Source organism: Pyxicephalus adspersus, chromosome 1 (assembly GCF_032062135.1).
Source record: "Pyxicephalus adspersus chromosome 1, UCB_Pads_2.0, whole genome shotgun sequence".
NCBI classification, from domain to species: domain Eukaryota; kingdom Metazoa; phylum Chordata; class Amphibia; order Anura; family Pyxicephalidae; genus Pyxicephalus; species Pyxicephalus adspersus.
Window position 1 is genome coordinate 71045317 of NC_092858.1, and position 72089 is coordinate 71117405.

Here is a 72089-nt window from a genome sequence, read left to right on the forward strand (position 1 = left end):
AGGATTATATAATGCTAACATATTACATTAAATATAGCTTAATTAACCAACAACCTAATTCCCCTTTTAATAATACATAACCATTACATCAATATCCATAATGTTATCAAACTCCCAATTATACACCCAAACAACCATGCTGCAGGTCTCAGAAGGCAAAATCCGCACCCAACAGGAATTGAACTCTCCCAACATCTCCACCTTGACCCCTAGCCACCCAACACCGCCTCAGGAGCCATAATCATCCATTCACCATAAAGGGGGAGACCCCACCAAAGAGGATCCTCCCTGCCAAAATCCACCACTTTTCCAATGCACTGGATCCTTGCCTTCCAAGACCCCAACCGCTTAAAACGAACCAAACTTTCAACTTTTTAACCCTAACAGAAGGGGCGGGTGGGTGGGAAACTTTTTGTTTCCAAAAGAGGGCCTCTCACTTTCATCCAGCCCTTTTTAACTTCTCCTATTCCTAATCTCCTCCTCCCCATGTTCTATACTAGCCCAGCCCCCTCTAGCATCACTACCTTTTCTTAACCCCTTAACACCCCTGGGCTAGGCCTAGCACCCTGTCTTGTAGGCCCTGCGCCAACTTTCTTACGGCTACGGGCCTCTCTGGAATATTGGTGGATGGTGTTCTCTATTTCTGCTCTGGTCACAACTCAAACATTTAGATTTGGTTATTCTGTTTTCATAACAATGGTTACCAAGAGAGAGAAAGTGAATCTCTCTAGCAAGGATACAGACAGCAATAGAAATCCAATAGTGTTTATAAGTCCCTCCAACTAAAACATGGAGGTCCACCCAGCTGGGAGGTAACTCTTATGGTGACCAGGCCTTTTCCCCAAATCACCTACTGTATGTTAATAAAAATGTAATGTTACTACTATACTTACTTTTGCCCACCTACAGTACCTAGTCAAGGATTACATTACTTCCCTTCTAGGTAGAGCCCTGCAATGCAAAGCAGGCTAACTTTTAGGAGGTTCTTTTAACAGACTAGAGTGGCTTCATCTTCAAGAATTTATCTGTTCTCCTTTCCAAAGAGGTCTGGACCCTTTGGGCCTGGCAAGTAAAGAAGACTTTCTGTTTTAGTGCCTTGTATTCTCATTCCCTGTACAATGCACTTAGACAAACTCATGATTCATCAATTATTATGTACCTACATGAACAAATTCTCAAAAAAATGTCATAAATAAAGATAAAGTATAGTAAGGAAAATACTTATTTACTGTTGAAGTAGCTTATTTTTTTCATTCACCTAAGACATGCTAACCCCAAATCCTCTCTCTCTTTTCAAAAGTTTGGTGGATGAATAATTTTTCTAACTGTACTTTCATTGTTATTTATAGATAAACTATATGCTTTTTTTTTTTTTCTTATGTGGCTACCATTATATAATGTAACTACACCAAAGTTGCAGTTAAATTTTGTCGGATGGGGACAAATCTGTTACATTGATAGAATGTGAAAGTGTCTGGAAGTGAGGATGGGTTTTCTTCGGATGCATTATGCTTACTTACTCCATATGAGCAAAATAAAGGGTTAGATTACAAGGTAAATTATCGTGCCCTAGGACTGGCTGTTAAGGAAAGGGGAAATAATATAAAAAGTTTAACCTCAGTATCTCTGTTACATACATAAAATGACACAGTACACACACACACATTATGGGTACACATACCATTCCTACAAAGAGAAATGCAGCGTCTAAAGCCCCCATCCTGCGTCTTTGCCTTGACCTTGTCCTGAATATAATGCATTCTGTAAAAACATGCATAACCATAATCTAAATAGAAAACAAGATGAAAGAAATAACTGGTCCTGAAGTACTGGGCTGCAGAGCAGGCCTTGCCCACAACTATATTTTAAAGCAGATATCTTAAAACAAGTACAGCAGATTGTTTTCATTTTAACCCATAGTAGTGCATAATCATAGCCTTATGTTAATTGGTTTGTTAAATGCCTGGAAAGGTCTTGTTAAAATCAGTTATGGGTTTTTAAGTGGTAGTTTGGTTTTCCAAAACCTACTGCAGGATTCAAGCAGCTTTAAATATTAATCTATGTCCTTGTGAAAGGTTGTTTTGCTTGCTCCAGTTCCTTGTTTAATGTGACAAAGATTTCAGCAGCTAAAAATACAGCTTGTGACCTGAAGTGTCTGCTACATTTGTTTCCGTTATTCCTTGCAGACGAACAGGTCATCGATTGAGCCTTTCAATATAGAAACAAGAGGTTTATTGTTACTCTCATTCTATAAACAGATGCTTGCTCTGTTGCTCTCTTTGCGGTCTAAGCATAAGGAAACAAATAGAAAAAATAGTAATAAAAGAAAGATTAAAGCAAATAGAATTAAACAATGGACATACAAAAAAAGTTTGTTTTTTGAAGGCTGTGGACTATACAAAAAGGCTATGGACCTAATATACAATGGTGCTAATACTAAAATTGAAAACTTTGAGAGATTTGGGAGCTTTGTCCAGAACAGGGTCAGTATAGTCAAATAGCAGAAGGCAAGTTTTAAGGAGCTGGAGTTGTACTTACTTTATTATTATTTTTATTATTAATATTAATTTAATATTAATAATAAATCAGTATTTATATAGTGCCAACATATTAGGTAGTGCTGTACATTAAATACTTTATCTCCTAATATGTTTACATTTTAATAGAATAATACAATATGTTAAAATTTACATATAGATGAAAGCCCAGTTAGAAGTTGTTATTATATTAAAGTTATGCAATCTGACATTCATGCATAATCTTGTTCCATATTATACAATACAAAAATGTTTTCATTTAAAATGTAATATGTTAAAACAACTTTTAGAATGTAAACTTATATAACTATTGTCAGTCATATTGAAAACCAGTGTCTTGTGAGTGCAGACCTTTAATTGATTTATATTTAGTAAATGTTTAGTGTTTATATACTTTATTTTAGATTAGACTAAACTACAATGTTTTATTATATAATTAGCATTTGTATATTTTTAATGTACATATACATTCCCTATAGGTCTGTTGTCAACCTTACACAAACATTGTCCTTTAGGAATGCTTATTAGAGGAGAATCCCTTCATTTCCCCTGCAGATTAACACATTGCCCCAGGGTTTACCCAGAGCCAGGTCACCAGTAAGGAAATTTAAATGCATACATAAGGCCTGGCGGTGTGCAGAGTGGCCTGCTCTCCACTTGGTATCTAATGCCTGCATTAAATGCAGAATACAGAAGGGTAGTGGTTGTCCTGATGTTAGATAATGTGATTGAGTCTGTTGGATGCCTTGGTTAGCGCCAGATAAAAGCACAGTGGAAATCAATTGTCAAATGTTGCCTTCATAAAGCTATACAATTGCTGGAAAGGGTATTGAACCATAAAATAATAACTTACACTGGCATTAATAGAACATCTTGTATGCTACATGTTTTCGGTCAATACTGAAATTGCATATTTATAATAAAACAATTCATAATCTAAAATATTATAATATAACAACATGAAAGGAGTTGAAGTTACAGGTTCCAAAAACTAAGAAGTCATAATAGGAGTCATAGGTTTTATTTACCACCTACACAGCGTTGAGCAGGGTGTACATGATTTTAACATGGACATTGCAACATTGATCAGAATACTTATATTTTAAGAATATACATGCTTTAGAAACATATGATAAATATCATAATTTATACATGTCTAGCTCTCAGAATGTCTACAAATCATTAGAGAAATCAAATGGGTATTTAAAAAAGTGTGGGTCCACTTACAGGAATATAGTTAAGGTATTTATTTATTTACTTATTGAATACCCATTGAGTACTTTAATCTGCATTTTTCTTTAAGGGTTTTTTTAATCAGACTGAAGTACTAAATGTTGATACAAATGTATTTATTTCCCCACAGATATTTTCATGTTAAAATACCTATTTGATGTTTTACTTATATGAAAAGCTTCTTCTTTTTTCCCTCTCTTCCTCTCTGAAGAAAGATTAATGTCAGGGAGGCTATATACATTGTGACTACATCAGTAAGTCTTTCCTTTGAACATTATTGCCATTATTAGTTTTTTATTTTGATATTTTGTATAATTATTATTATAATTTCAACACAAGCTTTTAATATTTCTTTAAAAACAGTTGGTTACCCCAAAGTAACTCCTGATGAAGTTTATTATAACAAAATGCATTCAGTTGGAGGTTTGAACACCATATTATGATTCATGAAGTGCCTGTTTATCAAACAATGTGAATTGATAATTGAAAAAATGTTTTTTTTTTATTTGTAATTTTATTCATCTGTAATCATGCATTATTAATGAAAAGAGTCTAATAATGATATGTAATAATAACAAAATACACATTTTAATAATTTTGTACCTTAAAAATATGTTTGTGTTTGTTTTTTAAACAAAATATTTTTACTTATGGGTATTTGAAAAGGCAGCACAATAATTCTAAACAAAATATAAATTTAAAAGTTTTATTTTAGAAATGTGTTAAAAACCTAAGGTAAAGTAGTTGTGTATTTATCAGACACACCAATAGATATATTTTTACATGCAGCTAGGGTACATTCTAATATTATTTAAGGTTTCTGTAATGTTTCATTGTACATGTGCAGGCAGGGAACATGCTAACAGGAGATGATGTGCAGGTGAGGTAAGAGATGTTGACTCATCATTCTACTGATGGTACTGTCTGATCTAATTAGAAGGCTGGGTGTGTGTCCTTGACTAGGCTGTCCTGCTGCTGCAATGGAGGTAATAGACCTGGCTGTGCTGTCTTGAAGAGATGCATAGATCTCAGGATTGGATGCCAATATTGCAAGCTGCCAATAATTGTCAGGCTAAAAGATTGTATTTGTACATGCATTTTAACTGTGTAGTAGACCCTTTGCCTAAAGGAGAGAATAGGCTGTGGTACAAGGCTGGTATGCTTCCAGCAGCCATTTTTTGTACTTATAGAGGAACTTGTATTTACAGTAATAGCATGCATGCATAAAAAGACGGTGTAGGCCTGAATGGTTAGGGTAAAATGGTATTGCAGAGAAAAAAGTGGCAACTGTGGAAACAACTATGCAACTTAGGTGGCTAACATTCTTGTCTTTGCAACCCTAGGCAACAGGTTCGAATCTGGGCCAGAATACTAATTGAAAGGAGTTTATATGTTCTCCCCATGTTTGCATGGGTTTCCTGCAGGCCAACCAGTTTCCTTCAACATCCCAAAATTGCTGTTAGGTTAATTGGCTTCCCCTCAGAATTTTCCTTAGACTGTGTTAATGACATATGACTACTATAGGGACATTGTGATTGTGAGCCCCTTTGAGGGACAGTTATGGATAAAACAATGGACGTGACATATTATGTCAGCGTTATATAAATACAAATACAAACTAACCTACATTTTCAGCTCCTTTGTACCTCTTGTGAGTATAAAGCATAGGCAGTAAAGGGGCAGGCTTTAGATGTAGGTGTAGATGATGTAGGGAGTGCTGGTGGCTAAAACTGTGTAAATAACGCCTGTGAGTCTAATAGTGGGTGGCTATGATTAATGGGTGGTAATGTTGGTGGCCATAAACCTAGCTGGCATGAAGGTGTGAATGCACTGATGTTCCACTGCTCCACTATTCACTGCAATTATACCAAGCATGTGCCAATGTTTTACTAGAAAGGACCATTTAAGAGCAGATCATTTGTATATGGCACCAGCGTTCTAATATGTTCCCTTGGCTATATCTCTATCTAATGGCATCTTCAGGGAGTAGCTCAAGCTCCTAAAAATGTAATATTTTGCTCCTATTTATCAGGATCAGTAACACCCCTTTTGGGATTAAAAATAATGGATAAAGGCATTGTACAAGTGCATCGGTTAAGAAATATTATTTATTTTACCATTTTAATACCATTCCATAATAAGTATTCCTCCCTCTTACCCTTCCTTCCTTTTCCCCCTATATTCTCAGTTAGTTCCTTTATAAGTCCCTAAATCTGGCCCAAATCCAACAACCCCACTTTTGGGTGTGTTAGGTAAAAGCCTTTGCCTCTTGGCTCCCACACATTCTTCCCCATTATTTTCCCAATCTCATCCTTGGTGACTTTAACATAGAAATTAATGACGCTAGCATCTCCCCCTCAGACAAACTGTTTTTTACCAGCTCCTTTGGGTTACTGCAGAAAATATACAGCCCCTACACATTGCTGGTTATACACTAGATCTTGTCTTTCCTAACTTTTTTAACCTCTCCCATCTGGCCTAGATTAAGTTAATTAGATTAGATTATTCTGGCCTATTAGGTTTGCTCATATCTTAAACACACTAAAAAAAAGCTGATCTTAAAAATCAGTTGGTCAAGATCATGGATGAAGAGGTGCTACAAAGAATAACATAGGAAGTAATATTGAAGACAAATTGTCAAAATCACAAGAAACCCATCTTGAAAAGATTTATGTGGAAAAGAGAAAGGTAAAGAAAAGGGAAAGTGAAAAGAAGAAATAGGTGGACGGTTGATATCTATGAGGGAAAACACAACATGAACCTGGCTATAGACATAGAACTGAATGTGATGATGGAAGCACCATTCCATTTTTAAAGTGGACCAAAGACAGCAAGTTGCCATCATAGAAAACAAGAAAAAAAAAGGATACGTTTAGAATTAAGGCATTACCCTGCGGTGGTAATCTGTGTAGAGGGCTGGTATTATATGACATATGATTTCTTAGCCTATTATAGCTTGCTGGTACTCTGATATGCAAAGCTAACAAAGTTAAAAGTGTCACTGAGGAATATTTGTAATCAAGATTTTTATCCTGCCATATTGTAAACACATCACAACAGCTAGTTTCCTACTACATGAACACATTGATTATTTAAAAAAGATTAGAGGTGCTGAGAGCAAAGTATATCTATTGTCAACAGGGCTGTCCTAGCTCTAGACTTAGTTCTTCTAGGCTTAACTTTAATTAAAGAAAAAAAAAAAACAATGATGAAGAGAAAGTACTTATCAAAAATGTATTTTTATTAGTATAAAAGGGGAGAAAGACATTTACTTGTTTTCATGTGCTGAAACTCACTAATATTTTAGGAGGGCTGTTGAAGTTTTCTATTAAAGAAAAAACAAAATATTTGGGTCAGTTTAATTCATTCATTTATTGTTAAACAGATTCCAGGCTAAATTCATAAAACATTAACACCAGCCTATAGCACTATGTTTTTGAGCCATGGAAATGTAATTCTCATATTTCACTGGGCTCAACTGCAAATTTGAAAATGAGGATACTTAGGGCTCTACCTAAAAAACAGGGAATCTGACATTCCCTTAAACATTCCCTCACGGGAATCTTCCAAGTTTATGTGTTTCAATGATTTGTACTAGGGAATGTTGGAGGAAATGTCCGATTCCCTGTTTTATACATAGAGCCCTTAGTAATGTTATAGCTTTGTTAATTGAGCCCCCTGTCATTTATATGTACAGTATGCAGTATTTTGGTGAAAAAGAATAATTGTGGACACATACAGCTCATGCATCATAACTGGCAGAACCTTTGCCAACTGCTGTGAACTGAATTAAGAACAATTTTTTCCTTTGTTTACTTGCCAGCTGATACAAATGCAGTATTAAATATTAATTTGATGTACTAGACAAATCAAGATATTACAGTGAGGCATGTACATATCCTTGTGAAAAAAATTACCAGCACAAGAAGTGCAGACATTGAGTTAAAAGTCAAACTTGGTCAATTTTTCCCTCTCTGATACCTCCTTTCCTCCATCTTTAATATTTTATCCACTTTGTTTCTGTGCCTAAATCTAATAAATTAAACCAGTAGGCTAGAAACAGTAAAGCTGAGGAAAATTTTATGATGATGGAATAATATAAAGGATGATGGATTTCTATCAGCCAGAAAAAAGATGCACTCTTTTCGACTTGCTGCTGTACAATGCATACTGCAGGAAGTGCACTGACCCCAGTAAAACCAAATTAGTCAATTTTAGTACATGGTAGGAGACTGTACAACTGAAGGGGCTGATCCCTCATATATTTGCTGTTTAAAGGCCTCTTAGCATGGGTAAGCATGCATGACATTTGTTTTAAAGAAAAACACAGTCAATATATATATATATATATATATATATATATAAAAGAAAACTGTAATGTTGCCCATACACAGATCAGAATGTCAGAGGTCTTCCCTTCTTTGCTGCATTAGGACCTGTCATGCCACATGCTAGTTCAGAATGTATCAGCTGTCCCCCATGTACCATGTGGGATACAATAAAAACAGTTGTTCACTATGAATATACATGCAAACCTAAAAAGCCGAATGAGGCGTGAAGAATATACGGTAAACTGAGAATGTTTAATATGGATTCCTTAGCATGTGAATGAACCCCTTTTCACTCTGTGGGGGATTTTAGAATTTTTTTTTCGAGGATGTACAGAATACTTGGTGATCTCTTTAATAATGGTCCAGCTGCTGCCTGAGAGAGATCAATTTCCACACCTATATATTCCCTAAGCCTGTCTGCACAGTATACAAAATGTGATCTCTGCCAAAAGATTTATAGCTAAAACGTCCTGGGATCCAAGAGAGACAACACAAGGCAAATACCTACTGTGAAAATAAAGGAATTTGTACATCAGTATTTATTATGAATAATTGATGTTTTCATTATTTTTGTTGTCCTTACTCCCAGTTGGATTTGCTAGCAGCTCATAACAGATTCATTGCAGTAATAAGTTTTAGTATCTTTCAGGTCCTGCTTTCACCTATCTGTATGTTACCCTGTCCATTCAGCAAACCCTCTGAACATTTGCAGGCACATTGGCAAAGCAAAATGTAGCAATCCTTGCTTGATCAGAGCAAATTATTTGATAATCATTATAATTACAAAACAAAATATGTAGGAAGTGTGCACAGCCTCACTTCTTATTAGTATATAATATATTTAATACCAATATGAAGATTGTAAAGTGGTACTCTGTGGTTCCAAGTTTGCCACAAAACAAGCCCACAAGAACATTTAGGGCTCTATTTATAAAACAGTGAATCAGACATTCCCTCAAAGATTCCCTGACAGAAATAATTTACCTCCATTGAAAGACATGGAGCTGCAAGATTCCCACCAGGGAATGTGTGAAAGAATGTCAGATTCCCTGTTTTATAAATAGACTTTTGGAGTTGTAAATGTTTGAGAAAGCTTCAGGTTCATCTAATAATAAAGTCCATTTGCAAATATTTTTTAGCCTCATGTATACCCATGTAATAAATTGGCTGTTGTAAAGCTGATCCTCAAGGAAGATATTAAAGACACAAATGAAAACAGCTATGTTTGACTGCCTAAAATATCATCCCATGTACCTTTTTTAGGCACTACTAATGCAATTATCAGAATTTGACTTGATACCAGCTTCTAATTACCTGTCTAAAACCACTACAACCAAGAGAGGAGAGGGTAGCCCTAATAGCCAGGCAGGTGTTTCATGCAAATATAATGACAAAGTATACAGTGACAAGAAAGGGAGCAGAGAGCTGAGCTAATCAGTCTGCTACTGCTCATACACTGCCCCATTAGTATTGTTTGCTGCCCTTTGGTCTGTTACATTTACTTTCAAAAAGGGGTTTGTTTAATTAGTGCCAAAAAATGCCCACTGATTTCAGAAATTTGGAAATGTCCTGTACACTCTTTCTCTGTTATTTCAAGCAACCTATTAGACCTCCTAATTTTTATCATGGATTACATAATAATTATAATTTGTCCTCACGGTTACACTTTAATTATGTGATATCACTTGCTTAGTCATGCTCTGGAACTTCCTGTATATATCTCAGACTTAGCAAATCAAAATGCAAATTCTTTGGAAGGTGAAAGGTTCCTTTATATATCTTTCATGTCTGTATGTAGCTGTTTGCCAGTACTTTAACATTAGTACAGATATCCAGCGTGCTAAAAAAAAAATAATTTTAACTGAGTAACACATTCATTAAAACTCATTAAATGTACATTCATATACTTATCTTTAAACGAAACTGTGTTTAAAACAGTCTTTTAGTTATTTTCCTTTAATCCACAAGTCAGCAGAAACAAAATTAGGGTAGGTTTACACCACAATACATCTTTGATGATTCTCTGTAATTTGAAGCTTTAATGCTTTATAAACCAGTGGTATATTGTAGAATTCCCTAAAAAATCTACTAGCCCCCCCATCAAATATTCCCTAGCATACATAAAGGGGATATGTCATACCAAATATAGTAAGATTTTATTTATTGGGATATACATATATACAAATTATTTTAAATCCATTCATATTTATTTGTTTAAAAATACAAAAGATTCAGTCATCTAATTGTGATAACAATAAATACTATAAGTACAATAAAGCACTATGTGTACATGATTATTATAATGTTCTATATGTTTTTCTATATTATGTTATATGCATGTATACATTTTCTAGACTACACTTTGTGGCTTCTCAATTTCATATTTATGCTTTTGACGTGTCTGTCGTGTTCTATATAAGCTGTGGACCTACATAAAGTCAACCCTAAAATATGTGGGCATTATTAATTTTACTCCAATCTGGAATCATCAACATCTAGTGGAGGTTGGTAAATTCACTACATTTGAAAATGTGAAGTTGTACACTGCGTAGGGGACAACTTCAAATGTATAGATTGCAGAGGGGTAGTCTGGCTACCAATGTGCATTTAAAGGCATTCTGCCCTTGTTGATTCTTTTCTGTTCCAGTAACAAAACCACAGAATAGGAGGTAATATCCCCTGTCTAGGTTTCAACCAGTTTCAGTATTCATTACTTTGGAAGCAGTTTATAACAAAGCCAGCATCCAGGCTCTCTAAAGTCCCTCTAAACCCAACTAACACCCTCAGCTTGGTCCTGTTCAGCTTAACCAACAGACCTGTTAAGGTAAAACATGGTCCAAGGGATTAGAAATCTACTCCCCCCTACATGAAGCCACACACCTCCCATCATATACCAGCAACATAACTGATTTTACAGTCATAAACTCTTAAAAAGAACTTGGGTAAGACCACAACACAACAAAATACATTCTTTACTGGTTTCTGATTTCTTATGATGTAAGGGAACAGGGTGGGAATGTGGTTTTGAAAAACTGATTAACGAAATATCTTTGAGAACAAACAAACCTCTTGAAATGTGGGTTGAAATACATTACTGAAAATTCATGAAAGCAGTCTCAGTTGTGGTGCCTGATGTTGCAACACAAAGGGAGTTGAGTTCCCACATGGACAGAGCAAGGAACAATATAAGTTCCGACACTTGTGGATGTGACAGTATTAATAGATCTAGCTGCAAGTCATTGTGCACACATAGAAATCTGGCTCCAGTGTTGGCATTCCACTTTCTGGGCCCCACTGCTCAGAAGAAAATGGGATCTGTTTGCAGCCATTATAAAATTGCACTTTCAGTGGCAAAACACCTCAAACTCACCATTCAGGATGACATTTTTAAAAGCATTTGATTTCAGCAACATGATATACTGTCCCAGGTCAGTGCTTAACTGAAAAGATGTGCCACATTTCTGCTGCTAAGGAAATGATTAATAAATCTCATCTCAACTTAATAAATCTGGGCTCAACTTCAGGAAGCCCAAAAATATATAGATACTTGCTGCTTGCTGACCTGCAAACTGGATAGATAATAGGTTCCTAGAATAATATACAAATTGGTCATTATAAATTGGTCATAATATATACATATTGGTCATCTACAAACCAATTGCCCATCTTTGTTTGCCAGGTATGCTCTAATAACATTCCAGACTTACTTGGGCTTGCAAATTATTGTTGAGAGATAGGGGGTTGCACTTTACTGAATCCCTAATCCTGATGAGCACAAATTCCACATGTTTTTATTGGCCTCCTATGTGTTAACTAGTTTTCTTCAGTCAGATTCTAGTATACCTGACTGACCTATGCGAGCTGCCATAGTAAATATTGTGATTTACAATATTTACTGAACAATCCATATTTACCAGTATGCTTTACATATCACCTGCCAATGGAACTCTGAAGGTACTCCATGGCACTTGTTCTTTTAAAGAGTTATCTGCCCCTAGCCATCAGTGACTTCGTCTTTTTCCTCTAAGTTGCTATCTGTTTATGAGACTAAAAGCAAAATTTCTGGGCCTTATTTATAAAACATTACTGCCATTGAAACACATGGGCCTGGAAAATTTCCACCAGGGAATGTTTAAGGGAATGTCAGATTCCCTATTTAATAAATAGAGCTCCTAATGTTAGAACCACTCTCCTGTTTTTCTTTTTTGGTCCAATAGCCACTGTTCTGATTCTTTTATGGTATTAACGTATACAAGTTTATTATGGTACCGAGGCACCTAAAAACACTTGAATATAGTTTATTGGGGGGACAGGAAGTGTACTTCTTTTTATGCCAAATAACCTTAAAAATCTATACCACTAGTACAGTAGTACTGCCCCCACAGATGTTAGTAATTTTACAATTACAGCAGATACAGAATTTATCCTTTACCCACACATTTTTCCTCTAGACTACGTATTGTCCACTAACTCTCTCTTACTATATACTGTACATCCAACATCAAGATACATCCTGTGGCAATATTCTAGGTGTTTTCCCATAATCTAGCATTTCAGGATATGCTTTATGAAGCATGGAAAGAATTTGAAATTATTATTATATAATTATTTTTTACAAAACATCAACAAAATTGGAAACTGTGATGGCTTTTATTCAAAGAAAAATCATCTATTACATAACAGCTAGGAAAAAGAGTACTAAACTGCATTACCTCCAAACTAGTTCCTGTTTGAGAGTAGTCCAACATGAATTAGCATTACACCTTCTCTGTAAAATAAGAATCTCTGGCTTTCAGCCAACTGACTGTTTGACTGGTGGGGAAAACAGCATGAGCCTAATTTCCATTCACATAGAAAACTTTAATTTCAGAGCAAACTGGCTGTATAAATTGTTATCTTAGCAGGAATTTTTCCTGGCAATTATCCATACGATCACAATGATACATTCTGCTCAGTATTAAAGTACTACTCCAGTTAAAAATAGAAAAACAGTGAATAGTTTTACAATAACAAAATTACCACCAATGTTCCTTGTGCTGTACATTAGTAGAAACATCTATAGTTTATTGGCAAAGACCAGCACAGCTTCACAGTATTTATTGCACCTGTTGGAGGAAGGATGTTAGCATTGAAAGGGCAGTCAGAATGAAAACAGTGTAGTCAGCTAGGATAGATCAGGATCCAGAAGATGAGGGTCAGAAAGAGTTGTCAGCTTGAATGAAAGGGGCAGACAGGATAGAGGGGTTAGCCAGGGTGGTTATGTCAATCAAGACAGCAAGGATAGAGAGAGGGTCAATTAGGATGGAGATGTTGTAGTCAGGAGGTCAGCCAGGATTGAGCAGGGCAGGCAGAATGGAGAGGGTCAGCTGGGATGGAAAGGATAGAGAGCACAGTCAAAATCAAGGGGGTCAGTCAAGGTATTTGGGTCAATCAGGATGGTAAGATTCAGCCAGAATATGGATTGGTAACCAAGATGAAGTGGTTAGCCAGTATAGAAGGGAGAGGGTCAGTCATGGTGGAGAAGATATTCCAAGATTGAGGATGGATGGAGAATTCCTACTATTTTTTTTTTTTGTAAAAAAGCAGCAGTTGAGCAACAACCTGCTGGTTTGGCCATCAAGTAAGTGACAGTGTAGGAGCAGGTGAGTGTTGTCTCTGCTTTCTTAGCAACTTACCAGTAACAGAATTGCAGGTATAACTAGGACTTTCACCTTGCTGCTTCCATTTTTGTCTCTTTGTGTTTACTAGTTTTCTTCAGTCATATTATATTATACCTGGCCCTTGGACCTAATAAGTTAAGATTTGAAATAAAGTTTTCTCAAATGTTGTTGATTAAAAAGGAACTTCAGCTATGTATCTGTAATCTTTACTGACAGTAGTTAAACATACTCAAGTTGATAAAATGTAACTATAGTCATGAATCAGTCTCTAGCAGATTTGTTGGTATGATGTACTCCAAGATACTTCCACACTGTATACAATAAGAAAGTGGAGGTGCTATAAAAAGCAAGCATAACTAATTAGAAACTTAGTTTTCATTTCAGCTGGTTTAAAAAAATCCAGTTTTAATAGAACAAATACATTTCTGAATTTAGCCATTTAGATACAATTGTCCTGTTCATATATCTACTAGGTTTCCTAGAATACCATTTATTAGCATAACTTTTGGCTTGCCAGTCTGACTTTCACTTTTAGGGTTCGTTTTAAACTACATGTAGTGTTTAAATGCTTCACAGTTAAATTTCATAAAATTTACAAAATGGCTGCTTGATTTTCTCTTGCATCTCCCTTTTATTGTATCCCACATACATTTTTGTGCATGAACACTGGATGCAAAATGATTCATTTTATATTGTTCATGATAAAATCTATTCTTTTCTTCCCTGAAGTATCATAAACTCCCTAAATTTGCCATTGGCGTTGTCCGTTTACAGGACATGCATACATTACAACTGATGAATTCTCCAAAGTTATGCATAGCTTTGTGTGTGTTCACATTTTAAATATGTACTGTTTGGGCTCTATGTATAAAACAAGGACTCTGACATTCCCTTAAACTTTTCCTGGTGGGAATCAATTACTGCCATTAATACACATGCACCTGGAAGATTCCCACAAGGGAATGTTTGAGGGAATGTCCAAGTCCCTGTTCTTTACATAGAGCCTTTTTGAGTGCTATTTACCCTCAAATATTAGCATTTTACTAATAAATCTGTTTTTCAGGTAGTACTCCCAGCAAACTGTGGTCCTCCTTAAAAACTGAGCAATATTTTTTACAATACTTTTTATTTTACCACATTGTATGGTATTCCTAATTTGATTGTGGTTTTCTTTTTCTAACATCTATTGTGGGTTTTCTTCTAACAAATCCCCTCTTGGCACTTTTTCTAAATCTTTTATATACGTTCCAACTTTTCTGTATGGAAACCATTTTTTACCAAACTGATTTTAGTGTATAGTCTGTTATTTTCCTCAAAAATCCTCAAAAAAATGGCTAATATTAGGGGCAAAGAGTGAATTGCGTTAATTTGAATTATTTACCTCCACAGGTAGATATAATTCCTCTTACGTAGCCCTTCCTAAATCAGTACATTATCAATAAATCTTTTCCATATATTACCAATCACACCCATCCAACCACCCTTTCACACAACCACTGATTCCTGATCAGTCACTTAGGGGTTAATAATGGTGGTCACAAAAACATGTACCCATGGCTGCCTTAATGTCATGTGTACCCATGGCTTGGAAAGTAAAGGAGGTGGTATAGGTGATGGCGAGGGCATTTTTGTAGCAGTAAAAAAGGACCATGCATCCTAAGCATATGAATTGTAATACAGGCAGAGAATTAAGACTAGAAATAGAAGTGGTACATTAGAGGGATGTGTAAATCTATTTCATAAAGCTAACTCTTAAGGAAGTTTGTTCATTATGGTGGAGGAAGAGGAAGTGAGGTCTTCCATTATCATTATACTGTATAAATATTTACCCTGGAAAACCACTGTTCAGTAGTTGGAGAAAAGGTTTGTTTTCCATAAAATTGTGAACTTTAGGCTACATGCACTGCCTGGTCCCTCTCTGCTTGGTGCCCATTAATAATGTGTATTTATATAGCACTGACATAATATGCAGCACTTTACAAAGTTCATAGTCATGTCACTAGCTGTCCCTCAGAGGGAGCTCACAATGTATTATCCATACCATAGTCACATGCCATTAACACAGTCTAAGGACAGTTGAGAGAAAGTCAATTAAATTACCTTAACTGCATGTTTTTGGAATGTGGGAGGAAACTGGAGTACCCAGAGGTAACCCATACAAACACACGGAGAACATACAAAAGCTGCAAAAGCAAGAGAGCTAACCACGCTGCCCATGATCTTTCACAATCCTAGCAATACCCCTGGTATGGCCTAATGACGGTATTTTATTTTATTATTGAAAGTAGTGCAGCTTCTAAATGAATATTTCTCAATCAGGGTTCCTCCTTGAGCAATGAGCAATTTATGCCTCTCAGGTCCGGACATCAATGACCTGTTTGGTTATCTACTTGTCAGCAATGTAAAAGGCATTCTTCCTACTAACCACTATAAAGGTCGGGAAATGCTGCTCAAAATTTTTAGCAGTGTTCTGTGATTGTTGTATTTGTATGCATTAATAAAAACCCTGCTAAGGCCATTGCCCCTATAATCAGACATATCACCAGCCTTCACCATTTTTTTTTAAGGGGGCGCAGGGGTACAAACAGAATGTCAGTGCAGAGCACATACGTCACGTATCCCAGGAGGCTGTGGGCTGCTCTTTCTGAAGATGCCCAAGTTCTGGCACACACAGAAGGGGCTTTTTCCTGCAATGGTAAAAAAATGGGGACAAAGTAAGAAGACACTGTGACCAAAGATTATTCTAGAACGACATGAAACGAGGGGAGTGCTGGATGGATTGAGAGATCTGCAAAAGTAAAGGTAAGTGGGATTTTTTTAAGTTTAGCTCTGCTTTAAAAAGAGGCCATCCCTCAAAGGTCAGTATTCTTTTATAATAGAAAGGTGAAAAGAGAGAATGGTCAGCAGAGCATTGTGGGTGTATTAATGAGGACATGACCCCCAGGCAGTTACATAATGGTACCCTGGACGTTTTGGATGCAGTTAGGTAACTATGAGAGCAGTGCACGCTAACACTCTGTGGTGAGAACCGCGTGCGTGCTCGCTCTCCTGCGCGTCCCCGGCACCAGCAGCGCGCACTGCGCATGTGCACGGCACACTCCCGATCTACAGGCTGACAGGCTGGTCACCTGACACGGAGGGAACGGGCGCAGAGTGGATGTGTGAGGTGAGTGCTGGATGGAGCTGTTGGCGTTCCAGATGTTTCGTATTGTTTCCCGCAGGCCGGCCCAGGAATGGTGAGCCCGGCGCCCCTCTGCGCTCTGTGTGTGTGCACAGACCCCAACATGTCCATTGCTGGCTCTATCCCAGCCTTTGTTATCCGTCCTCCCCTCCTCCCTGTTCCTGGGCTGCGCTCCATCCCCCTCCCTCCCCTGGGGTCTCTCTTCCTGTCATGGTCCCCGGGGCTGCTGGCTGTCCTCGTGTGACAGAAGTGTCATTCCGGTGCCCGCACCCCTGACATGTGCCTGGTGCCATGCGGAAAGTTTAAGATGAAGTTTTCCTGATTTCCAATCTGCATATTATGTTATCAGTGAGGGCTCTGCTCCTTGGTGGGCAGGTGTGATGCTCCATCATGTCTCCATCATGTCCCTATTATGGCTCCATTATGTCCCCCTCATGTCACCTCCCGTGTGATGAGCTCTGGGCTGGGGAACCCATTGTTGACATCAGCATACTTGCCATTCTTTGTCTGGTTTTAAATGGTTGCTAGGAATAGAGACTGGTGTGCGATTGTAATAGTATTTGTGTAGGAATGGGGGACATTATCCCAATAATGGCAATACTCCCAAGAGCAGAATTGCATTGTGTGAAATGGCTGCTGGGCTGCGGATTAGTTGTTGCTGTATGGGGTTTGCACTGGGGGAGATACCCGGGGCTGCCATATGGGACCTGGGGCTGCGGGGGAGATACCTGGGGGTGCCTTATGGGATAAGGGCTGCGCGAAATACCTGGGGGTGCCGTATGGGATCCATGCCAGGGTAGATACCTGGGGCCACAATATGGGTTCAGCTCTGCGGTAGATACCTGGGGCTGCCGTATGGGATCTGCGGCTGCCTGTACCTGGCTTGTCTCTAAGTTTGTGCCCTGTGAGTCACTGATTCAGAGCAGGCTTTCCGCCAGTGAAGTCTCAGCTCCTGATTTCTGTACTTGTGACGTTCAATCAAATGACCTTTCTTTATGGAAAAATTCCAGGTAACTTTCTTTTATCTTTAAATTGGTGTCAGAAGTAAAACCTAACTATATCCCCCCCCCCTACTCGCTGCAAGGCTTAACTGCTAATATAGTGTAGGAATAAGTGAAAGATTCCCCTTATGATTCCCTCCCACAGGCTTCCTCTTTGCCTTATGACCATTCCACAATACTGCTTTTCTTCACTTAACTCTCAGACATTGTCATTTGCAATGCTGGACAAGTGTCCCTGCATTGTACTTGAGGACTTCAGACACCCCTCCTCCCTATTCCTATGGGTGTCCTTTCACCATAGAATAAATGAGGAGTTAACCCCTAGCTTAGGGTAGATCTGTATAGTCATTTCTGTCTGCTGACAGATCAGCTTCATTACAAGTGATGTCATTGTGCTGGAACTGGTACACAGCTACAAAGTCCAGAAAATGTCAGCTTCCTACATGAGTATTGTGCTTTGTGATAGATCACATTAACATAAAGGAGATATTCCTGATGATCAATGTCTTCATATACATCATTGACATCATCTATTTTAAGGCAAATGCATTTTTCAGTTATAATCAATAGAAATGCACTAATGAATGCATCACGTTTTACATTGCATCTCAATGTCCATTTCAGCGTGTAATAGAAATGGATAAGTGTGACTGCAGCCTCCGTCATTCTGGCTATAATAGATAATTTTGGCCAGGAGGCTACATGGCTATTTTAAATTCCATTACTCATTAACATGGGCATAATGGTTCCTAGATTGTAAGCACTTCGGGGTAGGGTTCTCTCCTCCTGTGTCACTGTCTGTATCTGTCTGTCTTTTGAAACCCCTATTTAATGTACAGGGCTGTGTAATATGTAATCCTGTTTAATAATAATAATAATAATAATAAAATGGTTGGTTAACCCTTCCCTGACACACCTGTATGGAAGCCCAGCTTGATCCAACTAATCTGGTTAGTTACGGTTTGAGAAGTAAAATCTACATGGAATATTATGTTAGAATAATAAGAATTACTGCAGTTTAGGCAGTCGGAGGGTCAGAGGTCATGTGAAGTCTGACTTGTCAGATTTTACAGACTGCCTCATAGCAAGTGTTTAGTTTAACCATTTTGCACATAGAACCTTCATATAATCAAACTCCTGACCCCTATTGGTGCTGCAGGTATGTTTACATTTTTCAGCTGTCCTATTTTGGCCGCATGTCCTGGGTGTGCCTGACCCTCCTGGATGCTGGGATCATCATGACAGGTGTAGGATGGAGGGTTATAATAACACCTCGGTTCTGAGTACTTCCTGCATCACATCTGACAAACCTACACTGCTGGGAACTGGGAAGAAGTAGGTTAGGTACAGTCAGTGCTTTCCTGGCTTAAAATGAGTGCAAATGTGGTATTAGGGGTTAATTAGACTGCTGATGTCTCCTGAGTGAAAGAACCTTTCACTTGTACTGAGTTATCATAAACCCCTCTTGTGATAGCAATAAAATTAAGTTAGAAAAATGTTTTGGGGATAAATGAATATCCCTCTTCACCTAAAAAAACAAACAAATCCCCCTACATTCAACATATATGCATACCCAAATGACCATTGCAGTGAAAGTTCATTTTTAGGAGTTGGTTTTACTTGCACAATAACCCTTGTGATGTTAGCCATGATTACTTTAATTATTTTTTAGGCAATCATAGGGAGTCAGTAATGGTTAGTTTCTCATGAAACAATGGTCGCTGTTTGGAATTCTTTTTTAGAATGTATTTTTTACTAAACAGGTATACTCCATTTCAGCCGACTTTGCTTTCACTCAGAAATGAATGTGAAATGTAATGTTCCTTTGGGAACAGGGATTGCCATGACAGTGTAAAGAGGATCCGTCAAAGCTAAACATGCAAAATCTACAAGATTTATAATGAATGTCAGATACTGCTCCACATAGGACACTGCCGGCTATTGATGTTTAATTTATGGAATGCAGGACATAGTGTGCGGTATACCTATGGTTCCCTTTACAGTGCATAATGCTGCAGAACACTGTGTGATAGGAGAGGAGCATTTTGTCAAGAACATTTTCTAAATGTTTTGGAAGACTTGGTGTTTATTTTATTATTTTTATTTGTTTTTAAAGCAGTGGGAAGGACTTACAGGGGTCATATCACTACTTTTCACATTAGCCCCATCTTACATAATTATAACTGTGCAGAGTTACCTATTTATATTTAACTACAGGCATATGGTACTTTCATGTATATTTGGAGCTGATGTTTATTATCAGCATCAGGTCAGACAGAAGCTTTCGGATTTAAGGTGACGTTTAAGCTCCATCTCTTTTAGCATATCCCTCCAGCACCTGACCTTTGCCTGGGAACAAATCTTCATAATTTAAAGTGGTTGCTGTGTGAATGAGAAAGTGAGAAAAAGCCCTTACTGTAGCAACATGTATACGGAAGAGGATCCCATTTCATACCAATTCTGGTATTTTTATTACCTCATTATTATTCTCATTTTTTTTCCAATCTGATCTTTTGCAGTTTTGGTTACTGGGGTTAATTGCTTCAATGGAATAGAAATGTTACCAAGTATCTAAAAATGATTGTCCCTTTCTTTTCCTTTCTTTGTTGAAAATACTTCTGGCTTTACACAGATGATAACTATAACACTTGATACCACTGTAAAAGCATTGGTGGCTGCAAGTTTGCAGCAGTTTGGGTATTCCTTTAGATAATAACAAGACCGCTGGAACATTGGTTAACTAAAACGTTCTAGCAAAAAACAGAACATATTATTGCAGACATATTTTTCAGCATGTTAGGTCATTATTGTCTCTTTCTAGCTAAGGAAAACATGGCTCTTACAATACCTAGCAGAGAAATCCCCTATGATCCATTTAAATGTTAGACTCAGACTTTCTTTCCTAGATGCCATTACTACAGCCTGTCTTGACAATGAACTCCAATGCTTTTCTATCAGAGAGCCCTTCCAGACTCTCTTACAGGACAAAGATGTCAAAGTTAAGTCTTTCTCAGTTTTATTCCCAAAGTAGTCGTAAACTTAACGTTTACAGCAAAGAAACTAAATTCACCTTGCTGGATGTCAGGAGGTTCTTACTTCAGTACAAGGAACAAGTTAAAATAAAATTCCTGATTCTACACATTATTTGTCCTTTCTAGTGGTCCTAACACAGGTAACAATCTTTCAACGCTTTTATTGGTGTATGGATCCAGTAGGTTTGGCGTATACTTCAGCAGGGAAATTTTACACTTTACATTTAAGAACATGTAAAAAATACTAAGTGGAATAGCTGCAGTCTACAAAAACCAGTATTCCTTTACGATAATAGTCTTTCTTTTTTGGCGTTTCTCAACCAGGGTTCCTCCAGAGGTTGCTAGGGGTTCTTTGAGCAATTTGTGACTCTCAGGTCAGTTTAATTGACACCAATGATATTTCTGGCTATTTGTAATGGTGATATTTCTCCAAGGGGCCAGCTATTCCCTAAGCTGAGCTGTGGATATAGAAAATTTGATGGACACAAAAGTCAATCGTATATTTGGCATACATAAAAGTATGCACACAAAAGCACAACAGATTAGCTTTGGCAATATATACAATGAATAGTGTAAAACATATAGCACACTTAACATTCAAGCATCCCTGAGAATTTTCAAGAGGCTTGCCATCTATAACTAGACAATTAGTTGTCTGACTGAGTAATAAGGTGACATGATTTTTAAAAGTCTCTTTCCCGGTGTGTTTCGCCAATAGGCTTCATCAGAGGATGAACAGAGAATGTCAGAGCAGTTGGCAATTAGAATAGATTCCTATCCTTGTAAGACACTTCCTTCCTTGTTTTGGTATATTAGTAAATATATTTATGAACATGTAGAAAAGTAGGTTGGTGTGAGACATATTCTCTACACACATGTAAGGAGTCTTTTGTATGTTTTTATATTTTATAATATACTCAGCAGTGTTCAACCCAGTTACTTATAATTGCTGGCTGGTGCACTGGGCTAAAAGAGCTGGGGAGAACACTGCTCAGGCTCGTCCCCTTTTCAGTCCACTGTATAAATATTGCTGCAGATTTTACCCAATTTTCTGCTAAATGATACCAAATATGATAGATATAATGATATGAGTCATACCAGAACACTTGCAGCGTTTAATTAATTGCTTGTTTAAAGTTCAGTAAGTTAGTAAGGCTGAGTCTACATGAACGGCTTTAGGAACACATTTAAACGTTCCTACTCTGTTTATATGCGTTTTTATGCTTGGCTTTAAATTGCTTGAAAATAATTATGCTGCATTTTACCCTTTTTACATTTACATTTCAAACATTAATAAAAGTGGGTAAACCCCCTATTGAAATCAATGGACGCGGTTACCCGCGTAAACCTGCTTTAACCCTGCGTTTTTATTTCAAAAAGGTTGCAAGAAGCATTATCTATAACCCTCAAAAATGTTAAAAAAGGAAATGACCTGGTGTAGGTTAGCCCATTGTAATGCATAGGAATTTCAAACATGGGCTTTTAAATCCTCCGGTTGAACGCTGGTGGAAAAGGCTGGATCTACACAGACAAACACAGCATTCCCAGTTATTTTTTTTTAGAAGTTAACACTTTTTTACAAGTATTTCAGCTAAGCATAAACACCCAGTGCAGTAATCCTTTTGAACAAGCTCAGTCTATTAAATAATACATAACAGGGCTGCCAGCTGATTCTGTTAGTTTTTCTGTAACTTTCTAGTGCAGGTTTGAGTATGACAGGTCAGTGTGGGACATATTGTAACAATGTACTTTTTTAATCTTTAAAATCCCACTTGTTCATGTCCTCTTGCAATCCATTACAAACATCGTTAAAGATTATCTCCTATAGTATTATGGGGATGGCTCCAATTAGCAGAATTACAGTGTTTCTTCTGAAGAGAGCACTGCAAATACAATAATTACAAAAATAAAAATGGTGTTAGTAATACCACACTCCCAGCTATTCCCTAAGAGGTTAACACTCTGCAAGTATTTTAGCTGAGAAGAAACACCCTGTGCAGTAATCCTTTATAACAAGCTCAGCCTACTAAACTATACATAAAAGGGCTGCCAGCTGATTCTCTTAGGGGGTCTATCATTTTTACCCAAGATTTATACATCTTTGTTCTGTTCAGTTAAAAATAGGTGCGACTCCTGGGTGGAAGTTGTGTGAAAATACTGTTGTGAATCTGCAGACATCTTGTACTACAATAGGTATTTCAAGTTGTAAGTAATTGGCATTAGATGACCAACTCCGAAACATCCTTATTTCTTTTAACTACATGCAATCATTGCTCTCCGAATTAGGGGGGCACCTCATTGGGAGGGTTAAAAGAACAAAAAAGTCTCTAGTTTTCTGTTCCTGATATGCCAGTGCTTATAGGTGTGTGCAGAATGTGTCCTGTCATGCACTCTTCTTCCCCCTCACCAGTTCTGCCTCATAAGCACAATATAATGTAACTGCTGTTTAGAAATCTTTAGTGAAGTTGTTTTTTAGTTGTCACCCTCTCAGTCGAAGTCAGCTACTTGAATATACCTTTAATGCCATTTCTGTAATTTTTGCTGTGATACTCTACTCTTGCTGCATAGCTTTTGCATACTAATAAAAACAAAAACAAAAAACAGTCTAGCAGCTAATGCACATGCATTCTACTCATGCCACATGCCACAGCACAGTCCCTTTCTTAGTGGTAGCCTCCACTATACTAAAGGGACTATTTTTGTTTTCCATAATTTTATATGTTGGTAAGCTTAAAAGAGAAGCTGCCATTCCTGACAGCCTATAGGAAGTTTGGAGATGACTGTATTTCTGGTAGGATCACTAGTAATTTTCATTACCTGAATTGCAGCTGCTCTAAGAGAGCTAACCGAGAACAGAGAAAATATGGAGTAGACCTAAACCTATTTTGAGTGTATACTGTTTCTTCAAAAATCATACAGACAACTACAAGGCAGTGCTGTGCTAATAAATCTTTAAGCAACACTGTTTTTGGGTTTGTTAGAGGACCTGAACTGGATCTCAAGTGTCTCCATGCTGGGGTTGCAGTGGTATACTGGTTTTGCAGGATATAGTGGTATGAAAATTATTAGTTATCATACTGAGCTAATAAGAATATGGACAGCCCTGACAACCTCTAGCTAATGGAAACACTGCTCGCTGTCTACCATAACAATTGTTTTTGGAATTGTTGATTATGATGGAGACTGGGCTCTGAGATTCCATTGCTATGTAAACAGCAAATGTCTGCCTCTGTAGTTGAAATTGGAGCAAACCTGTTGCACAAGTTATTCAAAAACAGAAAGGAGATGTGGATTATCAGGTCAGAATCTTATTTTTTTTTTTTTGTATTAGAAATAAAACGTCATGTGTGCATGCCCTTTACTGGCACTAGGCACTGGACACACTAAAACATGCAAGAAATGACAAAAAAAGACCGCAAATCTGCAATCTAACACCACTTAATTATTTCAGGGCAGTTGTATTGATAATTGTATATACTGTATACATGAAACTCTGAGACTGTAATCATACCATTAAAATGTCATACCATTGCAGGCCTACTTCATGCACAACTTCCTGTGCTTGGGGATGCTTCATACGCACATACGCGCACTTTAATGGATCATGCATTTCTGTTTGTGTTGGAACATATAAGGAGGCTCCAACAAATGAAGATTTTGTCAGGTATATTTTCAATAGACTTTTTGTGATGTCAGCAGTTAGCATGGAGGTTGCTTTGTATAATTAGAAGTTTTAATTTGACTGGTGAATTTGTTGATTTGCATTTCTCCCTTCGTTAAATGCATCTATAAATACAGTGTGTAAATGATCCAGCTAATCAGATGTAACTGAATATAAATGTGTAAATACTGCAGTTGTCACTTTTGACTGCATTTTTGTTTCTAATTTCACATTTAGCTGAAGTAAAGTGAGGATAAAACAGTAGAGCTGTTACATTGCAAGGTCACACATCCTTAAAGGGTACCTACCTCTAAGAGATGATGGAAGCTGTCATCCTGAACCCATTACAAAGAACCCTAATTGCCTGGATGAAAAGCTGATCGTTTGGTTTTAGTAATTTCAGTCACACATGAAACAGGCAATGCAGGTAACCGTGTGACAATTAGTTGAACACCTGAGCTGCATACTCATCCTGGGTCAGTAATTCCAACCTGATTAAAGCCAGAACAGAGCCAGGTCAGAAATAGCAGCATAGATAAACTCTAGAGGTTAGATTGAACATTTTTTTATGGTTTCTAACAAATTTGTTCTTTAGACAGTTTTTTTCAGAAACCTTGCTAACAAGTGCATTTTTATAGCACATGCGATTGCATTTTTCTCCTTTCTTTCTTCTTTTTTTTATTGTACACCTCAATGTACAATCTTGTCATGCCAGATCAAAGTAACTCCCATGTGCGTGTGCAAGAGTTATGCCATGCCTTGCTGGTCACTTAAAACTGCAGACCCAAAAGGTGAGCAGGAAAAGATATTGGCAAAGGAGTGGCAAGATAAAGTGCAAAGATTGCATCACTGAAGTTGGGAACTTGGAAAGGTAATTGTGTGCACACAGCAGCTCTTCCTTCTGGGGATTGATGGTATCAGAGCCTTCTTGCACTTTAGACACCCGACTGGTTGAATGTTGGTTTCCCATTGCATTAACGCCTTAGTTCACATTTCCCTAAAATTATACATTTAGTGTAGTTTTTGCTCTTTTTCTCCCTGGAAAGGACCAACCCTGGCTGGATTTGGTATGGAAAAATGTGGAAGTATCAGGTTTTATAATTGAGAATTTAGTATTGACAAAAAGATACCAAGGTTATTTCACAGTAGTTTTTATTTCATACGATTTTTCTGTTGTTTTTAAGAGTTTAGCTTTAAAGCTTGTTAATAACTATAACTTAACCTTCTTTGTAAGCACTCTCAATAACTCCCACCTTGTAAAGGGAGCTATAGCTGCAGTCCTCAACCCAGAAATTTTTTTAAGCCGGGTGGGAAGAAATTGTAGGTGGGTGGCAGCCCCTGTATTGTGACCAAACTCTTTAGTAACCACCCAAAAACAGCCAGGTGGGTGCTGAAAAGTGCCGGGTGGTGCACCCAGCTAAAAGGGCCTGGGGAGAACCCTGAGCTGTTATTTGCATTGTATGCTCTTTGCTTCGTGTGTTTTGATATTTATTATCCTGCTGTAATGTATGTGGTAAACATGATTTTTAAGCATTTTCAGGTATGGTAAGAGCACTGCAAGTCCCAGCAGCGGTGTAAATGGAGGCTGGTAGTATATATGCTTCTATTGATTTTACACTCGGCATCAAGAATAAGAAGAGCCAGTAATCCTGGTTTTTATTTTGTGGCCTTGCATTACCATGCTACAGCTCCATCTATTAGTTTTCCACTGAGTCAGCCCCAAGTAATTCTCTAGAGGAACCCTGGATGAAGGGATTGCTACTGGCCTTTGTGCAATGTAAATACATTATAAAGACAATTAAACTCTTCCTTTAAACTATAACTAATGGCTTTGTGCTCCGATTTATTATCTATACAGATAAATCTATTCTAGATTCGTAAACTTAACCTGAGGCAAAACCCCAGATACATTTTAAATGCAGTTGTTTTTTTTTTTATGTCTTGTCCAGAAATAGGTTGGGTCTATGTAAATCAACCTTAAAAAAAAGCCTCCTGGAGGTAGGAGAGGGATGGGTAGGAACAAGCTTAATGTTTAAAGAGAGGTGTAGATTTGTGTGTAATACATTTTTCATACTATTCCTAGTTTGAGTTTTTAGATTTGTGTCAGACTTCTTTTTAGGGGTCAGTCTACCCTTTCTCACTTTGAATTTTTTATTTTACATTGTGAAGAATATAATACAAAACAAATATTCAAAGCTCCCAGGTCAACAGCAGCAGAGTCTAGAATTTTGCCGGGAAGTTCTCCCCGGTAGGGTATCTAGAACAATACAAAACCAGCGGCTGGTTGAACCTACATCTACCAAGTGCTGACCCCAATAATTACAATGAATTGAGCAAAACAAAAAAAAAAAACAGAGAAATGCGTTCAGCAGTGCATTTTAGCAAAATTCTGCACTGCGTCACATATAGTAATAGAGGCAGACATTTACTTTCTATGCAGTGTGAAGTTCTTGCGTATTACACACTGTACACTAAACTGCACCAAACATGGTGTAATCGAAGTCTTGTGTTACAGTTAAGAATTCACACTTCCATACTCTTTAAAAATATCTTTTTTTTCTTTTTCTAGGTCTTTAATTTAAATATACTGCATTCTAGTGGATCATTCTTTTCTGAAATTCGGTCAACACTTTACATGTAAGTACCGTGAACATTTTCTAAATGTGTTCTTTACAGAGTATATACATTCACTTAAATGTTGCATTAAAATCCCCACAGTGTCCCTACCACATCCGTGTGCACATTAGAAGCAGCTTAAAAAAAAAACAGGTAGTGTCCTATTAGGGATTTGAACCCAAGAGCTGGAAGGAAAGTGTATCAACTAGTTTGCTGCTGTGTTCTGCAACTTTTTCTGGAGATACCATGTTTCATATTACTTTTTGCATCTACATGAGAATAGCTAGTGTTTTATTATTATAGTGTATTATTAGTGGTTTCAAAAAGTATATTATTATAGTATAATAGAATTCTTTCAAAGCAAGAGGACCGACCCAGTGTTCTTGGGTGTTACAATGGGACTAACATTTTTCTTGTACTATAGTCCTTTATTACAATACGTGTAAGTCTAGACTAGAGTAATTATGTGTTTGTTAATCTCTCACATTCCAGACAGATACTACTTAATGAGTATTTACATACCAAGACCTGATTATTTAGGTCACTGTAGTCTTTTTCTATAGCCCTTTATTGCTACCTGTACATTTTGTGGTATCTAAAAATGGTTAGTCTATGTTGAATTTTGTTGCGTATTTGAGTGGCCCATGTGCTTGAAGTCAACATTTGCTGCTTCATCAGTTGCCACTAAATAGGGTGGCTTTAATTACACATGCAGGCTAAATATATATATATATATATATATATATATATATATATATATATATACTGTGTCTATATTTAGTTAAAGTGAACTTTTGTGAAAACATTTTTTTTTTCACTTGATTCTTTTACAAAATTAGCCCAGCAGGCCCATGCTGGCCCAGCTTCCACCTTTTCTCTAATGCTCACTTGTACGTCCAATGCTGCCTTGCACTGAGCATGCATGAGATTGAACACTTTTTACATTATAAGAAATCCTCTGAAGGTGCATGCACACAAGGAGCAGTGCAGAACCTCTTGGGATATGTGACACAAACATCCCAGGAGGCTGCGGATTTCCCCTTCGGTCTTTACCGAAATGGAAGTGAAGACTGAAGGGGAGAGGTCCTCTCCACAAAAGTGTAAAACAAAAAACGCACATTTTTCCATTACATAACAGAGAAAGTCACTCTTTAATATAATTGTTAAAAATGTGACGATGCTTTAATAGCATCATGCATGTGATATCAGATGGGGACAAGACAGACGGTGGCCCCCTCTTATCACCGCCCATATTCTATATAAAAACACTGTCTGTGACGTTTATCCGCAGTGTGTAATGTCATCGGCAGTGCAGTGTGATAGCAATGTGAGTGTAAAAGCTGCTTGTCATATTCTGCAGCCTAACAACTCGCTGTGTTCAAACCTTCAGATCTCCTAAACTGTTGGTTGTATTACCTTGAGGGATAGGAAACTGAAACTGTAGGTGCAAGTGGGGGACACTTGTGGCTAAACCTTTTTAAAATGTAATTACTATGGCATTATGAGAACATAAATCTCCTCCTAGCAAAATGTGCTGCCTGCTCTGTTACACATATCTGTCTGCATCTTACCTCAATCCCCAATTTCTCTAGAATAAGGAGGTGCAGGGAAACAAAAATATAGGTGGAAGTGGGAGACACGTGTGGCGATCACCTTTCATCACCATGGCATCTTTACAACATTAAAAAAACAAAACTGTCCATCAAAATGCACTTCCTTGTTACACACGACTGTAACCTTCCAGTACCTCAACCTCAATAACATTTAGTGGGCAGAGTCCATTTTCTAATGATACCATAGTGATGAAGTTTTAGGGGAATTTAGTCACAGATGTTCCCCACTTATACCTATATTTTTGGTTTCTTACACCTCCCCATTCCCCAATTGAAGTTCAGAATGTTAGATAAATGGACAGGAATGTGTAACAGGGCAGAGAGGCCCATTGTAATGGGCAGAGTGTATTATGTTCTAATGATGCTGTAGTAATGAGATTGTAGGGGGAGAATGTGCCCGCCACTTGCACCTATATTTTCAGTTTTGTACCCCCACCCTCAGAGAAATTGGTGTCCATATAGATTTGTGACAGGTAGGTACATATTTAGAGGCCCCACCCCAATGCTCCTTGCTATGTTAGTGGCCCCCGGGGTCCCCAATTTGCACTTTCAATTTAGGACTCCTAGTTGCACTTTTCTCTGAAACAGCAACCCCAAAGTTCAATTTTCCTAACGTTTTACATTTGTGACCCCCATATCTTGAAATTCTTTAAATCTGGGGTCCTGAAATTGTAATAACTAGTATCTATGAGGGTCCCCTGTACACCCTGAAAATTACAGGTCATAGTGACATACATATTAGGAGATATGAAGGTTTGTACACAGAGCTATGAGGATGCAGAATGACATGGATACTTTATACACACTGGATACATTTCACAGGCAGAAATCCGAGCTCGTGCTATGAGATGGGGGCGGGGCTGCCTGTGTCTCCTTCACATGAAGGCTGAACTGTGTCCTCACCTTTCATCTGCAGCAATCCTCTGAACGGATGACACGGAGCACAGAGCCTCCTCACTGAGATCCGTGCATCCGAGGATGAGAGCTGGGCGGGGTATTCAAATCAGCCGGGCGGAGCAACCGGCTAAAAACCTCTGGGGAGATCTATGTGTATATATATATTGGAGCTCCAAGTTATTTATGCCATAGGTATCCAGTAACCCCTGCTATTGTATCAGTGTGGTTCAGTGTGTGATCAATGTGGCTTAACAAATTAAGCTTGGTTCACATCAGCAGTAAAAAAAATGCCCCTCCTGAGTGACTACTTGGCAACTGCTGGGCACCTGGGATTGGTAACAGGCAGTAAGTGGTGGGCTTTTCAGGCCTAGCAGTTTTTCAAGCAGCAGTGCTTCCTGGCGAGAGGTGAGAAGTGAGGGCAAAACGCAGCTGGGGGCAGGACAGCCAGTGCCCTCCTCATCACTGCCAAAAACAAACACTTCTGTGAAATTTATCCACCCGCAGTGTGATAGCGGTGTGTGTGTAAATTCTGCTTGTCACATTCTGCAGCCTAACAACTCATTGCGTTCAATCCTTTAGATCTCCTAAATTGGTTGTAATTTCCTAAAATTTTTAGGATACACAGGGGACTCTCATAGCTATTACTAACCAACATTTCTTTTTTCAATTTCAAGAATTTCAAAATATGGGGATCATGAGTTTAAAAACTTGGGGAAATTGAACATTTGGGTTGCTGTTTTATAAGAAAGTGCACCTAGGAGCTGAAAATTGAAAATGCAAATTAAGGACCCCTGGGGCCACTTACGTAGCAAGAAGCATTGGGGTGGGGGCCCCTAAATATTTTACCTACCTTTCACCAAGATATATTTGTAATACTATGCTGTCCTTTCTGCTTCTGTTCTTTGAACCCCAATTTATCTGGAATGGGGAGGTAAACTGAAAATGGGGAGGAAACTGAAAATGTAGGTGCAAGTGGGGAGCAGATGTATAAACCCCTAAAATTTCATTAGCATGGCATCATTAGAACATAAAAACCTCTGCCCATCAAAATGTCCGCTTCCCTATCTTGAACCCCAATTTTTCTAGAACAGAGAGGTGCAGGTAAATAGAATGAAAGGGGCAAATGGGGGACACTTGTGGCTAACACTCCCCAAACTTTCATCCCCATGGCATCATTACATAAACTCTGCCCATCAAAGCACCCTGCCCTTTTACCCATGACCTACCCCACCAGTAACTAAACCCCAATTTCGTTTTGATGGGCAGAGTTTTGTTCATGTTGTAATAATGCCATTGTGATAAAACTTTAGGGGGTGTTATCCACAGATGTTCCCCACACATTTTCAGTTTTCTACACCTCCCCATTCCAGAGAAAGTGGGTTTCCAGTGTCAGAAATGGCCAATGCGTTTGCCATAGTAACGAAATTTTAGTGTGGGGGGTTATCAAAAGGTGTTGGGGGGGGGGGGTTATCAAAAGTGAAATTGGGGTTCAAAGAGGAGAAGCAGATGGAGTAACATAATATGACAGTTATAGATTTGTGAGAGCTAAGTATAAATTTAGGGGCCCTTCCCCATTGCTCCTTTCTATGTAAGTGGCCCCAGGATTTTACAACTCACAAGATTTTACAATTCTGATCCCCATATCATGAAATTTGTAAAAGCTGGTGTGCTGAAATTGTGAATGGTGCTAACCATAAGTGTTCCCTGTGCACCCTGAAATTTACTGAAAGTCATTATGACATACAGTTTAGGGGATATGAAGGTTTATACACAGGGAGCTGTAAGGCCGAGGAATGTGACATGCTGCATTTATACACACACTGCTCTGATGCCGTCATTACACACGCCCACTGGGCGGACATTGTTTGCACAGTGTTACTTTTTTTTTTCCTCCAAAAACTCGGCACAGCTATGAGAGGAGGAGGGACAGTCTGTGTCCTGATCTCCTCATAGCTGTGCTGTGCTTTCCTCACTCCGCCCGGCTCCAATCGCAAATCAGCTCTCATCGGCGGCGAATGGAGCGAGCAGAGCAGCCTCTCAGGTGTCTGTTCAGAGCCGCTGAAAATGTGCCGGGCGGAATAATCACAGCAGGTGGGCGGCCCACCCCCCAAAAACGGGCTGGGGAGAACTATGATACATATATATATATATATATATATATATATATATATATGTATGTATGTGTGTTTTTTTTTTTCTTACACTATCTGCTCAAAATGTACTCAACCTAGACTCCAAGGCCTGGAGGGGCTAGATGTAAGGGGCTACAGAAATAGAGCTCCTCTCTTCCTGCCTTTTTTATGCTGGCACATTGCTTTTCCCTTCCTGAACTAGGAATTAGGAGGCCAGTGTTGCTGCCAACAGAGAGGCTTCACCACTCTTCTGCTGCAGCTCCTCATCCAGGAAAGGCTTCTTCTTACCCTAATGTCCCCACTAAGTGGTTCCACTCAGCTCGCATTAGTCAGCATTAGTCACGCAGACAGCAGTGTGCTGTCACACTGACGTAGAGAATTTTGCTTCAGACACTACTTCAAGCACTACAGGCACCAGCAACCCTGATGCTTTTTCCACAGCAGCTATCTTGGCAGTCATTAAAACCTACCTTGCTTGCAGAATTGGATAGTTTTTGATGGATGGATTTTGACAAGTTTTATGCCCGTCTTTCTTCTGTGGAAAATGGTGTCTTCGATTGAAGACACTACTATCAGTATATAATATATAGTTATAGAATTGCAGCGCACACTTAGGCTCCTAACAGCCTTTTTAGGAAATGAAGAAAATTGTATGCAATGTAACAGTACCAAAGTTGTTGATATGCCTTAGGGTGCTGAAGGCACTTACCCTGTGGTCTTAAGATAAACTTAAATTTGAATTTGAAAGAGAACTGTTCAACTTATAATGTGGAATAGGCACATCAGGTGTTCAAAAGTCCCAGATCGTTGAGGCTCCTAGACCTCTTCTGGTGAGGGTCCTCAGTTATAGAGATCAGGATCCTTTTGGAAGCCAAAAAGAAAAACCTTTTGAAATGTGAAAATTCTTTGGTTCATGTTTTTTCCTTTTCATTAGAATTTGCAGAAGAAACAGTGATTGTTGGTGGAAGTACAAAATTCTTTTATTTGCCATTCAAGTCCTATGACTAGTTGGATACTCTACTTTTAGTTTCTATTGTCCCCTTCCTTCAACTATCCATTTTGGGATTTTTTGGGGAATTTTTTCTTGGATCTATTATTATGCTTTTAGTTGCTGTTGACTTCCAGCCACTACTACCTGTTCACTACTTCCTGACAACAGTGCACTTTCTTATCCTACTTCTATCTTTGTTTACTGTACCCCTTTTTTGTCCAGTGCATTGGGATAACTATGGATAGCTACTCCTGAAGGAGCTGTTGGATATGTTTGGGTCTTTCCGTGATCTTCTTGTCATGAAGAGACTTTTGGGACCCTAGCGTTGTCATACTTGAGTAAGCACAACTGCCTGTTATTAGTTTGTAGCTATAAAACTTGTTTCACCTAAGAAGGTTTGTTTCAGAAACTCTAGTTGTAAAAGCGACAGGGAAGTTTTTGTTGTCTTTGTTAGGGTTATTAGGAAAATTGGTGTAATATGCACAGATTTTTTTTTTTAGCTGGGAATACTGTATATGGGACAAGACAGTTCTTGTTTTTGTTGGCTACGTGGTGTTCTCTCTTTCTTTCTCTTCATTTTTTTGCCTCGTTATTTTAACCCACCATAACTAATAAAGTTACCTTCATTTTGTGGAATTTTATGGGCCTGTATTCAAAATTTAAGTGGTCTCTTGTTTTTCAGAGAGGCAACAACCACATATTGCATTCCTGAAAGAAACTCCCTTGTATTTCACAAATTGTGTTAAGTAAATCAGCATTGTCAGCAATGGAAGGAAAGAACTGTTGTAAAAAAGAAAACTGATGGTATGGATTTTTGGAACTTTACATTAGTAGAAATAGCAATGGGGTTATTAATCAAAACTGTAAATAAGTAAGATCTTGTGAGAGGGAGAGAAGAAAGAAAAAATTAAAAGGGGGCCAGACTGAGGAAATGGGAAAGGAGTGCTCGATGACCACGCTGAAGACTTTTAGAGCAGATAATAAATCCTGATTTTTTTGCTGAGTTGTGGAGATGATAGCATCCAAATATAATACTCTTTTCTCTCTTCAACTCCTCCTTATGTATTCACCTGGCTTTTAGCAATAGAGATGTTTTGCCATTTGTGATGTATGTGACTTCTTGGATCACATCCTCCAGTGGTTAACTCTGCATCTGCTTTCTTTTTCCCCCTGCTTATGAACAGTCCACATTCAATACAGGCATTGATACAGACTAGAATGAGGTTTAATTTACAATGTATTAACCTGGCTCACTGTTCCATTGAGACATGGTTGAAGGGGGTTTTAAAATAGTGGTAAAAGAATAGTTAAATATAGTTAAAACATTTGCTAGGATAGGCTTTATTATTATTAATATTATTATACAGTTTTTTTACAGCGCCATCATATTACGCAGTGCTGTACAAAGTTCATAGTCATGTCACTAACTGTCCCTTAAAGGAGCTCACAATCTATGTCACAATGTCCCTACTATAGTCATATGTGGTTAATGTAGTCTAAGGTCAATTTAGGGGGAAGCCAATTAAGGTGACTGCATGTTTTTGGGATGTGGGAGGAAACTGGAGTACCCGGAGGAAACCCACGCAGACACGGGGAGAACCTGCAAACTCCATGCAGATAGTGTCCTGGCTGGGATTCGAACCTAGGACCTAGCGCTGCAAAGACCGGAGTGCTAACCCCTGAGCCACCGTGCTGACCACGGCTTAATGTTTTTTACATCTGAATCAGAGCTGCTTGACAATAATAGAACCTTTTAGATCTAGAAATGGCCTTTGTGTAAATTGGACATACATGAAGGTAGCTCTTTTTGGCATTTTTTTTAAATGGATTAGTTTACTGAATGCAAAGCCAACTGTTTGGATGGGTGCTTGAAGCTTCCCGAAACTATATGGCTAGGGGGACTAGAGGGGGCTGTGCCTTGATATTGGAACCCGTAGATTCAGCAATCCTTCGAAATCCCGATTGAGGGACTTCTGTTGGGGAAAATAGCTTTTTACGTGGATGGCATTATACTGTTTTTCTAAATCCCTCCCTAGCCCTGTGAAAAACTGATTAAGAATGTTTGCAACCTTTTATGGTCTTAAGATAAATAGGTATAAGTATAAAATAATTCCCTTAGATCCCACTTTATCTTCTATTTCTTTATCTGTCTTTTTCCTGCATTGAGTCTCCACACCAGTATTTCCCGATCTCTTTCACACTGAGGAACCTCTTGAAACAACTTTCAGGAACCCATGCTCTATTTACTGTATCCTCAGCTCACTGTGCATTAGTGTGGTGGCCACTGTGAAAAATGTCCTCCTAACAGATAGCCAAAAGATCATTGGTGTCACTTAAATGACCTGAGTGTCCCAATTTGCTCAAGGAACCCTGGTTAAGTGACACTGCTTTAGACTAGTGTTATCTTTGCCAAGGATTCTCACTCTATTTAGGATTTTATTTTCATAAGCTTATAGCTTGGAGGAATTTACCTTCTTTCACTTATGTGCCAGATAAATCTCAATAAAATGAAATTGATTCCTCTGTTTTTGTATGTATTTTGCAATTCACCTGTCTATATTTAAAGCAGAACTATAGTTCTGTCATTAAAATTATTGAGCAAGCAGGGATATTTGGGACAGGCGTAGGATGCCAGAACATGCTGGGTATCCCAGCAACACTGAAGGAACGTCATTTTGGTCTGGCCAATCATGGTGGCTGCACACCTAGAAGAAGACCAGGTAGAGATGTCAGTCACTGACACACACCACGATCCTTTCCAGCGGCAAATGACTGCATGATGCATGAATGAGTACTGTACATACAGTACCGTTCTGCTTTATGGAGAGATAGGGGGAGAACAACGGAGCTCTCTCACACCAGATTCTTGTCCGATATCAGTCCTCAGCCAATTATCGAACGAGAACCATTGCACATGTGTACGTAACCTAAGAATACTGTGACTCCTTAAGTCCTGGTAAGGTTTAAAAAAATCAGCTTTAGTATTTTATGGAGCTTTATCATTTTTAATATTGTTAAATATAGTCTAAAAAAGGAAACCTCCTTAATCTAGGCAAATGACTAAGCAGTCCTAAAATATTTCTATCCATCCTTGTACAGCCTTTATGGTTACCTGATTTTTCTCTGCTGCAGATAAGCAACATAGCCTGGTCACCTCCTCACCTCCAGCTTGTGATTGGACCGTGAAAGAGCAGCAACAGACTGATGAGATTCGATCTACACACCTCCCGTCAGCATATCCCTAGTTAGTTCATGTGAAACTTAAATTGCATCAAGCACTCCCCTTTCTTCTCCAAGTGCTGCTGTATAGCGTATTACAAAAGGCTAAAATCAAGTCAAATTCAGGTATTTATACTAGTTGCATTTAAAGTATATTTAACTTTAATAATTACAAAACTGCAGTCATTGTTTTGTTTTATCTTTTAGGTGGAGTTAGATTTGAACTAACCCAACATCTGAATAATAAGCATTAAGAGAATATTTTACTGATAAAAGAATCTGATGAGAAAGTTTAACATGTCAGTCATTAAATCATACCTCAAGCCAAGACTTTTTATTTATGATTGACTTAAGAGGAAGACATCAAACTATATATGTCCCAATTAGGACAATAAAAGGGACTTGGATGAAAACACATTTTCTACAGAGTAGGGAAATGTTAAAACTTTTTCAAGTGTTTTCATTAATGTCTGTGTTCCTTGATCCAATGACAAATTATCTGCCCATTGTTTTATACTTGTAAGCTGAGACAAGGAATTCTTTTTCATTTTGGAAAAAAAGAAAAAAAAATGGCTCAGGTTAAGTCTTTAAAGGTGAGAGAAAGGGTTTACAGGATGCTGTTGTTTTTCTCAATGGTATGTGTTTCAATTAAATTATAATGGATGTTTCAGTTCCTTTACTAATCTATATGAACACATTCCTGCCATGAGAAAATATACTGTGAATTTATATTTTAAAAAAGTACTTTATCAGTAAAAAGCCATGTTATATTCAACATGGCTAATCAAGGTAAAATGTGCTGCTTGTTGTCTTCCTGTAATCACCAGTTCAGACTAGAAGATGAGTACAGTCCCATGAGTCAGCCAAGCTGCTTTGTATAGAGTAACAGTGAGAAGAGTTGAAAATGTTGGCAGGTAAGACAGTTTGTGTGCAACTCATTATTCAGCTCAAGTTCACCTGCAAGTAATATGTTTTTACTCAAACCACCATGATGGGAATATTATTAGAAGCTATCTGATCAATTGTTGTGCTTTTTTGACAGTCTGACTCCATGAAAAATGACAGAAGAGGTCATTGTTATTGCCAAATGGGATTATATGGCACAACAGGACCAAGAACTTGATATCAAGAAAAATGAACGCCTTTGGTTATTGGACGACTCCAAAACATGGTGGAGGGTGAGAAATGCAACCAATAAGACAGGATATGTTCCATCTAACTATGTTGAGCGGAAAAATAGCTTAAAAAAGGGATCATTGGTTAAGAACTTAAAGGACACCTTAGGTAAGCTTTTTTTTTGTGTTTTTAGGTCATCCACTTGGTTCTCTCAATGTAATTTTTGTATATCAAGCTAATAATTATTTTGCTCTTTATCGACTTTCTTTGGTGTTGAGTACTTGCCAGCATTAATAAAATCCATTAACCTTCCTTTCAGGGCAAAGCTTCATCACTTTCTGGTAGTGTTTGCGACTAAACCTGCCCCTACACATTCCTGTTGGCCTATTGCTATGGCTAGCGGCTTTATACTAGAGGATAGGAATGGACGGGTATTCTTCTCCCTGTAATTCCTACTTCACCCCTCTCTAGATCAGCAGGAAAAGAGACGTAATTACAAGGTTGAATGTCCTCGGTAACTTGCCAGTCATAGCCCTCTTGTCTCTTTCAGGCTTAAAACTGCAGTGTGGGTTTTTGCTGTTATCTGAGGGGCTATGTTATTGGTTTTTAGTGAATTTATGCAAAAAGAAATTGTGTATTGTATGGACAAAATAAATTATTTATCAGCTGGGGAAATTTAGTTGAACATATGATAAAAAAAATGCATTATTACAGGGTGCTTTTTTGGGTGTCCATGTCTTTGTCTGGTTGTGTTCAACACTTCCTATTGACTGTACAGAGGCTTTGCTGACATAGAGGAACTAAAGTCAGGAACCAAAATTAAATAAATGCCCAAGCTGAACAATATGTTCAGATACAGAATGAGTAAATGTACCAGTTGCCGTTGATCTTTATGCTGTACTATGGAATCAGCAGTGTACTTTTACTGCAACATTTTGAAGCCACTGTCATAGTGTTGCTGGAACCTGTCATAAGAGTTGAAGTTTCCCAGTGAGGAGTAGGATGGAGGGATTTACTTAAATCATTACATCAACCCCAAAACTTACAACTCCCTCCCAAAAATATGTGATACCAGCACTCACCATAAACGATAATTCCACTGACAGTATGGTCGATCAGATGATTTTTGCAATGTTGTTTTTGCCACAGAAATCATTCATTAAAAAGGGTAAAAAAAAGGCCACAAGTATAAAACAAGATTTACAATGTTTTTAGGAGTTGTTTTCAATAAGCTTCTCTGAAAGTCTGGGGTATTTGAAATCATACTCCTTACTTCAGAAGTAGTAAAATCAAATGATCAGATTCATTACCTGCCATATATTTTTCTGAAATGTTCATGAAAATTCAGCAAATTTAAATTTCTCAAACTGATAACTGTTTGACTTTCCCACATTTGTATTGTGTGTAACTAAAGCTAGGCAATATTTATTGCTGGAAAACAAACGACTAATGATTATGCACAATTATTTTGAACGATCGTATTGTGCACAATTCTGTACATGTTGTAACAATACGATCTTTCAAATATAATCCACCAATCCACAAGGAAGTGACATGTAAAGGAGAAACATCCACGATCACTGAACGACCGTACACACAATAGATAGTGAACGATCGTTGCTCAATCAGATCCGCCGCGACGGTCGATCCTTTCCAGCGACAATCGTCGTTCATTGGCGTCGTTGGTCAGTTTTTGTGCCCATTTTTTGTTAACTATTATCGCACAATCGGTTGTTAGTCGTTCGTTTCCAATGATAATTATTTCTCTCCTAGCTGGCAACATGTGTAAATTGCAGTTTACTGCAACAGTCTTTAGCTTTACAGTTTACTTTATGATACAGATTATGAAGAAACGGTCAACAAATTATTATTTCCAAAAGGAGAAGTCTGCAGTGGCGGTTTACCTTTTTTTGTCACAACAAATAAAGAACTTAATTTTGTTCGAATTTTTTTCATCAAACTGATCAATGTTATCAGTATATGTTTATCAGTAAATTTTTATATGCTAAAATCATGTATGTTGGTAGAGTGTACATGAAAATAACCATATTTGTCCATTAGATTTGTAGGCTCTGCTTCCTGTCCTTGTACAGGCATTTGTGAATTAAGTATTTTATGGGGACTTTGTATGGTATAAAACCTTTATTTTACTAAAGATCCATTACTGTCACTTTGGCTGCAGGAATGATGTATATTTTTCTTGCTTTACAGGCCTGGGTAGGACAAAAAGGAAGACTAGCACTAGAGATGCTTCACCAACTCCAAGTACTGATGCAGAATATTCATCAAATGGTACCGGTGCCGATCGCATCTATGACCTAAACATTCCTGCATATGTAAAATTTGCTTATACAGCAGAAAGAGATGATGAGCTTTCACTTGTGAAGGGTGCAAGAGTCATCGTTATGGAAAAGTGTAGCGATGGCTGGTGGCGTGGAACTCTCAATGGACAGGTTGGATGGTTTCCGTCAAATTACGTTGTGGAAGAAGTTGATGAAGCTACAGCTGATTCCCCTAGTTTTCTCAGTTTGAGGAAAGGTGCATCAATAAGCAATGGGCAAAACACTAAAATTCTCCATGTTGTTCAGACACTGTATCCATTTAGTTCAGTTACTGAGGAAGAGCTGAACTTTGAAAAAGGGGAAATAATGGAAGTAATTGAGAAGCCTGAGAATGATCCGGAGTGGTGGAAATGTAAAAATTCCAGTGGGCAAATTGGCCTGGTTCCCAAAAACTATGTTGTAATTCTAAGTGATGGCCCTTCTGTAACTGGTTCACACAATCATCAAAAAAGCTACATTGGCCCCGCTTGCACAGGACGTTTTGCTGGAAAAGCATGGTACTATGGAGGAGTTACAAGGCATCAGGCAGAATGTGCCCTAAATGAAAGAGGGTTGGAGGGAGACTTTGTCATTCGAGACAGCGAATCTTCAGTAAGTAACAACATAGTAGTCAAGTATTAAGTCCTTTTTTTAATAGCACTTTTTTCCTGATGCATATAAATGGGATCTGGTCCAAGGGCCCAAAATATACAAAAGAAAAGTTACAGGATTTGCAGCACCCAATTATTTACCACATCAAAAACAAATGCAAAGAGACAAAGTTATAATAATCAGGAATGCTTTTCAGGCTATGACCTTCCTCAAACCTCAATATATGCCTAGTCTAGTAAATAGGTATTGTCTGTCTTTACAATATCTAAAATGACATGAGTGCACAAAGTTATCAAATTTGAAGCTAATGTCAAAAAAGCAGCTAGTTTGAGCTCCCGTCATTGTGTTCAGCGGTGACAACTGTCCAGGTGTTAAAATGCCTGAAAAAAATGCTTACGGACACGTAAAAACATTTGCAGAAGTTTTTTTAAGGCATTTGCAAACAATTCCAAGTCTACGCAAGCAGCAGGGGCAGCAAATCACCGCTATGCACTGCTTTGAGCGGCCACCAAAATATGTGGCAGTGCTGCAACCTAGTGCCATCTGTTAAAGATATTGAACGCACCCATTTGGTCCAATATTTTTATTGATTTTTTCAAGCAGGTTTGAGCAGTAAAAATACCCACAAAAACTGCTTATCTGAACATAGATACTATACAAGAAATTGAAGAGTTCGTAAATGCACATATGTTTTTAAAGAGCTCAACGAGTGTGTACAGATAATAAAAGGACAGTTGCAGCATATGTTGGGTGTTGCACTTGTAAAGTGAAATGTGTTTTTGCATAAGTAAATTGAAATTTTTTTTTTTATTTTTTTTACCGATATTTTGGGATAAGCAGTGGAGCAAATATTGTGTTAATGAGAACCTAATTGATCCTTCTTCAGACATTCTCAAAAACACTCTTAGATTGGTAGATTTCAAAGCGGAAGGTGATTTAATTTTTTTGAATTTGCTGTGTGTGTGTGGTTTATGAGAGTTACATATGTATTCTTTTTAGATTTACATTCCCTTAACTTTAAATTGTATGTGGTTGAATACTTATAATGGTGAAGTTGTGATCCGGACACACTTGTCTGTGCAGTTCCACATTTAGCTATTATTAGATTATACATAGATGTCAATGGGGATATATCAAAAGACAGAATATAGAATTGTGATGCTTGGATTTTTCTTTTCTTTTCTACCCCATGAAGTTTTTTAATGCAGCAAATTTTACATGGATGTGCAAGGTACAAACCGCATTTGGACTTGTATTCACTGGGTTATAGCTATGTTTCCTCATATTTAGCTTGAGGCTGCCTATTTTACAAATAGTAATGCAGTATGTAAATGCATTTGTAATTATACAAATGTTTCTGGTACTGATACTCAATCTAAAGAGCAGCGAAAAAGTAGATCATGTACTATCCTTAGTAGGAAGGAATTAGCCCATAAGAGGAAGCTATAAATGTACTAGATCTAATAACATCAAACTAGGAGTCTTGGTATTTGATGGGAAGTAATTGATATAATTTTATCTGAATTTTTAAAAATTGAAAGTGCATCTGTTCCCAGATTGTGGATAGTAAAGTAATACAATAATCATAGCAAGCAAACAAGCCCCCACCGACATCTGTAGTTGCAGGCATTGAAATCACAAATACTCTTCCTTTATTTTCTCTCACCGTAGGGACTTGCTGTTAGCTGCTAGAAATTTACTGAAACCCCACTGAAGAGTTTCTTTAGTCTTTTGATGTTGAATTTCTCTGCAATACTTCTACAGAATCTTCTACTGTATCTACAGAAGTCAAGAGAAAGCTTTAATACTTCTTACTAATAATAGATAAAACCTTTAATGCCTCTACAGTGTTCTCTTCAGAAAATACTTTAAGCTGTGTGGGAAGAAGCTGTAGGCGTATGGCAGCCCCTGTATTGTGTCTGAACTCTTCAGTAACCACCCAAAAACAACTTGGTGGTTACTGAAAAGTGTTGGGTAAGTTGATGGGGAGAACATTGCCCTAGTATGGTCCTTTGTGAGAGAGATGCACTGTGACCTGGGAAGGATGTGTGAGAGTTATGTACTGTGAATCGGAGAATAAAGTCAGATGGGATGAGTGGGATGTTCTGTTGTTCCCCGATCCTCTGCAGAGATCCCAGCTACTTGCTTTGCCAGAAGCCTAAATTTCTCTGCTTTCAGGTTTAAGTCATGAACTCCTGACACTTTTGGATAGAGAAAGGACAGGCTAGAGAATTTCTGTCAGGTTTTTAATTGTCGTTTGTGTCCCCTTTTGAGAGATCCAGCCTAATGATTGTGTTGAAATATTTCACATTGGAAACATTTGTTCTAGTGACAAGTAGGGAGTGTTTTCATAAGATATACTACATGCACTGTATGCACTACATAGGAAGTGTAAGGATATCACCTCGATGAGTACTCCAGCAGAATATGCATTTTGCAAGTTGCACTCAGGATGGAGATATTGAGCAGGCATGGCTTGATGGTAATTCCCCTGAAAAGTTAAGGCCCTAAAAAAAAGCTTGATCTGCTATTCCTGCCAGGCCAAAACAGGTACTTTAATTTTACTGTACATTTATGTGGCCTGGGGAGATTTTGATTTTAATGGGCGAGCCTATGGGCATAAGCAGTTTGACTGCCTTCAGGCATTCCTTATATGTGGCGTTCTTCTCCTCAGTTGAACATTCCTAATCATTCAAGGGTAATTACTTACAGCTTTGTAAATATGACAAAACACCAGAGAAAGTTGAAAAAGTTGAAAGTTTCACTTTTTTGTGTTTACATTTACAGTTGTGTGCATTTTCTGTTTTACAGCCCAGCGATTTTTCAATTTCTCTAAAGGCATCAGGGAAGAACAAACACTTTAAAGTGCAACTGGTGGACAGTGTCTATTGTATTGGACAAAGAAGATTTAAGAGCATGGATGAATTGGTGGAACATTACAAGAAAGCACCCATTTTCACTAGCGAACATGGAGAAAAGTTGTATCTGGTTAAAGCACTACAATGACATCAGACTCTGGCCTCTCAAACTTCAAGCCTTAGTTCCAAAAATAAATTACTTCCATGGAACAGAGCCATCATTACAAAGGAAACAGTCCTAACAATACAGGTTCTTCTTAAACCACAAACACTCTTGCATAGTATTTTTATCTTTTTATTATTTTTGTGTTTGTTCTGTCTTTTTCTGTTTGTAAGTCATCTTACCCTCAGGTTAAAAAAAAAACCTCACTTAAGTGACCATTGTACGCACTCACTGTCATGCCTTGGTTTAGAGTCTCCTATTCTGCACATGTTTACAGTACATAGCTAGCTATTGCTAGCAAGAGGAGTAGGAGGCAACTTGAAACAGTGTTAATATGCTCTAAATTTTTTATCATGTAAAAGAACAAAAAGAATAAAAAAAAAACAAATCTTTATTGAAATACATTAGGCACAGTTGACATGCACTGAAGCTGCAGCAAATAATAATGTAGATATGCTGTATCGGTTGTGGCTGTGAATTTTGTAGCCTTGTTGCTTACCAGGTAGTATACTGAGACAATGCATAGGCTCTAGAAACACTCTTTACACTGTAATGTACTCTGCCACTGCAATACCTCCTCACCTCGCTGCAGAGTACACCAAGTGAAGTATTGTAGCAGTACAACTGAAATTACTTTGGTAAAAAATGATTGTAGTAAATGGTTTATTTGGTATGTAATTACTACAGAAATAATAGAAAGTGGATAAGCAAGTTATTTAAATCAAAGTTTTACATGAAAAGCAACCAAATGTGCCATCCACATTTTTTTCTATTGCCCTCCTGCCTGTTATAATTATACATTCATGTATTTAATTATGAAAGTAAAATGTATGTGTAGCTGACTGTCTATGCTAATACAGACAAATAAACTTTTGTTTTTTGAAATGTTTTCTTGTGTGTTTAGATACACATTTTAAGTGTATCCCTTGTCACTCGAATTAGGTTCCTGATATTAGGATAAAGATAAAATAATTGGGGTCTATTTGATTGGCTGCAACTCCTAATGTACAATGTGAGATGCTAATATTGTACAATGATCGCAATCCCATGACAAGAAAGGAGCCTGTACAGCTGTGTAAGACTAATGCTGGACTTCACCACCAAAGGAATGTTCAGGAATATGAAGTGGGCCAGGTTTAACACCACCAGGCAGCATGGTGATCTGTAGAACATATTGTTCTAGGATTCAAGTGTAGTGGTGAAGATGTGCAGGCTTCTAAAGGTATATGCAGACATCTCTTAATGTTTTGTTGCACCTGTTGCCATTTGAAATGACTGTAGTATGATTTCATGAACCTGTGATCATGCAAAATTGTAGCTTTGTGCAATCATAATGAGAAAGCAGGAATATCTAAAGTTAAATGTTTGTTTAAGGTCCAATTACACCAGGGCAGGTAGAATAATTGCATTACCTAACACTGGTCATTATGTATGTGTAAATGAAGACATTATTTTACAAAGAAGATATGCTAGTGGAGAGGAAAACAAGGCAATAGGCCTTTTTGAGCTTTGTAGATCTTTTGGAGGCAAGTTCAACCAGAAAAACTGGAGCAACATTTGTTTAGGTTTAGCAGTGGGAGAAACATTAATGAAATTTAGGTTAATAAATCTTCCCAAAATTTTGTGATGGTGGCCAGTCAGGTTCCTACAGTTTAAAAAAAAAAAAAAAAAAAGCCCCTTGGAGTAGTGGAGTATTAGGGAAATAAGAGAGTACGTGCATATTAGGGAAAAGTTAATCTCATTCTTTTAACACAATATGTCAATCCTAAACTGAATGTTGCTTTATTAAAATTGTGAAAAGAACCCTCTGTAAAGCATACAATGAAAAAATACATACATTTCAAATGGGGATAAGGCAAACTCCTTGTTGGTGATAAAGTAGTGTTTTTAACATTTATATATTTTCAGGGCTGGCTGGGGTAGTAACTGATCATGTGCACTCTGATATAAACGGATTGCAGACTCATGATGTCTCTTTAAAGAGAATCTACACAATGCTATAACATAAGTCTTCTGGCTGCTACCCAGGCATGTGCATTTTTGAGACTTGCCATCTGTTGTATGGTACCTATTTACTCACCTATTTTCATGCAACCTCACCTTTTAAAGTGGAACTAAACTTAATTGTGAAATAATTGCTATTAGGAAGGTCACTGAAACTGAAATCAGAGTAAGCAGCTATAATACAGGAGAGGAGCCAGTACAATTGTGCAAGACTGACCGTAAGGCTGGAGTGTAGCTTTTAGTACATCTGTGTTTTGGTAAGACCCATTACAAAGGGTAATGTTTTGCAAGTTACACTGATGTGTGTGTGTGTGTGTGTGTGTGTATATATATATAAATATATATTATACACTATACACAATTTCACTGACTGCATTTGATTGATGTAATATACCACTGCACTTTTTTTTGTTATAATCAAACTTGCATTGTTTGATTCTATGCTTCACTGGACAGCATGCTCACATTTTAACACAGTCTTGTAAGATGTCACTGTTACAACACAAATGTCACAGAGTTGTGTTACGTGATAAAAAAAATAATCAGGGGTCTGTCAGCCTTGCCCAAGAAATCCTTTTGTGTTCTGTACAAGACAGGGTTCATTTTACTACAGTATATAATACTGTGTCCTGTCGTAAGCCTTCACTGAGATACCAATCCAGAATGATGAATCCTTCAAGAATGATGTGCTTTGCCATCTGCCTGATCTGTTTGGCTTCTATTAGTAAGATGTTACTCTTTTTCTGCTGAATCTATTTGTCTTGTTTTACATGCTTTATTAGGCTTCATTGGCATAGATATTTTCATAAACATAGAATGGTTAACATTGTATTTCTGTTTCCTACTGTTTGTCAAAGTGGTTCCTGTATTACTCATAACTAACTCTGCTGTGTATGCAATTATACCCTGTCGTGTGTAGGGATTTAGCAAGGATATATTGATATTTTATAATGATGCCTGTTTCACCGTATATAAAAGAACAGCTTGTATTGACAGCAGTAAATACATATCCTATGGATGATTAGATGATTCCATACTTGTGCAAAGATCTGCAACCCCTGTGTGTTCTGAAACACTTTAAAAAAGGATGATTATGGTTTGGCTCAACTAGTCCTGAACCTACATTTGTATCTTAGCTTTTATTGAACCTTGTGAAGTATTCGGCTGTTCAGAATGCTTACAAGTATAAAAAAATGTTACTATCTCTTTATGGGACTGGTACTACTTACTGGTTGTTTATGTAATTTGTCCTCTGAACATTAAAAACTATATTTGCAGCAAAGCATAACCACAAAACCATATGTACCGATCCTATTTCTGTAAAATATGTGTATGACAAAACTGGTGGGATGATTTGTGTTGCTCATAGGTAGTGATTAGCAGATGGAATCTTTGTCAAATCCTCTGAAACAAACGGAAAAAACATAATGTGCATGCCCTGTCTAAGGTTTTCAGATATCTTGATTTAATATTCAACCCACATATCAATGATTTGCATTATTTCCAAAGCTTATCTGATATGGGTTTTTTCCCTGCCACATATTCTATGTAAAGGCTTCAAAAGAATTTATGGCAATACACACAAATGTGTCAATCTTTTTGTTTAAAATTAAAGATGCAGTAAATGGACGGCTTCCATAATTAGCACACTTTACTTTTCAGGAATGACATAATGAATAATGTTTCTCTGGGTGTTGTATTGTACAGACAGTGTTGCAAATTCCTCATCCTCATTACCATTTCTGTTTTGTGTGGATACAGTTCTCTGTCCTTCATGATCTTGTGAATTCAGATTCTAGAATTTTTATGATTGCTTCATGACACAAAAGACTGTAGATATCAGATAGACTTAGATATATTGTATGTACATTCAGTGTATATGAGCCACTTAACTGACTTTTACAATGCACCCAGACAAGCTTTGCTTTCTCTGCATTTCTTTCCTTTCTTTTTGTAACAGAGAGGAGGCTGTGGTATGTGTAGAAATAACTATTTCTGTGTTCAATTGTGTCCTAATGGGAAAAGGCTGTTTCCAAGTTGCATACTGATTCTGAGGTTCTGAGTGAGGCTAATTCACTAGTATGCAGCACGTGAGTACTAGCTTCCCATGATGAAAGTATAAAACTACTAAAAAAATAAAAAAATCTATAACAAATATCTTGGGAAGTTCTGTTAGATTTCCATTGGACAATCAAATGGTATCCTGATATTTTTCATAATGTAGAATATATAACTACACTGGAATTTCATCAACAATAGAGCAAAACTTGCTTTGATTTACTGAGGTTGGAGATACCAATGATCAAATGGAAAATGTTCAGTATGTGATAGGATTCAAAAACTTGATTGAGCCATTCAGCTGAAAACGTGTTGATTATATTTTTAATCTTTTTGTAAAACCTTTTTTATCCCATCTGTTCAAGTTGTTCGTCACTCCATTCCCCCCTTCCCTGCATAGCCTTGGCATAACTGACTTTCAGTGAGACAGACACATCTGTCTGTGCAACTTATGGATTTCTTAATCAACTAGGGTTAGAACCCTGTAAATACAGCACACGTTGTTAGAATCGGCACAGACTGATCTACAGTTTGCCTTTCTAATGAATCCAGCATAAGCTTATGAGCATAACACAACTCGGCAAGTCCTACCCTTCTGCTTTGTCATTTCTGGCACTGAATGATTTAGAATGCATGCAGCGTCTTTGGATGAAGGTGAACTGTCAGTGTCTTGGGAGGATGCCACTCCCTTGAGATGATTTTTGTGCCTCAGCATGTTATTTGTTGACAGATTGCATCTCATCAATAGTCTGTTTTGTCAGTTACACCAGTGGGCAAGATATATTGTTTGTTTAATTAGGACAAAGTTAATGATCACAGAAAGGTTTTCACTTCACATCCTTTCCCTTTCAGAGACTCACACTTACCCCTGACACCTAGGCACTAAAACGCATGTTTTCCTGACATGGTGCTGGATTGTTAGATGACATACATTATTGTCATGTATTCTTTTTTTTTTTTGTAGTTTCATTCCTTTAATTAAACAACTAATCTTAAACAACCAATTTAAATAAAAAATATATATTTTAGTAGGACTTATTTACACTTTGTTCACCCTATGAATGTTGCAAACGTCACAAACATCTTGCACATTCATTTCTTAACCTTTGACATTTTTCAGCCTAATAGACATGCTTTTTGCATTCTTTTGTTGCAAAAACTTGTTTTAGTGACCTGCAAATAGCAAATAAATATAAGCAAAATATTAAATGGCAAAACAAGGACTCGAAACTACGTATTGGTGTTTGGTATTGGACAGTGCTGAAATTGTGTCTTTTCCTGTGTCTGTTCCTGGCATCATTTTAGAGTAGCCTTTTGTTCTAATTGTATTTCAATAAAAAATAACCTTTAATTCAGAGTACAACCGAATTACATTGTATTTTTTTTTCTCTGCAGATTTGAGTGCCATCTTGAGAAACAAAGGTAAGTGCTTTGGCTAGTTGTACCTTTTTGAGGGAAAAAATATAAACGTGCTTCATAGATGTGCAGCTGAACCTTGGTAGTCAGACATTCCAGGCATGACCATAGCATTAATCCAATGCTCAACAGCCGATTGAAAACCGTACAGCAGGTACCCGGATTTTTCATGTGGCCACAATGCAAATCCTAAAACAACTGCATTGCTAAAAGCTTATTATAACTTTTGAGATCTGCTCTTTGATCTGCCACAGCTGCATGCAAGAAATAGTTTCAAACCTCTCCTAATCACGTAGAAGAGGTTGGGGCTGCGATTGAGTCCGCAGCAGTACACCGCAACTCCCTACAGGTATGTAATAGCGCTTAATCTCTCAAATGGAGTGACGGAAGTGAAAACATGACAGATTTTTTGGTTGGAGAAAAACAGAAGTTCAGAACAGAGGGACAACATTTTGGAGCTTGCCATCTAGATTGGATGAACTTGGGGCACCTTCACTAGACCGTTACGTATTGTATTTTTTGTGTAAAGTTATTTGTGTGAAAAATTTTATATATAACTGACCAGTATGTAGTAAGTTTAATATTAATAAACTACTGATATTATTGTTTAAAATTAATAAGTGGCAGGTAGCTGCTTGCAAACAATGGACCTCTTCTCCTAAAAAGGGGGAATGTGGAACAATTTGTGTATATGTGTTTGTGAATATAACTAGCTTTTCCTGTTGTCAATATCCTACAAATAAAGGAAAAATTTGAACTATTTCTATTGGACTTCAGACTAAGACAAGTCTTTCCTAAGGCACCATATGCTATTTGTTAACAAAAGCCAAAATAGTAATACATTGCAGAAAGTAATAAGTGGAGAAGGACCACTCATGAAAACTGACAATATTGTATTAATGAAAGAAGAAATGTGATTTGCACATTCTATTATTTTTGACTGAATCACTGAATACCATAGCTTTGCATGAGGCAAACCTTGGTTTTATTTTATTTATTTATTTTTATTTATATTTTCTGAGACTGCTCCTATAATTCCTGGGACAGATTTACTCTGTACCTGGAGGGTCTTGATAATCTAACCAGTAGAACCAGGTGTTTCTGAATTTTTGATCATGTTTTTTTAAAGGAAGATGTCATTGACTATTTGTAAAAGCCTCTTTTGACTCAATATGCACATTTTTTGAAAAGGCTGTGGAACATTTCAAATTTGCTTTGTTTCTTGCTATTGTTGGCATTTCCTTCTCCATCACCCTCTTCACATCAACTCAAACATAACACCATTGATCTCTGTGCAGTACTAAGTACCTCGTCACCTACTGAGGTCAGGGAGAAGGTTTACATGACAATGAGCTGAGTCTGAGCATTAGGGGCAGAGTTGTGACTTTCTAGAAAAGCCAATATAGCTCCAAAAATGTTAATCTTTTGGTGGATGCATAGGGGTGAACAAACAGGTTAATAGCCATTTTTACTTGCTAATTCATCCTTCCCTCTTCCTGTGTCATTGTTTGTATCTGTCTGTCATTGACAACCCCTATTTGTTAGTTGTACAGCGCTGTGAAAAATGTTGGCTCTATATTAATACGGTTTATTATTAATAGATAATATTCACCCCCTCCAAAAATGTTTGTGGCCTGGCTAGCTGTGGATTTAGTGCCCAGACCCAGAACATGAATGTAGCATGTGAAATCAGATCTCTGCACAAACCGATATGGGTACTTGTTCCAGATTAATGATGAAAAAATATTTCTATTACTGTTGAAGTCCTATTGGTGTTAAGTAATAATATTCATCAATAATTCACAATGCAGCAGTGTCAAGTCTTGTGAATATTAATAAAATTAGTTTAAAGGAAGTGTTTAATTATTCAAGAAGAAAATTAGAAGTATTCCACTCGTTAAAATGTTCCTGTTAAAAAAAGGCTCATCCAGGAAGAAGAATGCTCTCATAGTTACTCATATTGTTTACAGCTTATTCCTTCATTGTTTCCTGTGCTAAGATTTATATGACAGCATAAAAGACTGGCTTCTCCCATTTTATTACATTAAATATAGCTGAAATGTGACCTCTTATGTGGACAGTAGAATATATTATCCACAGCATAATTGAGTCTTATTAATGACATGCCAATACACCTTCTCTCCACAAGGTGGAGTACGGTACCTTAAGGTGTTTTTAAATGGCACTGATCAAGTAATTTTGTTATTTTTATGTTACAAAATAATATCAACCAGTTCTTTTGGTCGTATTGTTTTAGATGGGAAAATTAGAAAGTCACTAATAATGGTGTTTTCTTGTCATACTGTATATCTACATCTAACAAAATCTTTTTATGAAAAAACAAGAATTGTCAATCTCTTCTGGACATATTGTATGTTTCACTGCTCCCTCTCTCATTTGCACCCACTTTTTGTGTCACTGGGACCAGAATGTAAGCAAGTCTCTCCAATGAGACACAGACATGACTATGTTTAACCATTTCATACCGTTTACAATATACAACACTAAAAATAGTTTTGGCTTGATACACTTGTGTATAATATCAGGTAAGGACATTATGGATGTTGGTTATCTTCAAAACCATGGAAATGGTTTTCTGCTGTGTGTGAAAAGTGTTCTAAAGCCTTCCAGATGACATTTTTCTAGTTTAGATCAGATTAGTTTAGAACATATTTTTGTTTCTTTTTTTGCGGCAGTCAAACCAGTGTTGGTAGAACTATGAAAGCTACCGTTACTGATCATATCCTAAAAGTGCTAATTGCCTAATAGTTTTTTTTTTTCTATGGCTGCAATGCTTGGTGAGATACAGACATGGGCTAAAAATACAGATTAGGATTTGTAGCCTCCATTACCCTGTTTTCACTGTTTGACTAATGACCTAGCAGTATTGAAGCTAATGCATCCACATGACTTCCAGGCCGTTTCAATAGAGGTCAGCTGCACATTTTTCAGTATTGGTTTCCTTTAAAAGGAGCCTCTTAGATGGTTGATAAGTTTAGAATCTTAAAGATCTTTCTAGGATTTAGATATCACATCTGGTTGCTTGAAAACCTAATTCACATTACTAATGGAACATTCCAGCTTACATTTATGAGGTTTTAAAATCTCTGAGTTGGCAGCTAAGCCCCACCAAGCTGCCATCCTACTTTCCAATGAAGAGGAATTCCTTTTTCCAAACTGTGTGCTTTGTGGCCTTCTCTCGTCTGACTATAAAGGGGGTTTACATTAACAAAAGTAATGGTGAGACACTTTGTGATGCCTAGTTTTGTTCCTTCCGGTAGAAAGCTACACTGCCGAGTATAGGAGTACACATAATTTTATTTGCAATTTAATTTATTCAGTTATGTCAATGTATGTCATTTTTGTTGTAGCAGAGAATCGACAGAAGAGAGCTATGCCAAACTGGAGCATGACGGCTTCTGATTTCTATGGATGGGTGGAAGAATTACGTAGACTGGCTGCCTATGACCAGACTGGTGAAATGGCCAGAATTTACTGGGCTCACTTTCCTATTGCATCTCATTTGGGCTATGATGTGCCAGAAGATGAAGATTAGTTAAATCAATGTTTTAATCTCTTGATCGCCATATAAAGTTGCCATGGAGCATACATAGCTGTTACACTTTTTAGTGCCATTGCTTATATAATTATACATATGTTTGCTGATGTATATATATCATGCAAAATTTCTTTTTTGTTTTTCCTTGATTAAGGTTTTCAGAAGTATGTAGATAGACAAGGTCAAGCCATTCTAAAATAAACTCATGTTTAAGACAAAATTGGTTTTGTATCTTTATAATATGTATGGAACAAATTAATAAAATGTTGGCTGAACACAAAGAATGTACCTTCTAGACCAGCTTTTAATCTTAAATCTCTTCCTTAAACTGTTACAAAGCACATGCCAGTGTTGCCAAATTATGTTACTCTCAAAAAATAAGAAAATAAGTATCTTGCCACAAGAAGCGCAATTAGACCGTTTCACATGATCTCTTCCAGGAGCATTGTGGGTTCTTTATATATGAAAAAACCTTTAGAGCAGTAGTGGTCAATTTATTCTACAGGATGGAGACAAGGGAGACATGCTGCAGGCTTGCCTGTGTGAGGCTGTGGATGGAGGGGATCACTACCATACCAGTCCTTTTAGTTAGCAGAAACCAGTTCTGGGAAAGGGAGGTATACCTCGGGATTTCCACTTGTATAATGCTATGTAACCTTTACAGAAGATTGTTTCCAATTACTGATTCTTTTCTTCTGATACAATGTGGGTGTATTGATTTATACCCTGCTCTTAGGTCTGTCCTGCTTCAACCAACCTGGAAGCACTGTGGGTAATAGATGGGAACAGGAACCTCAGTTTTGTAGTCAGTAGGTCCACTAGCTAGTTTAAAAAAAAAAGGAACACACAACAAAAATGTACAATACTTTATATTTTCTTGGGCCAGACCAAATCATGTCTAAATCAACTGGAATACTTGCATATAATTAAACTCCATTCAAGATGTAACCAAACTAAAGATTCCAATTTATTTTTTATTAGAGACTTTGGTTGTTGAAACCATTTGTTTAATGGCGTTGTTATACATTACATAACATCGACTCTTTTGTGATGTATGCAAACGTCATTCATGCAGAAATCCTGAAAATTCCCAAGGATTTACATTTTTGTTTCAACGGTATGCAAGCTCACAAACATAGTTGCATGAACTATAACTCTCAAAAAAACGTTCTGATACATTTTAAACTATTTATTGAGAGTAAGAAAAATCAGCCAAATACTATACATTTCCTATGTAATTATTTTTAATATGTTTTATCAATAGCAATATAGAAGTATTATTCCTAAGCAATTGATTTATTTGATTAAATACCTATTTATTATTTTTTTTTCTGCAAATGCAATGTGTTTAAGCCTAACTATATGAAATCATGAAGCCACATAAACCACTAACACTTTTATGCAGCATTCAAAGTGGTTATTGCAACAGCGACATCAAGAGCACACACTCTACTTCCAGAATTGCCAATATATGTGGAAAAATAAACCTATCCACATCTCATGATTGTTAAAAAAAATAAGACAAAAAAAAAACCGCAACACCAGAAAGAAAGGAAGATGTTTATATTTAGTAACTCTCATAAATGTGATTGGCTGTAAGTTTCCTTAAGCATAGCAATGAGTTATCTCTGATTTTTGGGTTTGGACTTTTTGGAGGACACCTGAAGAGCTTTCACATGAATATAGTGGAGGGATATCCAACTCCTGTCGATGAGGGCCAAAATCTGTACACTTTTTTTTTAGTATTTCTGTAACAGAGCAGTAAATGCGGTATGGTATGGTATGGCATGCTCAACAATTTGTTTTTGTTTATTAAAAACTTTGGCCAGCTTGTGGCTTGTTGGAGTTGGACACTCTTGATATAGTTATACAGAGCTGACCAATATCTTCATCACTCCAACTAGATTCGTTTTAATTTTTATATTTACTAAATGAATAAAGTAACCATGTTATGCAGCCAGCACCTACATGTTGTTTAGTCAGCTGCAATATATTTTATATATTGCACTATATGACCACAAATATCATCCCTTGAAAATGAAGGGTACTCCTAATGCTATAGAATACAAAATCATTTTAGACAATCTTTTGGTACCACTTTAGTGGCAAGGATTTTCTGCATGCATTATGCTCCACTGGGTAAAACCAGGTTCATGAATATTAGTCTAGTGGTCAGTCCTATTAAATACCTTCAGGATAAGGTAGAACGATACATGTTACTCAAGTATTCTTTGCAACATTGGTACATGACCTCAGAAATGCTGAATGGGCATAAATTCCCACTGACAACCCTCCAAATGTTAAGGAAAGTCTTTGCATATGATAGGGGCTTCTATAGCTACAAAGGGAGACAGCTTTCTTATTATTTCCCAAGATTTAGGTATAGCATATACAACAATCTCATATTGTTAAACTTGTTACAAATTCCTATATTCTTACTGCTTAGGTCCCCAAATGTAAGGACATATGTTTAAGGTAATAATGATAGTGACTGACTATCCCTCCTTTTAACTTCAACCTATGTAAGTGCTTTTAAAAGATTACTGATATTCCCCCCTGAAGAAGCGGGTTCTCACTGCAAAAAGTGTTGGGTCTTAGTGAATATCGACCTTTTTTGTAACAATGAATGAAACCTTGCCTTTGCGACTGTGCTTATTTTACATGTATTACCACAATTTTTTTTTGTTCATCATGTTTTGAATTTGGGGTTTTTTAATTTTTTTTTTAATAAATGGATTGATGTTTTAACTATTTACTTCTGTTACCACAGAAACTACCTTGAGATGAAGCATGTGCAGAAGGAGCAGCCCAAAGCCTCCTGAGAGACGTGACGTAGGTATCCCAAGAGGCTCTGCGCTCCCATTCAGTGATGTTCATAGGTATGTTTGTTAGGTTTCCAAAAACTCAGGTTTATGTAATTTGTACCCAAACATTTAAGTAGCATTTACTTTTTCCTGTTATCATCATTGTCTTCTTTTCTATTTTATACAATTTATTGGTTTTATATATGTTGAACTTTTAACTAAAGCGATACAGGATGAGTGTCACTGCCCTGCTGGCAAATAAATAGGAAAGATTTTTTAGATAATCCCCAGATCACACATTGCTAGTTTCAGACTTTTTTCTCATTTTCCTTTTGGCTAACACATCATCATACTCCCGGTGCTTTTGAAAGCTTCCAGATTCCTCTGCTGACCTATTTATTTGTGTATTATATTTCCCAAGACCTGACCCCAATGTGATCCTGCCAAGATTTTGTGCTGACAAGGATGATTTTGTAAAAATATCAGATGCCAGAAAAAAATTAATTTTTCTCATGTCTTAACTAGCCGCAGTGTAGTTATTTGCATAAAGTACAAAATCCCATCCCTTTATCCAGCTTTGGATCTGTTCTGCATTAACAGAGACTATCAGATATCATTGGCTGACAGCAGTTTTATTCTTTTTTTCCAAATGGTCAGAGAAACGGATGAATACTTGTAAAGTATGACTTCATCAGGATTTAAATATAGTTTTATAGAGCTTTAGGGATAAAATAAAACAAAGAAGAGACAAACAGGAAATGCTGGGAGAGAAGACTGTCAGATAACCCAGCATTGTAATGTAATGGATTGTTCTTTTTTGACATCCTGTCTATGACTAAATTCACTTTTACCCATCTGAAAGTAGCAAATGTTTTGGCTTGCACTGCGTTGTAGTCCATGAGGCCTCTGCAAGATGGTAAAATTAAAAGATTTTTTATGTAAATCGGCCTATATTGTCGGGGGTTAATGGTACACATGAACATTTCCATTCATGCTGTCTCAGTGGACACAGTGGTCCTGATTTATTTAAGCTTTCCAAGGTTGGAGAGGATACACTTTCATCAGTGAACCTGAATGATCCAGCACACCTGGAATGGATTTCTTAGCAAATGTTTTCAATCCTGGACCACATCAATTCCAGGTTTGCAGGATCACCCAGCTTCACTGATAAAAGTGTATCTTCTCCAGCCTTGGGGAGTTGTAATAAATCTGTCTCAGTGACATCATCTTCTTTGCCTTACACTGTAGCCTTTTACCTTCCCCGGGGGCAGGGGCATTCCTGAGTGTGGCTCAGCAGTAACCCTGAGCCACACTCAGGTTGACATTGTAAAGGGCTAACCTGGTCCCCACGAGCCCGCGGCGTCCGACGATGCCTGCCTGGCATTAGTGTTCTCTGGCCTCACGTCCCCAAACATGATCAATGGGACGTGTAAGCCTGCGGGAGCAATGTACTAGGGGGTGTAACCTTGCGGGAAATTTAAAACAATGCACCGCTTTGACATGCAAAATTACTGATCTAATCAGACCGCTAGGGAGGTTAAATGGTGTGCTTCATACCTTGTCCCTGAGCCCAGTGCACCCTAACCCTTCAGGGCTATGATAAGAGGTGTTTGTATTCCCAATTGGCTGTCTGAGTCAACAAAAAATATGAATATGCTGAGCATATTGTGGCAATAAAAAGCAGACAGATATTTTAACACTTCTATCACTCTAATAAGAGTTTTGGCTGAGGTTTTAGCAGGCTTAGGCTTTATCAATGAGGTTTACTTTATAGCACACTTCTTTACATGCCTATACATTGTACTTGCATCATTTATAGGATAACACACTGGAAAATGTGCATTTACAGCATGTTTTTGCCCTGATTCCGTACATGACTACTCACTTTTAATACATCTGCATTTTAAAAGGATATAAATCAATAATGTTTTCAATATATATATTATTTTTAGGACATTACATATACATTTTTTTTCTTTCCCACAAAAAATATTAACTGCTTACTGAATATTCTCTCATTCACTCTTTTCCTAGGTTTCTGTTTGGTGGCAAGTCTTGTCCTGTAGAAGTGGATTCCCTCCCTCTACAGGTCATGATCGTAAGACTGAAATGTACATACTCTTATACTGGATTTGTCTGGATGAATGAAGGAAGCCTAGGGGATTTCAGGTGTTGCACATACAAATATTTTATGGAATTATTACACAGAACAAGTAATGATATTAAAAACTTTAAAGAAGCCATTAGGGCTCTTTTTATAAAACAGAGATTCTGACATGCCCACAAACATTTTCTGGTGGGAATCAACTACAGCCATTGAAACAGACCTGATTCCCAGCAGAGAATATTTGAGGGAATGTCTGATTCCCTGTTTTAAAAATAGAGCCCTAAGTGTTTTTGCTACTTTCCTTTAGAAATGGTGTAATTTGCAGTCCAGAATGTGTAACCTTGAGAAAAGTTGTGTATGTCCCCTTTTTTCCACTACATTATGCTGACTGATAGTTGGGATCATTCCAAGCACAGAATTAGGTGTGGAGGATACCTTTTTCTCCCTGTATCACACCTATTATTTATCACCAGGGGAGGGCGACTGTGAATATTTGATTTGAAAGCCATAGCAAAGTGGCTCCTTCATGGTTAAGGCAGATTTTTGGAGCTTTAAAGCAATATCATACAAAGTGTGTCATCGTGTTGTAGTGATCAGTGGGCATGGTAAAATTTAGATGTTCCTAAAGGTTATGGTTATTTGAAAACACTTTTGTATATTTTTCCAGGGTCAAATCGTTTGCAACTCTTTGTGTTCAGTCACATGGCTTATCTGAGTTGGAAAAAAAAAATGTTGAAGTATCTAAACTGAAATCCACCAGCACAGCATATTTTTTTTATCTATTTTGTTCGGGTCAACCCACTCAGCCACAAATTCTGATAAATTATGATGCATTACTACACATAAAGTATAAGTCCAGCCATGCATGTGTTTTTTTTATTGCTTGAATGGTGGAGAAAGGCTATAATCTTGGTGAGGTTGTCAGTGTTGCCTGTGTCCTTGTCCTTTAGATTTTCCACAACTTATCCTGGTGACACAAAAAAAAGTGAAGCAATCTCCTTTGAAATTGCAGCTGCTGTGCAAAGATTTATGGAAGCTTAATACACAGAGACACTACAGGAAATGTAGAGGTTATATAATGCCATAGCTAGGTTTAACAAAGAATATGCTCATTGAGCTCAACCAACAGACATAATTCACTAAATGAAGGACTGTGTCTACCAAACTCTAGACCTACAAAAAATCCAGAAGAAAGAACGAACTCTTTTAAAGCATGATCCAATGAGCTGCAACAGGCTATTTAAATTCATTTCCAAATCACTAAGACAATCAGATAATCCTATTGATACTTCTTATAGATGATAATAGATAAAGACCTTGTGTTCAAAATGTTCTTTTTATTTCTCTCTTTGTTACAACCCCTGAAGCACCCTGGACTCCTAAGTCTGTCTTTTACTACAAGTGGCGGTGTAAATATTTAAAATATAGCCACAAAACATTGGACAGAGGTTTATGACAAATGACATCATTTTCTCAGAGGGTCAATTTGTTTCAGATCTCTCACTACACGCCGACGGCATTCTTAAGATGTCAATAACTTTACTCTTGTTTAAACTGGTTTGCTTCTTGGAGTTGTGGTAACATTTCAGGAACGATAAAAAAAAAGTCTCCAGATGACCTAATCATCAGCAGTCTTGTTAAAAAAAAAACAATCAGGATATATTTTTTCAGGTTTGTCCAAGGCTGCATTTCGTTTATGTACCCATAAAATTTTTAGGCTGAATATACCTTTGTGGCCAGATGCCCTGAATAAATATAAAGAACTATGTTAAATATTTAATACAAATGGTATAAAAGTGTGTAAGTTGTAAGTAATGACACTAGTACTAGCCCTGGTACTCATGTTCTTTTAATGAGACACTATTTGACACCACCAGGAGTATGGAGACCATTTTTCCAATGTAGATTTTGGTTGCTCAAAGTAAGTGGATAACACTGGTACTTTTCAGTAGGGCATGCATTCTTATGGCAATGACAATAGTGGCAATGAAAAGCTTGTAACAAGGCATTAAAGCAAGAGGAAAGCTGCCAACATTTCTAGATTACCTAGAATCTACGTGTACTGCAGCACTGTTTAATAAAGAAAAATATTTTACACATACACTGACTTTACAACAGTTTGCAGCAATATAAAAAAAAAATGTTTCATCTCAAACAAACCTCATGCAATGACTGCTCAATGGGCATGCCTTGGAAGCCATTAGGTTGTATGCACACCAGTTGCTTAACCTTAATAGCTCTATTAGACATACCATCTTTTAACAGTTCAAACATAAAGACATGACTGTTATTTACTCTCAACGTAGCAGTCATTGGGAACTAAAATTTTAGAAATCCATTCATGATAGCACTATATGACCCCTTCTCAGCCAGCAATTACTATTATACTGTGGATTTTTATAAAATAGCTATAAAGTGCAAAGATGGAGTTTTTATGCCTACTAGGTGGGAGAACACTTGGTTAAAATAATCCCAATGTTCACATACCTGTAAAACAGCAACATTCTTCCTTCCAGTCTGTAACATAAAAGCTATGTCTTTAGGCTTCTTACAATAGAAAGATCTTCATGTTTATCTTATGCTTCTATCATTATATGTACAGAATCAGTTGGTCTCAGCATAATTTGCTTCACTGGTAACAATGAAAAAACTCACCTACAGTTCTTACTGTGCATAAAGTTAGTCTGTGGTTTTCTTTTGAGCTTGCACAGTACACAGTACGGAAAAAACAGGACCTCACGCAGACTTTGGCCATGTAGGTGCATTTGGTCAATAAATGTCAGATAATAACTAATACTTTCTGACTACTAGAGTTTTAGTGTCCCCATAAAGTTAGCAATTCATTTTAATCTATTTATTTTCAAAACTTTTTTTTTACTTTCAGATAGAGAAGTATATACATACATAGAGAAGGGTGGGGTAATATGAAACAGGGATTCTCATGGAAGGTTTCTATCACCTCTAGTTTTGTTTAAAACTGTAAACTTTTGGATTCTTCATTACCTTTTGACAAATGACACCAGGAAAATAATTGAGTAATAATATCTTACCAGTTGAGTATATTGTGTGATTGGCTCAATTTCAACTCAGTGCAATTTGCATACAAAAAACAGAAAAAGTATTATATACAATTTTGGCCACTTATATGCAATACTTTTTTTTTTGTGCCCTTGTTATTGTTTTTTTGTTTATTGTTGTTTGGAATGTGACTTCGCAGCACCAAATCTAGATTAATATTTCTATGTGCAATTTGCATGAATTGCATAAAACCCAATTTTCTCCATCTCATTGACCATTTCACTAGTATGGATAGAAAACTTTCAGGAGTGCTAATCATTCCACACTTTATCAAAAAACAAAATTAAACATTTGGCTATATATAGACTATAACTTACTCCTTCTTACCTGAAAGTGGACACTCCATAAAAATGACAGGTCCTAAAAACTGAATACCCTTTAATGTCAAATTGACTGAAAAAATGGGTGCTTGAACTTCTGCACTCCAGCCCAATGCAGGAGTTTGGAACCTGGAGCAAGGGGGTACGTTTTTTTTTCGTTCTATTTTTTCAATTGCCTTCTTGGATGGTTTGAATTTAGGGGATGTGGACCTTCCATTTTCATAAGATCTGCTTTGAGGATATGAACTGTGATATGAAATATTAGTATGTTTTTACAATACATTGTCATGAATTTGGAAAATATAAAAAAGGTGGAAGTATCACAGCCATCACAATGAGCAGTACAATTAGTTTTGAAAGCACATATTAAAAAAATCAATGCTTTTATTTTTAGTTTGTATTTAGATCTATTTTGAAAGCGGGCCTCCAGCAGTGGTAGAAAGTTTTAGCAAATGATCCAAATGTCAAATTATTGCAATATTCATTTAATTTAGATTGACATTTTAAAATGAATGAAATATATGCACTGGACTGTGAGATAAACCTATACTGCACATCTGCAAGTAATCCTAGCTAAGGATGTGGCATTTATTATTATACAGAAACCTGATTCCTCAGCCTTAGGATCCTTAGCCAAACTTTTTACAGAGGGTCTGGTATTCATAAGCTAGTTTTTTTTTAATGAAAGTGCCTTTCATATGAGTTTTTCTCCTGTCTCACTGTTGCAGTCTTTCAAACGCTAGTACAGCTACAGGGTATATAAGGAGTACCTTGTGTAGCAGAGGAGCACAAGACAGCTTTGTATACTGACACGCTTCTGGAAAGGACATCATTTTAGAGGTAAAGTAATAAATAAGCTTGCTCATTTTTTCCCCAGGAGTGAGAAGCACATTAAGAAAACAAACACACTAATTTCAGAATAGTTTGGAAAGTTTAGAAATGAACTGAGAATTTCACATACTGCAAGTTGGTGATGTGTTTAACAAGGCAGCAATTAAACAGTGAGGGGAGCATTGAGCTGTCTTCATCCTGTGTACTTGGCAGATGCTAACTTTGTTAAAATTTATTGATATTTCTAAATTATGTAAAAAACTTTAAAAAATATACCAATTTTTTCCTATGACATTTTAGTTGAAGTTAACTAATACTTGTTTATATCAAATATAAAAATAAAATTAACTTAAAAATTAACTAATTTAACAAAAAAAATGTATTTAAATGTAAGTAATTTAAAAAAAAAATGTTTAATGGTAACATTTTCACAAAAGTCTCTATTTTTATGTATGCATGCAATATATGAAAATGCTGGAGAAAGTGATGGTGGATTTATTTTGCAAAACAAAAATAGGGTCTGTTTATAAAAGTTTTAACCCAGAATTCACCCACCTGTTACCCAAAATTTACACATTTTTTACATTAGATTGAATTAGAAAAATACATAAATCATGAATAAAAAATGGGCAAAAAATGGGCGACTCTTGGGTGAAATCATTTATAAACAGACCCCCATTATTTGATATAAAAGTAGCATTAATCATTTTTAATGGTGGCAAATTGATGAATGAAAACTGCCTATTCTCAAATACTTGTTCTCTGCAACAATTCCATCTAACACTACAACACAAGATTTGGTACATGCCAATCTTAGATTCTAGAAAGTGTTTTTCAGCAGTTGTACAGTGTGAATGGATCATACCATGTTATACTCAAGCAATATTGGTTCTGACACTAAGGGTACACTAAGACACTAATGTTGTCTTGAACAACATTAGTATACAATTAAAAGAAGAATGAGAATGAAAAAAAAAAAAATATATATATATATATATATATATATATATATATATATATATTTATATATATAAATAATAGTAATAAATTAATAAATAATAAATTAATTTTTAGTGCATGACGTTTTCTTTGAAAACTGCATGTTCTCAGCATTTCTTCTGTTGTCAGGTTCTGTTCATTGTGTTTGGCACATAGTTGAATATAAATTTACCTTTTATACAATCATGATGTACTTCAGTCAGAGTGAAATATTCTCTCTAATGGCCTGCTGTCAGAAATGTCATATTCTGCACTGCAGACTATCATTGACTGAACTGCACAGCAAGCAACACCTGCAGCAGCTACTTTACTTTCATGAGATGAAGAGAAAGAAAAAATGCATAGCTAGGGGCAAGGAAATAACTTCAATGAAATGTACGTTAAGCAAATGCTTAAACATTGCTTTAGTCTTGCTGCTTTTATATCTAGGTTAACATATATTATAGATGAAGAATAACTTTTCATTTAACTTTGGGTGACATTACATTGACACATATTACCCAGGCTGGAAATTTTACACTAAAGAGCTATGATGATTTAGCTGTAGAAATTAATTTTGCCTATTTCTTGTTTAAAAAAATTGAAAAGTTATAGTTAATGTTGTCACCATTTTATAGCAGGTCTAGCACATTTTCCTGAACAAGGGAACTTTTAGCTGGTTGTACAATCACCAAGGGATGTAGTGTAGATGGTGATGTTCACATGTTGCTGGTGATTTTTAGTTAAAAAGAAAAAAACATTTAGCAGCAGAAACATGTATTGGGGACATTAAAGTAATTATAGCAGCCATAAGTACATCAATATATAAAAAATACAAAGCAAAGCAACTAGTGATACATAACTATCAATTTATTCCACATTTTCAATCACCTAATATGAAAGATCTCTCTTAATTTATAAAAGAAAACAAAAATGTCTCTATACAAATATATGTTGAACCTGCCCAAGCCCACTACTTACTTTTTTCTCTTTTTTGTTTTTTAGATTTATATTTTTTTAGCGGTTTTACCTGCTCTTTGCATTCGTTATGTTAAGGCAGGGGGTTTATACCACATAACTGTTACGAAACACACTTCAATATGTTTTACTAAGTACAGACCTGAATTCACTTGCCTGGGCTTTAGCTTTAAAGCAAACACGATTGTTAAAAAAAATGTACAGATACCTAAGAGTACTTTATATCATCTTCATCAACCAGAAAGACTCTTTCTGTGCGCCTGTGGAACACTAACCACCAAAGAGCACATTTTGTCAGTGTAGGGGGTGGTCAGCTGATTTAATAGGATATGACTTATTGTATGTTGCAACTAAACAATACCCAATGAAAATGTCATTTGGATGGGACTAAGAGGGATATGACTTATTTCTGGAGTTAGATACCTCAAGCTCATAGTGACAGCAAGGGTCATAGACATTACCTCCCCCCTCCCCCAAAACAAAGATACATATTGTTTTTTAAAGGTTGTACTCTTAGAAGGAGCTTTAAGTTTTAATCTTTTTAAGTTCATTTTAAAGAAGAAAAGGGGTGTGCTTTGCTGAATTTCTTAAAGCAGCATGTGTTTATCAGTCAGGTCTTAAGCAATGTAGATGGAATCATTCTCCTTAGGCAGTCCTCCTAGGGGTGGTATGAGAAGGTCAGCTTTTTGCTCAGATAGGGACTAGGTGTACAAGCAGTAACTGAACTCTGAATAGCATAGGAGTAATTTAAATGTTCTCCTCTAAAGCCTATTTGGCTACTTACCATTACCTCATCTCTGAAAAGTCCAATTGCTGAGATATTTCCATTTCTAGGTTTGATGGCGTGTGATATTCCCACTTCCTGTTCATAGATGGTCTATGAACAGGAAGTGGGAATATCCTGGGAAAGTGACTTTACAGATGCAGAGTAATGGAATGTAGCTGATCATGGTTTAGAGAAGAACACAAAATACATTTTGTTTAAAAAAGTATGAAGGTGGAGAAAAAAGGGGTGATATTCATAGTGTCGCTGTATATATTGAAAAATATAATGTGTATTGTAATACAGCTAACCATTAGAATTAAATAAATTCACAACTGACATTTGGCCTGAGAACAAGAGATGAAATCACCTAATATCTTTCCATAGCTTCCCTGAAATTCCCCACTGTGATCATTATTGGCTTCCCTAGTTTATCATACTTCCACAGCTGCATCCCTCATATAAATTTTGAAGAATTTGGCTGGAGTTGGTGGACTGACTTCACTAGAGGTAAAGCCAAGCTAGACAATATCTGTATCATGGCTGCGGAATGACCTAACTGCAGCTCCTCCTACAAAGGTATAAGAAGTTATTTGCTCTAACGATATCTACACAAAACCAATATTTCAGTTTAATGCTAGTAATCTTCCTAATTTAATGTAAATGCAAAAGATGATACCATATAGCATATGCAATATTTGCCCTTGTATAGGGATTGACAGTGGGATCTTGATTTTGTAAAATATTGCCCAAAGGTGGCCATACACTGGTTGATGGTGCAGGACCCAAAAAAATGATTGATATATTTCTAATATTGATTTTTTTAAATCTAGTATAGTGTTTATAGTGCTTTTTAGCATAAGAGAACCCTTGAACTAGCTTTCATGTCTTCAGGGAACCCAGGGAAGAATTAGCGGAATTCAGTGCAGAAATGCTTCTTTCATTGTTGACCAGTCTGTGGAATTTTATCCTTACAGGTAGCCAAAAAGATCCCTTGTGTCACCTAAACTGACCTGAGAGGCACAAACTACTCATTGATCATTTTACCCCTAGTAATCTTTGGAGGAACCCTGGTTGAGAAACAATGATCCAGCATAACCACTATGCACCCCTTGACCAGCATAATAGAGCGCCACTTCACCACCTGCTCTGACAGACTAATGTAAGTCAGTGTGGAGTGCACTTACTCCTGTTTACAAGCAGAGCTGTGTTGTCACAATAAATTGTGGCAGAGTATTTCAATTAGTTGTTGGGTGTAAGGAAGTACTCTTGGGTAATTTATGTCAGGCTGTGGCAGGTAAAGTTTTGATTTGATCAAAGAATGGGCATTTTTCATAATTTATATTCGATAGATACAGTATATTGATCAACAAATAGAGATTTAGTTTTAGGGTATTGCTCCATTTCCCAATAAATTAATGAACATGTTTAGTGGTGCCATGTTATTTAACATCCTAATCTGTGAAGCTACTAATATAAGTAAAATAATACTGTCCCCTATTGTAAAATTTACATGTGGAAAAAGTTCGTCATAAGACTAGGTCACATAAGCCATTCACTTGTGATTTCCCAGACAAGGTATTTTGCTATGCACACATGTTTGGGCAGGAATGCTTAGCATTTGGGTATCATATAGATTCCAAATCACATCCTCACGGAAATATGCAAGAAAATTGACTGCAAGGTAGTACAATTTGAATATACTCACTATACTATATCTTGGTGTTGCTATAACATACTATATATTTGTGTGTTGCTGTGCTAAAATAAGGGGATAAAAGAAAAAAAAGAATAACAGTGGCTAGAACTGTTTCTGACTGTGAACTTCAAATATAGTGCATGGCTGATTGCACCCAAAGCTTTAACCTCCTCCTGTTCCAGTTCAGTTCCTTTTTTGATACCTAAATAATAATGGAAACTACTATTGTGAAAGAAAACAGACACTGGGAATTCTTAAACTAAAATATCGTGAATGCTTGTTTGTTAATAGTCTGTATTCCTTTATTAAATCAACCACAATGTGTTTAAATACAGCTTACACTATTGTTTACCATTGTTCTCCTCTTTAAGCATGTACAGTATGTTGGACTTTTCATGTGGTTTATTTCTAACTAATCCATATAAATTGCGTTCCATTAATTGTTAGCAAAACCCTTTTATATCAGTAGAGTTCCAAGTTTCATGTGTTCAGTTTTGAACTGGCCAGCATACTAAACCAGAAATATGGTTTGAGGTCTCGTGGCTCAGGAGCTACCGTAGGCTGAAGTAGTCACCACAGTAGAAAAATGATTCTTCTCTGGATTTATAGAGCTGACGAAAGAGCTGACTGAACACCAATAAGCACTGAGAATAATTAAATCTAGATACATTATTTAGGGATTTGATTACTGTTACATTTTAGATCTGTATGGATATATTGTAAATAGCTGTTTAGAGCCAGCACATATTACAGGGAGCTGTGATCACATAATTATAATATACTTCAGTAGATCTATGAACTTTTCTGCCACAACAAATGTACTGGCTGTAAACAGCTATTTAAAATATATCCATTCAGATCTGAAATGTAACAATACATGGATTAACATGTGTTAAAGCAAAGATTTAGATTTACTGTTTCTTATGCTTGTTGAGGGTAACTGGGTTTGCAGCAATGAACAGAAGTTACAACAGATCTGTGAAATCTATTTTTTACAAATCCTAAAATAAAGTCCAAAGAAAAAGCCACACATATTTCATTTTAGTATACCACGTGCCCAAAACCTTCTGGAATTATGCATGGCCTCTAAATGGATTTAAAAATAGAACCTTTGTGCTAAAATTATTGTGTTTTTATTGTGAAAATTCTAAACAGAATCAAGTTTATTCTAGAATGTGTTCAATGTTTAAAACGCAGTAAACAAACAGGTAAAAAAAATAGAATAAAAACAAACAATAAATTTAGCTTACAAACAAAACAAATATAATCTGGTTTATGATATTAATTTTTTTCAATATGTTTGTTACTTGTAAATTGTTTTTAAACATTTTCCTGTGAAAATAGAAATAAAATTGAAAACAACTAATGAGATGTATATAAAAAAAATTAAAAAAAATATTCGAAAGAACATTAAAATGTTGCCCTTTAATTGGTTTAGGAATGTGCAAAAAAAAACCCAACAACAAAACAAAATTCTCAGTAATTGACAAAGCAATACAATTAAAATATTGGGTTATTTAAGGTGCAGGCAACCAGCAGCACCTCTGCGCAATGGATGTTGTAATATCCTGTATGTTGCACCTGAAAATTAGTACAATGAGCGCCAGTAACAACAGAAATAAATATCTTGCAAATGCAATAACACTAAGCTCTTCAGTCCCCACAGCAGTACAAAATCAGTTCTTGGCCCCCAAAATAATGCTATGCTATCTCACCACCAGAAAGTAAGGTAATGGTAATTGACTAATAGTCTGGTAGAATTTTTCTTTAACTTACAACCCCTTTGAATCCAAACACCATTATCATGGTGTGTGCTACAAAAGGTCATTACAGGTCTGATGTGTGTATCCTTTTTTTATATAATGGGGATGGAAGTTTTTTTTCTGACAATTTTGTTTAAAAGCAGATACCTTTTTTAAGAGAATGTGTAGTTATTACTCATTCCTTAATATAGTTAGAGTGAGAGGATGGTACTAATAATACAGCACTGGTTACCTAGTGTATGTTACTATGGGGCAATGTGGTGGCTTAGTTGCTATCACTCTTGCCTTGCAGTGGTAGGATCCCATGTTTTGTAAATACATGATAATATTATTGTTACAACAACACAAGCAGTAACATGATGATGGTGTTTATTAATTCATTGCTATTAATATTTTGTTTATGCAGCTTTGAAAGTAGAGCTGTAAACTTTTTTTAAGATCAAATTTGGTAATAAAAATCATATTGTTATTGCAAACATTTACTTTGCTCTGTGATTATGACATAAGATTTCCAAAGAAACATTTTAAATGACACATGACCTAGATAAGTGAAAATATAAGTCTGGTAATTCTTGACAAGCAGGAATAATAGATACAATAAAAATAATTCCATATATAGGCTTTTATGCATATTTGGTTATACATTTTTGTCTTTATTATGCTGCTAGGCAATGGAAAGTTGTCCGTGAAAATCAGAGATATATCCTTCCAGTTCAGTCAAAAAAGATAAAAAGCTGCGAACACCTTGAATATCAATAAGATCAGACACAAAGGATTAAAAATCAGAAATGACCTTGATTAGGAAAGGAGAAATTCAATCACTACCAGCTATCACATGAGAATACGTAGAATTGCATGCAAATTACCATCTTTTCTTTTTTTCTGTGGCTTGTGCTAGTCATAGAAAGATTGCAGGTAATATTCTATAATATCAAGAAAACAGTCCGAAATGTCAGTTTTCTAATGCTTTATAATATTCGTGATAAAGATTATAGATAATACTTTTAATAAGTGCATACAAGATATTAGAAAATAGTGACATCATACCATCCTTGTGTATTTATGAAATATCTATTCTAAGCATAGCTGTAATAGCTAGAAAATAGTGACATCATACCATGCATGTTTATATATAAAATATATATTTTAAGCATAGCTGCAATATAAGTATTAAAGTATGCTCAAAACAATGGTCACCACCAGTGGTGGTATGAATAGTTCCAACTGGAACGGATTTCAGCTCTAGAGCTCTAAAGACCTCAAATCAGATCTCAGTTCTATATAGCAATGTAAGCGTTTCAGTGACAGCTAAGAAAGGTTTTTTCTCATTTTGGGTTGTGCCATAGTGCAAAGAACACTGGTGTAAAATAATCCACAGCAACCAATCAGAAAACATTCTACAGTTGAATAAATATTCTAAATCAGATTTTTTACTGGCTGCCACAAAATAAGTTTATTTTGATAATGAAGGTGATGAATAAAGCCAACTAGATTTATTAATAGGAAACAGACATTTGGGCAGAAAGGAAGTGATACAGTTGGGGCAGCCAAAAATAAGAATCCTTTGCTGTGTGTAATGGCATTTGGAGGCACCCCTTCATTTATTACACAGGGAATCACTGAATAACTCGTTTCTTTCAGAAAAAAATATCTAACCACATGCAATGTCACTTATTTCCATAATAAATAGTTTAATTACATAATTATTAAAATATGTGTCTTTATACAAATACAGGTAACACATAAATTAAAAGTTTTTTTTTCCATTTCAAACTCAAACTGTTTGTAAACTTTAGACATCCCAGGCACTGCATCTATGAATGACTGAAGAATTCCAAGAAAAACAACTACAAGATATGTGCTTCCAGTCAGATGTCATGCAGTACAAGTTCATTACTGGCTGCATTCATCTAAATTGGCCTGAAGTAACCTTTCACAAAAAGAGGTCACTACTGAAAAGATTATTCAGTCCTGTGCCTCCCTTCCATTCCCTCCTACTTAACACAGTTTCTCACTATTGCTAATGTTCTGCTAGGTACAGGGAGAAAGGGATCCGCCGCAGCAAGATGGGTTTACTTACCTTCCTACAACAGCGTTTTGGACTCTCCTGCTTGGTCCTTGTACTGCTAGTGGTTGTACTTATATGCCCTGGTGAGTATTGGAGTATTTTACCTTACAATGTCATTATACCAATGAACCTTCAGAAATCTCTATAATGTATACCTGAACCTGAGGATAAGTATTACATGTGCGCAAATACCCAGAAAGTTATTACCAAGTACCAAGAGTTTACATTAAATGGTAAGACCAAAGGGTAGTTGGGAAGATAGTGTAGAATACTGCCCATTATTCTATGCTTGCAGCTACCCAGGACTCCGAGACCACGTAGGGAAAGGTATGATCTTTACTTATAGTGGGTCTTTATTGGTTTGGTTTTAACACTTGGTATAAGTTATTGGCAGATGGGCCAAAGAATGGAGTCTTTACGCTGAAGGCTTCGTACAAATGTGGCTTTGTGAAAGTAATTTTAGTTAACACTAAATAAATTATCCATTACAATTGGTGGTTCTTCCAAGACACAACATGAAGTAAAAGCAAATTTTTCAAAAGTAAGGGAAATCTTTATGACATTTGGCAGCAGGAAAGGCTTTCCAGTTGGGAGCTTTCCTCAAGGACAATTGCTCAGATTTTTAATTTTCCCACCAATTTCTGTACCAGTAACATTGGTATGGTCTAAATTTTGTAAAATTCCCCAGGGGGTATGTCACTATGTTATAAACTCCCAGCAAGCAGATAAGTTTTTGCTCTGCCCTTTAGATAAACCCCCCCCCCCCCAAAAAAAAAAATGTTTAGACTGACACCTTCCAACCACATTGTAAAGAGTGCCTGTTTGAAAACAAACTACTACAGATTTATCGTTATCTTATAGTTCTAATTTCTATGTCTAGTTTCTTATTTCATAACATCTTTGTTGTTTGTAGATGTTTCCAGTGGGAACAAACTGCGCATGATGCTTCAAAAACGAGAAGGTATGTGAGAAATAAACAACATAACAAGATAAACATACTGTATGCATTCATTTAAAGACAGAAAGCATGGAGAGGGATATGCGATTGGAGGAATTTCCTTTGCCAGATTCCCATTCATTTTAAAGCCCAAATCATATACTTCAAGTACTTGTAGTGCAGTACTTGTAGTACTTGTAGAGTAGTGCAGAGAGTGTTTTGGGGGCCTATATGCAGGAGAGGAGTGCAAAAGGTTTGACAGAGGATATCATAGCCAAGGAAGGAGTACAAAGAAGACTGTACTGTATATACCTTCTGAATATAGAGACCATATAATCCGAATACAAACTAGGTTGCTTTTACCCTCAAAATTTGTACTCAAGTCACACCACTAGATGGTGCTGTGTCCTCATGTAAAGTGTAAAACAAACTCTTGTTAAAGACATGAGACATTAGTTTATAACACACTTTACATTAGGACACAGCACCATCTACTGGTAGCCAACAACACACACAAAATATCAGTAACTCAAAAGTACAAAACGCTGTAAAAAAAGCTAAAAAAAAACATAGGTTGAGCCCACTTGATATTAGGTTTATTTTAATGGATGATGTATTGATGTGACAGCTATTTTCTATTGTTTGTATTCTACACTTTTATTTTTGGTTATATTCTTTCTACACATCAAGCTGTAATGGTTTTCTTTAGACCTTGTTACTTTATATACATATACTCCTTTATCTACTTATACAAGCCATTCTTGACTACCTGATCATTGCAGCACTATTATGGTGCACCATCTGAACTCTCAATCCTCTTCTCTTTCTCTCAAGAAATTATTATACAATTTTTATCTATCATCTATTTTTTCTTTACCTAGCTGCATCAAAAGAACCAGCTAAGACTGTTGTTTCTGTAGAAGGAAATAAAGCCAATGAATTTCTAAACACATTAAAGCGTTCCAAACGCCAGCTTTGGGACAGGTCTCGACCTGAAGTACAGCAGTGGTACCAGCAATTTCTCTACTTGGGCTTTGATGAAACTGTAAGTGGTGTCAAGAACTGAAGAGATTTTTAAAATACTATAAAAATGTTAGTGTGTTGTTATAATCAACTACAAAAAAAATGGGGAACCCAAAAATGATAAGCCATTTTAAAGAACATTTGTAGGCAACAAGCGAAACAAATCAGCAAACTGCAAGAAAGTAATTGAATAGTGCTTAAAGCAAGTTATAAAATATTGGGATTATCACTGTGAGTTCTGGAAACGGCTACTGTTAGTTATGATGGTCGTTTTATTTAAATACCTTCTATTCCACTGCCCAGGAAGGAGTATATAGATCAATAAATCTAAAAATTCAGCAGCTTATAACTGCCTCTTGTAAAGCACATCAAATTTTTACACAAAGTAAGCACAACAATCAGGTAATTAGCATTTACAAAAACATATCTCAACAATGACAAACTCTAGCTTTTTGTAAAACTAAAGGGCTAAAACCATTTTCCCCTTTGCAGTGGGTCCCCTTGCCTATTGCAGGGTTAACAGGTTGTT

The 72089-nt window shown here is 36.7% G+C and overlaps 2 protein-coding genes and 1 long non-coding RNA gene across 18 annotated transcripts in view; all 3 read left to right on the plus strand.

Moving 5' to 3' along the window:
• The first annotated feature begins 16805 nt into the window (after window positions 1–16805).
• Window positions 16806–44059, plus strand: NCK2 (NCK adaptor protein 2). Of its 16 annotated transcripts, none has more exons than XM_072413911.1 (9): window positions 16906–16997; window positions 24511–24639; window positions 25352–25507; window positions 27206–27273; window positions 33108–33223; window positions 36018–36230; window positions 37147–37388; window positions 39432–40153; window positions 42965–44059. In XM_072413911.1, exons 7-9 carry the CDS (start codon window positions 37163–37165, stop codon window positions 43157–43159), a joined length of 1143 nt encoding a protein of 380 aa, XP_072270012.1. In that variant the 5' UTR covers window positions 16906–16997; window positions 24511–24639; window positions 25352–25507; window positions 27206–27273; window positions 33108–33223; window positions 36018–36230; window positions 37147–37162; the 3' UTR covers window positions 43160–44059. The 16 variants fall into 16 exon arrangements, with proteins under 16 accessions (XP_072269950.1, XP_072269963.1, XP_072270004.1 ...); XM_072413837.1 differs by lacking the exon at window positions 33108–33223 and adding an exon at window positions 33568–33689; XM_072413831.1 differs by lacking the exon at window positions 33108–33223 and having other exon boundaries at window positions 33568–36230.
• A 1315-nt stretch (window positions 44060–45374) lies between these two features.
• Window positions 45375–52148, plus strand: LOC140321878 (uncharacterized). Its single transcript, XR_011919017.1, has 3 exons — window positions 45375–45435; window positions 48632–48658; window positions 52024–52148. It is a non-coding gene; the product is annotated as an uncharacterized lncRNA (long non-coding RNA).
• Window positions 52149–61212: 9064 nt separating this feature from the next.
• The window catches only part of ECRG4 (ECRG4 augurin precursor), a 12973-nt gene continuing 2096 nt past the window's right edge, over window positions 61213–72089 (plus strand). The window contains exons 1-4 of the mRNA XM_072413953.1: window positions 61213–61360; window positions 69568–69683; window positions 70514–70561; window positions 71419–71582. Coding sequence (XP_072270054.1) covers window positions 69599–69683; window positions 70514–70561; window positions 71419–71582 — 297 coding nt within the window. The 5' untranslated portion in view covers window positions 61213–61360; window positions 69568–69598. The remainder of the gene's footprint in view (window positions 61361–69567; window positions 69684–70513; window positions 70562–71418; window positions 71583–72089) is intronic.

Excerpts from the sequence above, each read along its gene's own strand:
- NCK2 (XM_072413849.1), top strand. The coding sequence starts at position 37,163 with ATGACAGAAGAGGTCATTGTTATTGCCAAATGGGATTATATGGCACAA. Across the intron at positions 37,389-39,431 it reads GAACTTAAAGGACACCTTAG|GCCTGGGTAGGACAAAAAGG; the intron begins GTAAGCTTTTTT and ends CTTGCTTTACAG. Across the intron at positions 40,154-42,964 it reads TTCGAGACAGCGAATCTTCA|CCCAGCGATTTTTCAATTTC; the intron begins GTAAGTAACAAC and ends TCTGTTTTACAG.